The following is a 72,089-nucleotide window of genomic DNA, read 5'->3' as shown; positions in this document are numbered from 1 at the left end:
CCTTCGCAAATAATGGCAGCATTTATACCAATTGTATCATTGATTTCTGAAAGAGTAATAACATGATTGTTTACTCTCTACAAATTGTAAATTGTATTTTTGATATACATGTAGATATATTACAATGCTTTTAATGCATTTAATGGTTTGCATACTCAAGTGGTGACATGAAAGTTTACAGAGATGTTTATGTGAATCGAAAACTCGCCCATAGTTGATGTAATAAGATAGGACAATGTAATATAGTTACACGTACTTAATTTGAAATCTACATACAGCATGGGAAGTAGAAATTCTTATCTATAACGATCTATCATGCCCGACGGTTACCAATGACAACAACTGTATTACACAATAAACATAACTAATGTGACGCGGTTTAAAATGTAATGTTAATCGCAGTCAGTTAAATATAATTGAATGCCCATTTTCAGCTAATAAATAGACCACGGTTTCCCTTGCTCAAAAATCTTGTTTTTATGTACCCCTTTGTACGTTTTGAAACATAATAATCTGGAAGATAAGGTCGTCACCTCCTCTTGCATTTAAGTTCGGATAAGTTTATGAAATGATGGTGATGAAAAATGACTATCTTTTGTTGGTATTTGGGTCGCTTCGCTCGGTGTGATATAATCCGTTTGATGAAATTATTTGATAATATTGTAAAACCATACATAACTATAAATTAAGGTCCAAAAATATTCAGATATAGTTTTATTAATAATGCTCCAAATCAATGAACATTTTTTATTTGTACGAATTTGATAATGACAAAGTCTAAAAATCATATCTATTCTCCTCCGCCGCCTCATTAATACTCCTTTGAATATTAACGAATTTACACTTGACATATAATAGAAACAAGATGATAGGCTGGGGACAGCGAATGTCTGCTGAATTTTTATTTTTCCACATTTTTTACAGATTGGGTTCCAAAATGGCTTTTACCTTATTTCTGAAATTGTTTGTTTTCTTTTTTCAAACCCAGAATATTAACTTCTTTAAACTAAGACTGGTTGTTTTTCTTGTTTCTTGTTTTCCTATGTTTCGTTTGTACATACATTGTAAGTCATTTTTGCTTTTTTTGAAAAAATCAAATACTTTTTAAACTTAACTGTTTAATATTACATGCATGATTAGATATACAAATTCATATATATAACTTTAGAATGTTTTGTTCTATCTGAATTTTTTCCTAAAGCGTTATATTCTGTATGTTATATAAAGTATGATACCGAGTTTCGTTTAATAAAAATGTGTGTTTTTTCTCAAAATTGAACACTTTTAATAGATAAATCAAAAATTCGGAACTGTCTCTAAAATTAAGTTTAATACAATATATACCAGTTACATTAATTTGTATATATATTATATCCCAACTTTGGAAGAAGTGTGGGTTCGCTGCTGTGCTAAGTTATAGTGAGCTATAATTTTCCATCGAATTTACTGTTGTTCATTCCATAGAATGTACCATAAGGGCAATCAATGCATAGGTCAAAAAACACCTGAAAATACCAAGGTAAAGTTGTGAATAAATCGTTATCAATCGTCTAACGTATGCTCTGTTTTGTTGCTAACCATTTATCACTTCCTGAAAGGGAAGTTACTCGCACCAAAATGTCATTTGAAACACCATTAAGATTTCAAAGGATGATTTTTTAAAATGACTTTTTATTCATTTTTCAATTTGGGATAATTTATATATGTGCTTGATTATAGGCATTTCATACATTAATATTCTTAAAGGTTTAGAAAAAAAAATACGATACCTGAGTTGAATGTCCATATATCATTATTACCAGATACAGTTTGAATTGCAACATAATCAATTACCACTTCATTGTATAGCATCTCAGATTTTGTGATGTTATCTCCAATTATGTTGCCTTGTCCAAACGTTATATTGTTGTTCCATGAAATCCAAAATGTTCTAAACTCACTACAGCTCAAAATAGAAGGAGTTTCTACTGAAGAATATAAACATCTCGTGAATTGTTCACTAAAACACGTGGTGATGCGAGATACGATCTGATTTTTCTTTGTCCATAATCCAATTATAATTATATATGAGGGTCTTAATGAAGTTGTATTGTCAGTCAAAAGGATTCGTGCATGTTGACATGTCTTTACAGAGAATGTCAAGGACGTTTGATTAGTCTGTGTGATTGGTACAGTGTTCAGAATCTGAAAGGAACCGATGCTATTGCTCCGTGTACATATGGAGACTTCACTTTCCGGCTCGACACTAGAAACTGAAAAATAAAGCTAAGCAATGTTGGTTCAAAAATCAAAAAATCATTAAAAGGATTTTTCTGAATTATCACAAAACGAATATACTCAAAGTACATTGGGCTCATCTTAAAGAGCACCATTACAATAAAAACACTTGTAACATGAATGGTAATTTTTCCTTTGATCTTCGACTGAGTTAACTTCGGTTATTTTTAGAGGAGTGCGTTAACTGGATGAATTTTTAGTTATTGCACTCTCCAGTCCCGCCGTGTGTCGCTTGTCATAGGATAAGCAAAGAATGGGAGGAGCTTAGACCAGTGCTCTAACTTCCAGCTCAAAAGTTGTTATTTCACTGTCTAGCTCCGCCTCCTTGGCCTAGTAAACTATGAAATCAATGACCATAAAATGTCATAATAAATGTGAACAAAATGCATACACAACTATATATCAAAAACAAATCGCGAAAAGGGGGGGGGGGGGGTGAAGGGGCTTACCATAACACTAGCCAAGCTTGTAAACCTAACCTTAAATTAAACATGGTTCCCTATACATTGTACTTGAAACAAATAACAAATGAATGCTCGAGGAGAGCTACAAAAAGGAATAACGTGGTCTATGAACGAAGAGGCGATATTGATAAATTGGTGGATACTTGTTTTTATCGTGACAATATAAACATTCCAAAAAAATTGTCACTGGAATTTTAGTCGTTTAGTTTCTTCCATTTAATGAAAAAATAAAACAAAATGTAATAGAAATGACTATAAATTTTCCTACTGTTATTTTGTTTGGATACCTGTTTTTATCGTGTCGAAATTAATGAAAAAAAATATGTCACTGGATGTTTAGTAATTTTCTTCATCCTATAAAGGCCTATCTCCGTGAATTGATTATGCTTCAAATATTTGTCCCTGGATCTTACACGCATTCAACATGAAACCATTGCAATCAATTAACGGATTTTTTTCCAGTTCTTGGGAATGGAAGAATAGTATTAATTACCTTTATAAAATGTTTCCTTCTTATCACAACGATAAAACTCCTTTGAAACTACACTTCATTTTCGAGTTGGAGGGCAGATAAACATCGAATAAAATTTTATTGTTATTAATATTTTTGTATTAAGTCATATGGTAATCCAAACAAGTGCAATGAATGCATTTTTCAAGGACACTAAACTAATTCAATATAAATAAGAAGATGTGGTATGAGTGCCAATGAGACAACTACATGTATCCATCCAAGTCACAATGTGTAAAAACTAAACAATTAAAGGTCAAAGTACAAGTCCATTTAAATACTGAAAGATGTGTCCGATATTTCCTAAAAGAAACAAAACTTTAGCTTTATTCCCAACAGACTGATAACTAGACCTAGAAATTAGTCTGGTTTCTAACCAACGTTTTAATTCGGTTTCTAAACAACCATTATATGAAGAAATTCTTAAAACTGCACGAAGTAAAAATTTTATGATCACAGTGTACATGTTACAAAGATGTAACTCATGGTAATATTTAGAGTTTAAGAAAAATGATTTTTTCCTCTTCCTCTTGATTTAATATACTTTGCTAGTGTTCTGATAAATTAAGATCAACATAATGAATAAAAAAGCAAGAATAAGATCATGAATAAAATGAAAAGTTTGGATATAAAGGACAATGAGACAACAATTAAACGACGCCCATAATAAAAAAATCAGCAAGAGGTAAGAGGGCATGATAATTTTAAAACATGTTCAACATACCTGTCAATAATGTACTGCATGCAAAGAAAAACGTTGTAAAATAATGCAACATTCCGCACTATTAAGATTCTATCAGTTTTTTTTCTATCTTTACATTCCATCTATTGAGAATTTATAGTGAATTCATATCTCTATCTCGTAACAGGTATATCTCTCGTATATATCGTCGTAACAACTACACTTATATCCTAAGATATCTTTGCGTAAGCTATAAATGTATCATAGATGTCGTTGTACTAGTTTTTAATATATCATAGATATCGCCGAACCGGCTATAAATATATCATAGGTATCGTCGAATCGACTATAAATATATCATATGTATCATTGTACCAGCTATAAATATATCATAGAGATCGTCGTACCAGCTACAAATATATCATGGCTATCGTCGTTCCAGTCATAAACATAGATTATCATAGATATCGTCGTTCCAGCTATAAATATATCATGAGTATCGTCGTGCCAGCTATAAATATATCATAGATATCGCCATACCAACTATAAATATATTATTGTACCAGCTATAAATATTATAGATATCGTCGTTCCAGCTATAAATTTATGACAGTTATCGTCGTACCAGATATAGATATATAATATATATCATCGTACCAACTATACTTATATCCAAAGATATCTTTGTGCAAGCTACAAATGTATCATAAATATTACCGTACCAGCTACAAATATATCACAGATATCGTCGTACTAGCTGCATGCATAAATTTATCATAGATATCGTCGTACCAGCTATTAATATAATTATCATTGATATCGTATTTCAAGCTACATGTAGACATTTATCATAGATATCGTTGATATCGTCGTACCAACTACAAATGTATTCCAAATGTCGTCGAACCAGCTATTTGTATCGTATATATCGTCGTGCCATCTATATATGTATCGTACATATAATGTTTTATCTTATTTAAAAGGCCGCAATAACTCAAACATTTTTTTTCTTAACGAATATAAAACAATTTATTCCATGAATCTGGTTGGAATGATAGAAAATCAAATACTACATATCAGCTATAATTGATCCTTCGATAAAATACTTATCCCTCAGGAGTAACCCGTATTTGAAGAAAAACATTCAGTCCATTATGGATCTTTGAAGTGTCTACCGTTTTTGTTTTTTTTATTTTACACTTTTTCAATCAGCAAATATCATCTTATGTCAAAGTCAGCAAAGAGCATAGTTCTAAATGAAAATCATTAATGCATTCATGTAATGTATACAACTCATCATGACACTATCAATTATGTACTAATATATTGCAGTTTTATCCATTATCATACTCTAAAATTAAATTGAGGTCGATTTACTGATTGACTAATTCATTTGATAAATATAGGCTTCTGTTAACCTGAATAATATATGAAATATAGTCTCTGCGGATATTACAAAAAATTCTCAACCTTAAAGCACGAATATAGAAAAAAAAAATATCGATTATATATAACTGCTAATGTAAGTGGACAATACAATTATAATTGTATTCTGCTTATTGTCGATTGCATAAAATAAACAAAAAATGTGCTGAACATTTCTAATTCGCTCAAAGTTATATCACGATTCTATATTTACAAAGTATATAAGTTTTCTCTTGATTTCTGATAGAAAAATATAATTAAAATTGAGAATGGAAATGGGAAATGTGTCAAAGAGACAACAACCCGACCATAGAACAGACAACAGCAGAAGGTCACCAACAGGTCTTCAATGCAGCGAGAAATTCCCGCACCCGGAAGCGTCCTTCAGCTGGCCCCTAAACAAATATATATACTAGTTCAGTGATAATGAACGCCATACTAAACTCCAAATTGTACACAAGAAACTAAAATTAAAAATAATACAAGACTGACAAAGGCTAGAGGCTCCTGACTTGGGACAGGCGCAAAAATGCGGCGGGGTTAAGCATGTTTATGAGATCTCAACCCTCCCCCTATACCTCTAGCCAATGTAGAAAAGTAAACGCATAACAATACGCACATTAAAATCAGTTCAAGAGAAGTCCGAGTCTGATGTCAGAAGATGTAACCAAAGAAAATAAACAAAATGACAATAATACATAAATAACAACAGACTACTAGCAGTTAACTGACATGCCAGCTCCAGATTTCAATTAAACTGATTGAAAGATTATGTCTTCATCATATGAATATCAGGCACAATCCTTCCCGTTAGGGGTTTAGTATCATACCATCATAACATATATGAGAAGAACATAACCCGTGTCATGCCAACAACTGGTTTTTAAATAAATGTGTTTAGTGCCGATGCAAAGACCCTATAAGTGAATCAATATTAACGCCAAAATATGCAATCTTTAATGACCTGACAATTAGTATTTTATGCAAATATGGAACTTAAAATCATTCCTTTTAAAGGTTGGAACAGTGCAATGCAATTAAAAAATTAATTTCGTCTTTTGGAGTAATACCACCATTGTTTTCCCTATAAGTCTTTGTTAAATTGGCATTATTCAAAAAATTGTGCAGAAATTATCTTTGTTTGAAAAAAAGAAATGCTTGGCATGAGTACAGCTTAATTCTGTCCAGTACTACAGTTAAAATTGCACATAACATATCTTTACATATATGATAACCATCCCCGAAAGTAAACCAAACAAATTTTCACCCGTTTTTTTCCTGTTCAAAAGCTTTAAAAGGGTTCTTTGAAACACCCAAGATATATGTTAATGACTAAGAAGTTTTTTTTCTGCAATGACATGCAGGGTTAAGTTCGTACGACTGTCAAATTCAAGGGAATATTTTTTTTCGACCCTTTTTCGTATGAAACCAGTTGTGACGTACTATGATTTGGTGGTATTACACCTTTACAGCTGACAAGAGTTATCGTGTGTGACAATCTTTTTTATTTTTATCAACTAGGCGAGTTATACTAATAAGAGTGATACTACTGGTCAACGATAATTATTAAAGTTTAACTATAATAAAATAATTCATTTATAATATATCACACCTTCTCGAAATCACATTTGGGAAAGTATACGATTAAACAATCTACATAAGAATTGGTACATAGATATAAGAAGATGTGGTATGAATGCCAATGAGACAACTCTCCATCCAAGTCAAAATTTATAAAAGTAAACCATTATAGGTCAATGTACGGTCTTCAACACGGAGCCTTGGCTCACACCGAACAGTAAGCTATAAAGGGCCCCAAAAAATACTAGTGTAAAACCATTCAAACGGGAAAACCAACGGTCTAATCTATATAAATAACGAGAAACGATAAACACTTATGAACCACATCAACAAAGTTAACGACAACTACTGAACATCAGATTCCTATGCTTCCGTCAATTATGCGGTTAATTTAAGAAAGCTGGTGAAACAAAGTAGAATTTAGATATTAAATACTATACTTCATAAATTTTTCATCTCTTTTTTTTAAACCATTCAAGTCAAAATGTTATTCAGCCCTAATCATAGCATCGTAATTGATGAAGACCTTTTTAATGAAATTTGATAAATGAAAATTTTACATATTTTACTTTGATACTTTTCGGTTGAAAAACATCTGTATTTTAACTGAAAAAAAATTTATCACCAGGACAACAAAACGTTTTAGTTCAATACGTTTTGTTATTTTTCAAAAATTTGAACAATAACTTAAAGTTGCCATCATCTTCAAAGTTTTAAATATCTGCAATGTACAATAATCACGAGACAATAAAGATAACAGGAATTATCAAAAACAGTACCACAGACCACAACAACGACCAACACCAGACCATACCAACAACCATCACCAGACCACACCAACAACCAACACCAGACCACACCAACGACCAACACCAGACCACACCAACAACCATCACCAGACCTCACCAATAACCAACACCAGACTACACAAACAACCATCACCAGACCACACCAACAACCAACACCAGACCACACCAACAACCATCACCAGACCACACCAACAACCATCGACAGAACACACCAACAACCAACACCAGAATTCAAAAAGATAGACATATTTTATGATGGTATAATACTAAACCCCTAACATGAGGGATTGTGCTTGATTTTCATATGATGAAGACATAATCTTTCAATCAGTTTAATTGAGGTCTGGAGCTGGCATGTCAGTAACTGCTAGTAGTCTGTTGTTATTCATGTATTATTGTCATTTTGTTTTTTTTCTTTTGTTTCCTATTCTGACATCGGACTCGGACTTCTCTTAAACTGAGTTTTACTGTGCGTACTGTTGTCATTTGTTTTTTCTACATTGGCTAGAGGTATAGGGGGAGGATTGATATCTCAAAAAACATGTTTAACCCCGCCGCATTTTTGCGCCTGTCCCAAGTCAGGAGCCTCTGGCCTTTGTTAGTCTTGTATTATTTTTAATTTTAGTTTCTTGTGTACAATTTGGAGTTTAGTATGGCGTTCATTATCACTGAACTAGTATATATATTTGTTTAGGGGCCAGCTGAAGGACGCCTCCGGGTGCGGGAATTTCTCGCTGCATTGAAGACCTGTTGGTGACCTTCTGCTGTTGTCTGTTCTATGGTCGGGTTGTTGTCTCTTTGACACATTCCCCATTTCCATTCTCAATTTTAATTATATTTTTCTATCAGAAATCAAGAGAAAACTTATATACTTTGTAAATATAGAATCGTGATATAACTTTGAGCGAATTAGAAATGTTCAGCACATTTTTTGTTTATTTTATGCAATCGACAATAAGCAGAATACAATTATGATTGTATTGTCCACTTACATTAGCAGTTATATATAATCGATATTTTTTTTTCTATATTCGTGCTTTAAGGTTGAGAATTTTTTGTAATATCCGCAGAGACTATATTTCATATATTATTCAGGTTAACAGAAGCCTATATTTATCAAATGAATAAGTCAATCAGTAAATTTTATTTTTAGTTTCTTGTGTATAATTTGGAGTTTAGTATGACGTCCATTATCACTGAACTAGTATACATATTTGTTTAGGGGCCAGCTGAAGGACGCCTCCGGGTGCGGGAGTTTCTCGCTGCATTGAAGACCCATTGGTGGGCTTCGGCTGTTGTCTGCTCTATGGTCGGGTTGTTGTCTCTTTGACATATTCCCCATTTCCATTCTTAATTTTAAACAAAGCAAATACTAGCAAACAGAACATGGTTCAGATCGCCGATCTTGGTACAGACACAAACTGTTGTAGGGTTCAATTTGACCAGTTTTTCCCCGCGCACACACCTTTCTCTTTGCCTATCTAGACTATTTGTCCTAAAAGTATAGTAGCAAACAATATTAAAACTGAACAGACGTTTTGACAAAACTATGTTATATGTTCTATATCATATAAACTAATTAGCTGTGTAGGAAAAGTAATGGAGAGGGTAGTCTACAAACATATTTATAACCATCTACATAGGAACAAACTTATTTATATGTATCAGTCAGGATTTTTACCAAAACATTCAGCTGTACATCAACTTATTGAACTTTATAACACTATATTAAATTCTCTTGAAAAAAAAGAATTCAGTTGCTTCGTATTCTGTGATTTTTCAAAAAGCATTTGATAAAGTATGGCATAATGGACTTATACATAAAATGAATTCTTATGGAACAAAGGGAAATTTACTTGCATGGACTAAAAGTTATCTTTTTCAAAGAAAACAAAAAGTAGTTATCAGATATTCGTCTTCGTCATTGTCCATTGTTTCTGCGGGGGTACCCCAAGGCTCTATTCTCGGTCCCCTTTTATTTTTTGCTGTATATAAATGATATTGGCGAAAATTTAATTTCACTGACTAGACTTTTTGCTGGTGATACGTCGCGGGGATATTCCACCGCAAGCATTACAGACTTATAGGTCGTAGTTAATCATGATTTAAACAAACTCAATGATTGGTAAAAACAATGGTTAATGTCCTTTTAAATTAACCCAGATAAAACGGAAATAATGATTTGCTCAAATACTAAGATTCCAAGTGATTTAAGTTTTTCTTTCAATAGAAGATAAATATCTAACACATCAAGTCATAAACACTTAGGTGTAACTCTCTCCCAGGACGCAAAGTGGAATGAGCACGTAGTAAATATTTCCAAAAAACATTACAAAGCATTTAGGAGTCTAAAGAAAATTAAAATTTAAGATGAAAAGACAGATCTTAGAAAAAATGTATCTGGTATATAATTGTCCTATATTTGAGTATGCTTGAGAAGTGTGGGACAATTGTGATATTTGCTTTTCAAACAAATTAGAAAAACTTCAACTGTAAGCTGCGAGGATTGTAACAGGACTGCCAATCTTTACTAAAACTGATTATTTATATTTAGAGACTGGCTGGAAACCCCTTCAAAGTAGGAGGCACAGAGGAAAACTCCAATTATTTTATAAGCTGTACAATGGTCTCGCTCCACAATATTTATGTGATTTAATTCCTGCAACTATACAAAGTACAACTGTTTATCCACTGCGTAATGGCAATGACTTAATAGCCCACTTTTGTCGACTCTCCTTAACAAATTACGCATTTATTCCCTCGTCCATCAGAGAATTGAACAAACTTGATAATTCTATCCGTACAGTTGATACCCTATCTAAGTTCAAACGCTCTTTGTTGAATAATACATACGAAGTAAAAACTGTACCTGAGCATTTTATGTATGGTCCGCGGAAATTGAACGTAATTTTAACACAACTGCGATGTTCAGCCTCGTTTCTAAATGACGACCTATTTAAATCAAATATAATACAAAGCCCATATTGTGCTTGTGGCGCTCCGCGTGAGGATTCATTTCATTTCTTCTTTAATTGCAATAAATACACCGATATAAGGAACGATCTACACGTATTGACCAACATTCATCGTTTTCAAGTGACAATAAATCTACAGTTGCTCACTGAGTGTAGCCAAACTTTTACATACGAGGATAACTGTGAAATCTTTAAAGAAGTCTTTAGATATATAAAAAAATCAAAAAGATTCCTTGTAGTATAATACAATAAGATATGAATAACAAAAACACCGTGTCCACAGAATTTCATTTATTTATTTATTTATTTTTCATATTTGTATTATTTCTTATTTTTTCTTTTTGTCTTTTTTTCTTTTATTTATATATTTTTTTTTATTTTTCTCAATTCTCTATCCTTTTCCTTATTAATTGTGTTAGGCCTTTTTTTTCTCAGACTGTGCAAATGCCTCATTTTACTATTACCTTTAATATATATCTACTGAACTGTGCATGCTCTGTATAATTGTTATTGTAATATTATTTAAAGGAGAAGACTTCATAAGTTGGTTAAACTTGTGTCCGATCCTGTTTGTATCTTTGAGCAAAATAAATTGTTTTAAACTAAACTATCATATAAACATTGCGTCTAACTTAATTTTAAACACATAACGAACACTGGATTCCGATTTGTAACAGAAAAAAACATACCTGTCCATAATTCACATAAAATTGAAAGTTTGATAAAATATTGAAACTGTCCATGCATCTTTGGTTTTCCTCTATTATTCTAATCATTTAGTATTACAAATAAGTCCCACGTTGATGATGACGAATCAAATGTACCTGTGTAGATATATTATATATTAAAGCGAGACATCTGTCCCCCTGTAGACTTCAGTCTAAATTCATCCATGGAAACACTGTTATCTCAAAATTATAATTGTCTTATCATTAAAAAATTGAAAAGCAAAACCAATAAGAAAATATCAACACATGATCCATTGTTTTCCAAACATATTTACTTTATTTATTTTATGATCATTTATATCCTAAATCGAATCACTCGGGTTAGACTGCTGAAATTTGTTCGATACAAAACTTTCATAGTTAACCTATGAATTCAATCCTGGCATCTATGATGAGTTTGTTTACTCTCACGATATTTCAACAGAATGTCTAAACATAGATTGTAAGTCAGCGAAATATAATTATCTACCCTCGAGTATCCGACTACATGAATGTTCTGAAAGCCAAACATATATAAATATATTACATATGGTGTAGCATTCTCCTGTTTTCATTGCACTACAAACCATTGAAAGTCTGAAATGGCCTATATTTGTACTCGACTGTACTGATTTTCACTCGACCAGTCTGAATTGGTCTGAAATTTACTTGATTATACTTGACTGTAGTCTGAACCATACTTAACAGTCTGAACTTGTAATCGACCACACTCGACCAGTACTTAACCATTTTATTTGCGTCTGAGCCATGCTAGACCTAGTCTGAACAATGCTCGACCCAGTCTGAACCATACTCGACCTAGTCTGAACCATACTCGACCTTATCTGAACCATACTCAACCTAGCCTGAACCATACCTGACCAAGTCTTAACCAACCTAGACATATTTTTTGTATCTATCTATTGTGTTATATCAATTTAGGAACTGTTTTTAACAGCTATTTCCTTTGGATAGAAATTTGAACAACAATTTGAAATTTAAAATGTATTCAATATGGCATTGAAACCAAAATTTCACAATAAACATAATATAAATTCAACACCATATTCATCAACACTTACATATATATATATATCACCTTTAAAATAAAAATAAAACAAGCTGATCCAATAATCTCAAAACTGAATTGTGACTTATATTTTCAATGTTATTCAAAATTTTTTGAATGTTTCAGATATATTTTATGGTTACTGGACAATTTTCACCATTAACTTAAGCCTTGTATAGATTTATGGTGTCAGTTGAGTTTAGTTAATAATGCAGTGAACATTTTTTTTATTAAAATATATTTAGAATAGTATATAAAGCAACTTAATAAATTTAAAAGATCACTTCTTTGTTTTGTAAAACCAAGAATTTAATATAATCATGATAATAGAACTTCCGTAGCAATCCTTGATAACCATTTAAAAAAGGAAATGTGTTCCAAAGTTGCAGAAAAAATTTATTTCAATTAAATTTAAATAACTTTTGTCAAAATTAAAGACATGGCATACAAGAAGAACTTTAATAAGGTTTGCTTACCTCAGTACATGTGTTTTACAGGTAAAAAGAAAGCCTTTTCTTAAACTCATGTATTACTTATCTAGTGAAATCAAAAGGCCTTGCGATTTAAGTTTTATAGGATGTTGCAATTTTTACTGAATGTTAATTAGAAATTAATTCTCTCTGACCAGGTGTGATCTTTTTAATAAGTTTGCCCCAAGCAGGAGGTATTACTTTATACTTTACCACTATTCAATAATTTTTTTTTATTTATTTCTTTAACTTTTTTATCCCTTTTGATATATATAAATTAAAATAAGAATAGATATATTTCTAATATAAGGTTAAACAATTTTAGTGATTTTTTTGGCTGTTGTTAACTCATTAAAAAGATAATTATATAACTATTGTATGTAACCATAAAACCTATGTAGTTTTTCTTTAGGAATTTAGGAAAATTAAGTTTAAAAAAAAAAAAAACACATGCCAACCAAGAAGCACCTTGATAAGGTTTTATTACCTCAGTAAAAGTGTGGTTTTTAGGTAAAAGAATCTTTTTTTAAACAAAACTCTAAAACTTGAAATTAATATAATTAAATTATTATATAAGATAATTTGATTTAACTATCTCTATTTGATAAATCTGAGAATCATGTAAGGATGTAAAAATATGTTTTTATATATATCTTTATTTTATTGTGGCTGTTATCATGTCAGAAAAAAAGAAATTAATTTTGACAGCTAAAATTAAAAAAAAGTAGAGGTTATTTGGTCAAGTATGGTTCAGACTGGTCGAGTATTGTTCAGACCTTTGGTCGAGTATGGTTTAGACTGAAAAAATAGGTAGAGTACAGGTCAAGAATGGGTTAAGACTGTTTCAGACTGGTCGAGTAATAGTTCAGACTATTTTCAATGGCAAAGATAAGGGTTAAGTACAAATCAGTACGGTTGAGTATGGTTAAGACTGGGGTCGAGTAATGTCGAGTAAAATTCAGACCAATTCAGACTGGTCGAGTAAAAATCAGTACAGTCGAGTACAGATATAGGCCATTTCAGACTTTTACTGGTTTGTAGTGTTGGATATTACGATCACGTGTTTGAAAGGTTATTTTATGTATCCGAAGCCTTGTTTCTATTTTTAAATAATTCAATTTTGGATGTAACACGTCGTCTTCTGATTGGCTGACGTTGTTTTGTTTATCAGCTCATAGACATAATTTTGTCATGTGACCGTGACCTCATCAACGTTTTTTCATGGTTTACTCCGGTTTAAAATGGAATTTAGAATTAAATTATAAGAAATGACTGTAATATTTTTTCTGTCTATTCGAAATAACATAAAAAATGTGGTGCACACTTTAAAATAACCCGCTACGCGGGTTATTCAGTGTGCACCACATTTTTGATGTTATTTCTTCATAGACAGAAAAAATATTACAGTCATTCCATAAGTACAGACCTTCTAAAATTCAAACTGACCACACGCACGATACACGCACGCACGATACACGCACGGTGAATGCACGATACACGCACGGTGAATGCACGATACACGATACACGCACGATGAGCGATGAGCGTTACACGGAGGATTAACGAAAAATGAATGATGAATGATGAACGCACGATACACGCACGATGCACGATGAATGATGAACACACGATACACGCACGATACACGCACGGTGAATGATTCATTGACGAATGAACGATTAGCGCTTAATACACGGTTCTCAAAGCCATTTTATTTGGAATTGCATTTAAAATTGATGTATGATAATGAAAATCTATAAGGGTATACAAATTTTAGATATCTCGCTTTCTGTGTTGATTGTTCGGCAGTTTTACTAAACACTCCATGTATTAAATAAATTAATTGTAGTATAGTATTTCCAATATCAATGAGTGTTGTCAAATTATAAAACTCAATGATTTTATAATTCTACTTAATATAAATAATTTATAAATTGCTACGTTTTAAAGAGTGGCGATTCCAGCCATTTTTAAAAAGAGGGTTCTCAACCCAGGATAAAAGGGGTGGTTTTAACCATTGACCCTCCTCCCCCCTTCTTTTTATCTGCCTAAATTTGTAACCTTAACTAATTAATTATCATATGTTTACGTTCCGAAATTTAGGAAATATTTGTATGTTTCGAAGTTTAGTATGAGGTCCATTATCACTGAACTAAAATTCATTTTTGTTTAGGGACCATCTGAAAAACGCCTTCGGTGCGGGATTTTCTATCCATTGGTCGCCTTCGACTGTTTTCTGCCTGTACGTCTAAACACTGCTAAGGGCTTATAATATGCCACTAAGGACTAGAAAGGACGTGTTACTTGTACTCTGGTTTCATACTATGGTAGAGATAGATAGATTTTTGTTACATAAATTCCAATTTTTAAAGAAAAAGAATCACCATTAAATGAGTAGTTGAACAATATTTGGAACGTGCCGGTTTTTCCTTGATATTGCCGAAAATCAGTGATCCGACTGACACGAGCGAACTTACATAACAACTGATTAAACAATCATAATCTCTTTTGTTTTTACCTAAGTTACAATGTTCCTTATATTATCAGAATCGTATGAGTTAATTTAGAGCAAAATATATAATTTGTCAGAAAAATCTGATTCGTACAAATTAATTAGAAATAGCTAAGAAAATGAAATTTACCAAATAATGAGAAAATTTAAACATTTGTAATACCAAATACTTCATAATATACTTCTAAAACGACTTTTCGTCCTGAATATGCATGAACTTTTTGCCACTGGACGTTTAAACAACCACTGAATAATCAATCAATCAAATTTTGCTCTCAGTAAAACTTAATTAAACGATATAAGCCACAATTGTATCCATCACTTGGTGTCTGTTGTTTGTTTGTACAGTAAACATACTGAATCTTTTTATATTCCTTATACAATTTCAAGTATGTAATAAAATTCATACATATTTTCAAACATCCTGACACTTCAAATTTCTAGGAGGTGAGATTCTCGGGGTTTTACCTGAAACTCTTTGGGAAATGCAATTTTTAATTCCAATTCCAATTCCAAACTGTAAAAGATATCCCAAGGTTTTTTAAAATGCATTTCTAATTTGATAAGGAGATTTGAAAAAAAACGATCTCAATGGTAGTTGAAATTATGCAGTGCAATCATTTTGTGTCCGCCGTTGTCTTTCATACATATCAATTGGTGTATCCACTGTTTGCTGTTCGTTATCTGTTGTTTATGGCAGTCAGGCCTCGCGATCGGTCTCCAAATTTAACCCCCTACTTAGGTAAATTAATGATCATTTATAGGAGGGGGGGGGGGGGGGGGGCTTTTTTCTCGGGACAAACATTATTTTCCTTCCTTAAAAACAACTTAACAATTTTCAATATTTTTCATTTAATCATAAACCGATGAATATTAAATGATTTTTAAAAAATTAAAAAAATATTTGTATTCTAATATATCTGAATATCTGGGTTATTTTCTTATCCAAATAATTATTTTTTCATTTTTTTAAGGAAAAAGTGTTATCAGTTATGACCCCCTCATTTTAGACATGACATTTTGCTTGATACTGTATGAAGATTATTTGTTGCAACTTTTATGAAGAAATTACCGACTTTTTTTTAACTAGATAAATATACAACAAAAATACCGTTTTTTCTTCTTGTATCAATTTCTTTTCACAAAAATTAAATATTAACAAAGAATTGTTACACAAATGTAGAGCCCAATTTTATAACGAAGATATTCCTAATCTCTTTACCGAAATCCGCATATCTTTATCTTTTGAAACAAAAAAGTTAAGGATGTCTGTTCAAAGGACAAAAATGTCCAAGAAACCGAACTGTTATAAGTAAAAAATTTTAATGTCGAATAATTCAAACCCATTTGTCTTTTAAATTTAGCACATGAAGATATAATTTTTATTACATATACAAATTGATTTTGTAAAAATTAGCTTATATATATGTGAACTTTTGTAAAAAAAAATCACTGTGGTTCTAAAACTGTATCACATGCCCATAATTGTCCTAAAGCTAAATGTCATCGTCAGATTATGAGGGTCTGAATAGGGATTCATTATTTCTGTATTCCATCATTTTAGGCAATTTTTTCTAATCGTTATACCTTTTGTCGATCATTCTTTATTCCATATATTCTAGTACCTCATCATTTTCTTTTCTATATATTTGTCTGGTTATTTTTTGTATTCTTTATTTTTTGGTCAATAATTTTCTATTCTATAAACCCCCATCCACACCCTCATGTATAATGGAAGACGATAAACATTTTAGTATACATACCACCCGTTGTCACTTTCACCTGACATACAAACCACAAATTGTTATTTTTACCTGGACACGGGACTTATATAATTACGTAATAATAACGGATATAGTAAATTCAGTAGAATATAACTTGTATCAACGCACTGGCTTGTTAAATGAATATTGATCTAACAACTGTTTATCATATTTTTAATTATTTTAAAATTGAGAATGGAAATGATGAATATGTCAAAGAGACAACAACCCGAAAAGAGCAGATGACAGCCGAATGCCACCATATTTGATAAGGTTTTAGTTTCTAATGAGACAGTAACCATCGTATTTTCAGAAAATCTCTAAACGGATAATGAGAGTTTAGCGACCTTGACTGGTTATACAGCCCAAGCACGGTCGGTCTCTAAAAGTTGCCGAATTCAATAGCCTATATCAAGAGATAGGCTTTACCTAGCTTTAGGTGTTTAAAAAATATCCATTTAAGAACCAAATGTGGCTTCTTTATATTTATACCAAAATTAAGTTCAAGGCAGTATTTTGTCGAAGAGAACAATTACACAAAGTGCAACATGCGAGAAGAGGTTTCATTTCCCTTATTTATTTTTTATTGAAGTGAGTAATCTTTTGAGATTACTTCACGGAAATATATTTTAAATGAAAAGGTGTAACTGGATGCATCCCTAAAAACAAATTTGAATATATATATATTACCTGAAGATCTGTAAAAGCAGTGAAAGCGCTAGTAAAAGTGATGAATTGAAACCGTTATTATCTTTTATTAATTTTCTTATATGTTACCAGCATACGGATTCTAATTAACTTTTCTTTATATATATATATATAATTTAAATTTGTTTGTTATATATAAATATAAAATGACGGATATTCGTCAATCAGACAGCAATCCAACATAAACACGAGTAAGTTACCTGACATCTAGAATAAGAGGTTTAAGCATACCCCGCGCTGGTCAACTTTCTGAGTTGTGGGTAAAATTCAATATACATGTAGGACTGTGAAACGGGAAATATACGAAAGATTTGTTTTTACGTACGATGAAGTGTCATTCCCTCAATACATACGGGTCCACCGTGAAACTATTCTTATGATTATATAACGGTAAATGATGATCTCATTAGAGGAACAAATTAAGTAAAGATACATGTTGAAGCAAGAATAATTTCCACATGCAAAACATCAAATAGGACGATCTCTAAATTAGTACGCGGCAACTTTAACTATTACATTCATAGACAATAACACTAGTAAATGCTTTATATACTGACATTGAAAGAAATATACTGCTCATAATAATTGCACATCTGTAGACTTTAATCTAGGTATCCCGCGTTATGTAAACCATCGCAAACCATCGAACAGCTCATCGCACTTCGGCGCAGACCAGCGCACTTCACGCGTGGCCATCAAACTTTATGATCTCCATTGTACCTCCGAGTCATACTCACATATATATTCCGATTTTCTAATAATGGTTTTTATTATTTTAATTCCCGTAGGTATTGCCCAAAGAAATAGGGTTTATTTAAGGGTTTACACATCTTCATAGCTAAAATATTTTGATACTTATATCACGAACAGATATCTATGACAAACATTTCTTAAATTGTCGGTATATAAATTTAGATTTTTTTTTAAGAAACGTAGGTTTCAGCTACAGCAGACTAAATTGGCTTTTGATGGATTGAAGGCTTATGTAAAAATAAGAAAATGTGGTATAATTGCTAGTGAGTCAACTATTCAAGAAAGTTCAAATCAAGAGGAATGCCAGCAGTTATATCTATACGACCTTCAATAATGAAAAAAATACTGGAACTGTAAAGTCGGTTATTAAAGGCCCCGCCCCGACATGAAAAAAATATGAAACAATTCAATTGAGCAAACTAACGGCCTTCTTTATTTCAAAGCTACATGTATCTTGCCACAAAAAAAAAAGCCCAAATACATGTATATAACAGAATTGATGTTACGAAAACCACTGAACTACGTGCTTTTGACTTTGGACAGACACATAAATACACAGAATGTTGTGAATGTGTATAGGCCCTTTATTGGTCATATAGCTCTACACTTCTATCTATTTTATACATTCTTTGGCTTTCAAATATTTAGCATTGAGCGTTCCTAGTGAAAGTAAATCCAGAAAAGCGTTATAGATGCATGAAATTTATAAAGTGTTGTTTTGTGAGGGGATCAAAACGTAGGGATCGATGTTAATGTCGGTTTTATATGTGCAATAATATCGGCCTGCTAACTTTAGTGAAACTCTGCAGTTGTTCAGTGACGGATCCAGGGGGAGGGTTCAGGGGGTTAGAACCCCCCCTTTTTTGGACGATCAATGCATTTGAATGGGGACATATAGTTGGAACCCCCCCCCCCCCCCCTTTTGCCCTGGGTTGGGAACCCCCCTTTTTAAAATGGCTGGATTCGCCCCTGTTGTTTCATGTATTTGATATGCAAATTATCACAAAACTAAAAGGATAAGATGGATGAATTAATAGTTGATCGTTTAACGTCCAGTGGCATATATTATAGATTCATTATTAGGGGGAGTACAATAATTATGATATAATGATGAACATTGGCAATCATACCACAACTTCTTTTATATAAGAACGTACATGTGTAGATTTTCGTCTTTTACTGTAACGACAGTGTCCCCGGGAGTCAAAGCCGAAATCAAACTTGTGTAAAATTCTGAAACATACATTTCATTATTTAACCCAATGTAAAGCAAAACAAATGATACCGTTTTGAGCTATAAAACCAAGGTAACCCTTTATTCTAGTCAAAAGTTGCTGGATCGTGATAGATGCATACGAAACTTCAATTAATTGTTTGTATTTTTCAATCTTTTATATCCGATAAAGATGAACAAAAAATCTATCGGATAAAAACTACCGATTTTTCTATAAGATAAAATTTATCCTTATTGGAGTCAAATTTGTCATATGGATTCATAAAGGACAAAAAAATGTCCTCAGTAACGGAACAAAAAATACCCCCATGGTAAAATAATCCGTCATTCTTTAATACAAAGTACTATTGTGAATTATTTTTTCGGATATTAATCTTAGACATACATTAAAAACGGTGTCCTTGATATGCAACCATGAACACAATGAAAAGTGAATCTGTGAAAGTGTTCCATGTTTATTCCATTTAAATAAAGACTTGTTATGATAATACAATATATTTAACTATTTTATCAAAAAATTTAAATTAAAAAAGAATATCTTAAACTCGTAAACACAATATCAAGTTTAAAAAGTTCCTCAATTTAAAATCCTTCTTAAGGAATACGGGATATATTTGCGTGATCTTATACTTGTTTAATTAAAATAAATGCCTTCAAATACATATGTTTATTTGTATTCAATTTTCCACAAAACATATTTAGCTTATTTAAATGAAAATAAAGAAAAGAGAATAAAAACACTGTTGAAGAGAAAAAACATATTCGTGTTAAATTCGCCTCAGTTTAATTTGTTAATTCAAGTTTGACATCTAAAATCTTAATCCGCAATCCACATTTACCCGACAATCTTGTATATTGTATTTTCTCAATGGAATAACCTTACCTGCACGTGACCATCAGAAACGAAGACAAAAATTATATTTGTAATGGTATTTATCAAAACTTAAATGTTTGAATATTAAGTAGAATATGAATTTGCCAAATAAGCGAAGAATTTTAATCTTGCATTGTTCAACATTGGAGAAATGACTCAAGTTGAACATTAATCATGTTAATACTGATTCAATATTTTATTATAGTCTCACCACATACAAACATAAACTGAGAATCACAGAAATAAACATAAAACATTAAAACATTTGCATTGTATGTACCAATCTTAAAAATAATAATGAGAGACTTTTAAGACACGATATATTTACTCATTTACATTTAAAATTTACAGTGTCCACCTGTACTATATGAAAAAAAAAACATTTTTTCTTTGAGAACTAGGAAATAAAATGCCGTTTCTTTTCAATGAAATATTGTTGATGTTTTTGGCAACTAAAGCAGCAACATTGCCGTTATTAAATAAAATTATAAATTTTTCGCTATCTGATAATTAAAGGTTAAAATGTTCATTAAAATGTTTAGCTTAATGTATCATAATTTGTCTTAAATCTACATATAATGGGCATTTTAAAATGACATGAAGTTCATCTTCAATAGTAGAGCTACAACACATGCCATCTCGTGGACTTCTTTTCTTTCATACTTTCCAGTTTCTATTTTTAGTGGAGCTACCCCACATCTAAATTTTGCAAAAGCACTGTTGTTTTCAATTGGCGGAATATTTTTTAACAAATGACAGTTGGCCAACAGTATATTTGTAAGCCCATTTCGCTCAGTTGAATAGAAATTCCAATTTTAACTGTTCTGTCGTAGAAATGTATCATGTTATTGTTTGTACGTAGAACATGTATCATTATATTAGAATGTGTCAGTCCCAGCCAAGATTCACTGAATAACCACGAAATGTTTATAGATGATAAATAAATTTTACACAAACATCCATGAATCTGTATGAACGTTATGTACGATGAAGTTAATTAAGTGTTCACAAGAAAGTAAATATGAATGTAAATTTTATTTAAAGTCGGAACATATATATACACTTTAACCGTGAGATAAAATATAATCTTTGATGAGCTCTATAACCGACTATCATATAAAAACCGCAATGAATGAACGTTACCCGATTAGAGATGAACGTTTGACAAATGCACGTTATCTGATGTACACAGTTACATACACGATTGACGAACGCACGATACACGGTTAAGAATGAATGATTGATGAACGCACGATACACGCACGATACACGCACCATACACGATTAAGAATACACGATGCACGCACGTTACACGGAAAATACACGGAACGATGAATGATGAGCGCACGATTGGTACACGCACGATACACGCACGATACACGCACGCAACACGCACGATACACGATGAACGCACGGAATAATGGTCAGTTTGAATTTTAGAAGGTCTGTATATTGACGTTATGTTTCTATTTATATGTATATTGACTGTCAATATGAAACATCTTACTTAATTTAGATTAATGACGTCATGACGTCACACATAACAACCATGGAGGAAGCGCCGCAGCAGATAAAAAGAAAATTTGCAAGTTTATCACAAGAATTTTTATGTTAAACGCAGAGGCTAAGAATACAAGAAAGCTAACGCAACAACAAAGAATATTGATATGTTCAATAACATGTTGAAATTCTTGCAAAATACAATTTAAAAATACACAGAAAGAACATTGAACGCTATTGTCCCGGATACATTATTTACATATGTAATATATAAATAAAGGAATTTCACTCAGTCAGTACGTTATATATGGACCTGTTAGATTATATTGACACCCGGACTTCGTCCTCGGTCAATACAATCTGAACAAGTCCATATTTAACGTATTGACCTCCTCAAAATTCCATAATTGATAAATATGTTGAATAATATTTTCAAAAGAGACGGCCTGAAGAGAGCAACCAAAATGTTTTTGAATAATGAGAAGTTATCAAATGTCTGTAACAAAAACATTTGGTAATTTCTACACTTGATGAGTTATCATTGAGTTCAAGTATTGATGACAATATAATTTAATTTTGGATGTTACACGTCTTCTGATAGGTTGAAAATTTGTTGTCTATCACCTCAAGTGACCGTGACGTCATCAACCGTTTTTTTTCATGGTTTTCACTCCTTAAAAATGGAATTTAAATTTGAATTATAAGGAATGACTGGAATATTTTTTCTGTCTATTCGAAATAATCTCAAAAATGTAGAGCACAGTTTTAAATAAGCCGCTACGCGGGTTATTCGGTGTGCACCACATTTTTGATGTTATTTCTGCATAGTCAGAATAAATATTACAGTCATTCCTTAAAGATGTTAATATTTCAATTTTCGGAGCCGCGAGATATAACGAAATGTCTCCCTAGTTGACAATGTCTTATACAATATACATTTCTGGATCATTAATATCGGTTCTGTAAGTCCGAATTTGTTCTGAATTTCTTCACAAACGCAATCGATCATGCAGATCGTGAACATTTCCAACCAAATTAATATTGTCATCCATTTGAGTCCGTCGTTTGTCGCCCGTCGTTGTCGCCCGTTGTACGATGATCCCGCATGTCGACCAACATGGCCGCCAACGTTTAAAGTAAAACATAGGTGTACAATGCAAGTATTGTACATTTATAGATAGAGGAATTTTAGCGGACGCAAAATATTCAGATTTTTAAGATCTACCTACTGTCAATTTTGATTAAAGTTGTCAGAGTTCCTTTAATTTTGTAGGAGTGTTTATCTTTCAGTAACGTGAAACTTTAATAGCAGAACTTATCTGAAAGAAATATCGTCGAAATCGTCAGTTGACCCCTGCCTTTTAAGTTAAGATGCTTACCATTTTAGCGTCTTTTACTATTATCTGGAAAACAAAAGAAGTTCATAAAAAGATCAGCAAAATAAGATCTTTAAATAAGTCATCGTTATTGAAATTCTCATATATAATTTTATAATTTTTTTAGTATTTTTGTGTTTTTGACTTTAATCTTGAAGCCTTTAAAAATTCATAGAAAGAAACTTTAAATATCAAAAAAATGATCAGAAAGTCAAGAAAATGGCTCAAACAATTTCCATTCATTACAGATAAATGTGTTGCATTGTTTCAATTTTATGCTAAAATGAAGGCTCCTTAGAGTCTCTTGTTTAATAGATATCCATATCATTGCAATTAAATGCTTTTTAATGAAAGGGAATTGAAATTGATGGCCATCTTCACATGGAATATATGAAGTTGAACTTCTTCTTCGTCTTCTTCTTCTTCTTCTTCTTCTCAACTTCATATGTTACTTCTCTTGTCATGTAATTTTGTCACATATATAGAAGTATAGCCAATTAACAGGTTGAAAAGTTAACAGTCGTGATCCTTCAAGGATAAGTTTGTAACAAAAACAAACAAAACATAGGTATCACAAATTTACAACCAGACAAGCTTACGTCTTAAAATAGTAAAGTTTTTTACAATGTTTTTGCATGCTAAAATGTATAATGTAAAGGTTAAAATGAAAATTAATTTGAAATTTGATGTTATTTTACGATATGAATAAATACATTAAATGTGAACTTGGAAACTTGTATGAAATTAGTTTACAAAGAGATTATTGCATCAACTTATCAATCAAAACTGGTAGTAGAATGAAATATTTTAGATATAATTCTGTTTTTATCATTTATATAAGTAACAGCTGACGTTTGCAGTTGCTTTAATACATTGTAATTCAAACCTTGTAATTTGTTTTAGGTAAGTGTTTTGCATATTTATTATTAGTTAGAATTTCATTTCAGCGGACATTATTCCGACTCCTCCATGATCAGTCTTTGCTCTTACATATGATTACATTTTCATGACTCGAAGCTGCATGTTTCCAAGTGTTGGTCACCGTGGGGATAATTGTTTTTTTTTTCTTTTCTGAAATCGCAAGTAAAATTTAGAAGTATAAAGATGAAGTTTCCTAATATTTTTTTCCGGATAAGTGATGTAAAGAATGGAATGGAAGGCAACTGGTTAAAAACTTATCTAAAAAAGAATTCACATTCTTGACGAGGTCAACAATAAATCTAATATTACAATTATTTCTAGTTGGTATTACTATGTTATTAACAATCCAATTAAAATATAAAAAAAACCGTCACTAAAACATTCAGCATGCTCATAGATTAGGTATATTAACTTAAAACATTTTGTCCTATATTCTTTTTCTCTATGTACATCTCAATGCTAAATGAAAATAACCCTTTCTAAATTTCACGCTTCTGAAACGCTTTTTTATTAACCTTCATCAGGAACACTTAAATCCCCAAAAAATGAAAGACAAGGATGTATAAATACATAAATATATGAAAAGCTACATTGTATATGAATAAAAGGAACCTAAAAGGTATAGCCAAATTCATCTGAGGTCAACTTTGATACAGGAGTTGGGACCTTAGTTTTTTTGGTAAGTTCTTAATTTACCATGTGCGAATTAAGAAAAGTATGTTATAAGTCATGTCAGTACCGAAGCATTGACTACTGGGTCGTTATTATATGTTTACACTGGCGTTATATTGCAGATGCTATACTTGTATGGATTTGTAGATAGATTTGTTTGTAACGTTCTGTGGAAAATATTACATAGTACATATTTAGAAGAGAACATGAATATACACCCTGCTTTATGAATTGATAAGAAGTAGTGGATTCGTAAACAATAAGCGTAACCAATTTCTAGTAAAACAAATGTCTGTTTTAACATTATGTGCTTACGATTTAAATTGAACAATTATATTTAAATTTTGTTTAAACTGTTTCATTAAGTTAAGATTATTTTAACGTTATTACATTTGGCATATATCGTTCACCGGTCATTAAACTAGTTTTATCTGTGGTACGCATTCTGAATCCCCATCAGAATTGCTCTTGCTACAGATGTACAATGAATAATTATGTTGATTTCATAAACTTACTATCAAGCTGTTCATAGCCGTGATCGTCTAGTCGTTGGTAACGAATGCCATAACGGTGATATTAAAAGTGCAAAGTTCGAACCTTGTACCCGGAATGAAATTTTTTCAGTGTAATTTTTTTTCTGGACCAAAATATTGTTTTAATCCTAGAACATGTAGAAGTATTATATATTTCATTTTCATATAATGGCGATGATTTTGTTTCTGTTTTTACTGTCAAAGAAGTAGTTTTAACCTATTTCCTAAAAAAAACACACCCAAAATAAAACCAAATTCAACAAACATGAACAAACCAAGATATATATATTTCATTAGATTACAAAAGCGAATTATCAATGAGACAGAAATACAGTTAAATGACATGTATTGACAAGTAAGCGCTTTAAGAGTACTATTCATATAATGATTGATGTCAGCCAACGTGGTCTAGTGGTATCATGCATAGACTGAAGACTCTATTGATTACGAAGAAAATACGCTCGGGTTCCAATCCTACACATGACACTCGTTTTTGAGAGGATAAAAGATCGTAAGTTAAAAGTTTAAAGTTATAATATAAGTTCTCTTAAGTTAATACTGTGGTCGGTGGATTCTTGAAAAATAATCTACAGTCAGAACAATAGACTGACGTCAGAGAAATGGGTTAAACTAGACAGACACGCTACGCCGGATTTTTTAACGAGCTATTTCACAAGGTAATAGAGCATTTGCATTATTCATGTATCTGGATGCGTGCACGGATCGACGTATACGTATCGGGCAGATTTGTATAAAATAATGATTAAGCCCCGACCTCAATTAAAACTAAACAGAGGTAAAATATACACTAAATGTTGATGATATATAGTTAAAACACTAAATATTCATTTTTTTTATAAGACCAGAAACATACACGCTTCATATTGAAGAACTGTGATAAGTGTATCTTTTTCCTATAAAAATATCAACGATCAAATCGAACACACCTTGCCTACGAAAATTGACAAGAACATTATTTATCAATAATAGTGTGTTTATTGCCAGAGGTGGGTTAAGAGGAGACCCGCGGGGCGCGTCCGCCTAATCTAAATTTTTTTTTAAATACACAGGGATTTTTGGCAAAATATGGACCGGGCCCCCCTTATCAAACTGCTTATAGAACCGAAAAATTAAGCGCCCCCCCCCCCCCTTTTTCAAAAATTCTTGATCCGTCACGGATTGCTACACATTCAGTTAAATTTGTTGCTTTACGACCACATTTATATCTAAATCCTTTCTTGTGCGTTTCCCCCCGAAATTCCAGCTAATTGAAGTTCTTACTACACAAGGGTATTGATTGGGGGATGGAGGTCGGGCTTCATTTCTGTATTCTTTATCTTTAAAAATAATGGCTATTCTGTTATTACATCATTTGTGAATTCTACACATGTTTTTTCTGTATTCAATATACTTTTACCAAATTCTTACTTTTTGCAGTTATTCAGTTTAAAAAGGAAAACATATGCCAAAAACTTTTTAGAGTTGTTGGAACTTTGTACAGACATCATAGGGATACTGTAAGTAGGGTTGTTTGTTTGTGTGCAGCTCTTGCAGCCCGAAGAACCAATTTTTTGGTTTAATCTAACATTTGGTTTATTAGTATTAAATGTATATGACTCTTTAATATACGATTAATTCTTGTTATTGTATGTTATGCATTATAAAATATCTTCATCGGGACCAACTTGACTTAATTTGTCCTTTCTTCGGATACGTGTTATACGATACGTCGATGCGGATACGCTAGCAAATACGTGAATAATGCAAATGCTCTAATAATAGAGCATTTGCATTATTCACGTATCTGGATACGTTCACGGATCGACGTATACGTATCGGGCAGATTTGTATAAAATAATGATTTAGCCCCGACCTCAATTAAAACTAGATTAAAATTAAATGCATTATAAAATATCTCCATCGGGACCAACTTGACTTAATTTATCCTTTCCTCATATACGTGTTATACGAAACGTCGATACGGATACGACAGCAAATACGTGAATAATGCAAATGCTCAAATAGTATGTAAGAAGGCATGGCTCCTTACTCGGACAAATTTTTCCGTCTATGAGCCAACCCGTTTTTACTCATACTTCTAAATACCATGTTCTTGAAGGAGAAACAGCAAATACCAATTTTTAAGTCTTTTTTTTTAAACCGGCCGGTGTCGAACCCACGACTTTTGGCACGCTACCACGAGACCGACGGGGCGGATAAACAGTATTTAAATGTATGGGGACAGTTCTAATGAGTTGCACTAGACGTGTTAGGAAAGTCAAAACGATTTTGACGCTGATGTTAAATACCAATACCACTATAGGCTATAGTGGGGACCATCTCAAAAAGCACAGATAATCATTCATTATAGTTACCTGTATGGGTTTGTTTGATAATGCTGAGATGATTTTTAAACAATAGAATAGTAACAATTTATTCCGCAATACACGGACGAGGATCCAGCAAAACAACACGAACATTATTCTTGCATTGTGTCATAGTAGGGATCGATTAAGTTTAAGATCGTTGTTCCCCCATTTCTTACTATTTTGTTGAACGACTACAAGGAAAATCTACAAAGTGATCAAAATACACGAATAGAAAAAAACACAGGAATCAAATCACATTCGAATCCGATTTTTTACTCTTCATCAATCTTTGTTCAAAACGTTCGTTTATTTGAAATTTATTTAAAAAATAATTGTCATGTCGGGGCCTTTTTTACCTTTTATATGCGGGAATGATTTTGCTCCGTGTTGGGGGTCTGTCATACGGTGATCTATAGTTGCAAACATTTACGTCATTTGGTCTCTGGTAGATAGTTGTCTATTTTGGCAATCGTACCTCATCTTCTTATTTTATATTATTTTCTAGAACAGAGAAATGTGTTACACAGTAGCGTAATATTCTAAAAATAAACCAAACTAGAAATTTGTGTACTTGACAATTAAAAAAAAAGAGTGTAACAAAATCGTTTTCAATTTGATTATCTTTATATTTTTATTTTATCTAGAAAGGTCACTGACAATTTTATATAATGTTAAATAAATTAATTCTTATTCACGTAAAAAATTTTGCCCGGATATTTTGCTTCTATCAACTTTTATCAGTTAGTTTTTCGGAAAAGAGAGGTTATCGAATTAAGTATTAAAAGATTACAATGTTTGGACATTATCAAGCATGTTAAATTTACGTTTCGGTGAAGGGTCGGAAGTTTTTTTTTTCTTGTTACCACGGCTTCCTCCACCAACAAAACAGAACACCACGATTAAATTGAGATATAATTGTTGAAAGTGGCGTTAAACTTTCATATGGAGAAGTTAATGTTAGTATCTTTGGGTCAGGAGGTTATTTTGAAAATGGAATATTCATTTTCACCTCTTTCAAAACAAAGTCTGCTAAATTATATGTTGGGCATTTTTTTTTTTTCGATTTGCTTCATTTTGTTTTGCTTTAGATTCACTATACACTCCGCTTTCTTAATTGGACGGTATATAGTGATGGGTGAATTGGTCCATCCGTCCGTTCTTTCGTCACTCTGTCCATTCATTGCATTCAGACCCAGAAGTAGTAGACAATACGAATCACATATAGCTCATGGAAAGTGGTTTCCAACATAGTTTTACACCAAATATTCCGCGATATAAATTGAACAATAATACAAAACCCGACAATAGTATGTATGCGCCATAAATGAACAGTCAAGTCATTTGTTATCTCCCCTTAACTCGTTTACTTTTAATATTTAATCAAGTATCAAAATAAGAATTGTATTTTCAAAAGTTATCTTTACACAGAAGTTAAATACCCTTTTTATAAGTAAAGAACCTTTTATTTAAATCATTTACCTTAATATTATTTTTAACTTTGCCTATAATTTATTTAATCTATATCATGATTTTACTTGCGAATATGAATAAAATTTACTTTACTGGAAAACATCTTTTAAATCTTTAAACTCGTTTCTTCTAAATTTATAAAACAAACTATTAAACAACAGTGAAATGTTTACTAACCTTAAAAGACAATCCAGTCTGCTAACTACATTTTTATTCTGGTTCACCGTCTAATGAACCAAATAATTTTGCACGACTTTATATAGCAGAACTGGACTTAATCTGACACGTGAATATTTTGTTACTCATTACAACGGCTTTCTTTGATCTATTCTAAATAAACAATTGAATATATCGGATATGGGTAGAATTACTAAATCTTAATTGTTCAAGTCTATTAATTTCAAAAAGTATTTAGAACATACTTACAACTTCTCGACCAATCAAATTGCTTGAATTTGCCTTCTAATTTTCATAGTACATACTTTTTCCGTGTACTAAGTAACTACGCATGAATGACCACAAGGGTAGGATTTCATTGTATCGTAATCAAGATATCAAAACAAAAATTGCCACTGGCTATTTTGAAATAAAATGCTGTGTTCCAAATTAAATTCAATATAGTTTGTAATTAGTTTTCACATTGATTTTTAAATATCCTCCTATTAAAATCTTTGGATCTAAAAAAATGTTTTTGACGATTGCAAGTTTCTTTCATTTAAATAAAGAGAAACAAATATGGTTCTTTATACCTTGATTAGGGTACAACGCCATCTTAAAATTGTGATAATTTATCATCCATGTAATTACTTTGAACACCAAAAAGTGTGTACTATGAAACCTTGTGAAGGGAAATTAAGGCAACTTGATCTATTTCGTCATGAATTGATTGGTTGATTATTGGTTGCTTAATGTCCAGTGGCAAATATTTCATGCATGTTCAGGACGATGTCATTAGTTGAAAAACCGTGATAATGTCTGAAGAGAATGTGCCACCTATATAATATATATATATATATATATATATATATATATATAAACAAGTCTAAATTGAAAACAACGTTCAAACCTATGATTGCGTTGGATAAAAACCGCAATTTTTATACGTGTGCATGCAAAAAAAAATTCTTGGTAGAGGGGTCTAAATACAACACAAACAACATTTTCCAAAAGACCAAAAAAGTGAAAAAGTATATTTTAACAAAACGCATTTGACTAACAGGTCGAACAACTGATGTTCTTAAACCCTGATGACTGCCATTGGCGATTGCCAAATAAACGGATCACCGATGTAATAAATGGATCTTAATTTTAAATTTTTTTAAATGCGTTTTGTTTAAATATACTTTTTCACTTTTTTGGTCTTTTGGAAAATGTATATATGTTCTGATAAATCTTTTAGTTTTTACTTTGAAATGAATAAAATAAACATAAACTCTAGTATCTTTGATCTATTGGTAGTTGCTTTTTAATGACTATCCGCTAGACTATCTATTGGGGCGGTTCCAGTAGCATTGATCGTCCAAAAAGGGGGTTTTGCAACGCCCCTCACCCTCTCCCCCTGGATCCACCACTGCATTCTATCTATATGTTTCAAATTTATTATAGCTTTAGTTTTACTGTGAAATTGAAAATTGTTTTCAGGACATGTAAAGCTTCCACTGCAATTTAATTATTGCCTGCTTTGGTCAATTTATTTTGTCATTTTACCATGTAAAGAAGTACATGTATAGTAAAACACCGCTTTATATCAATAAACATACTTACACCAGCAGCTACAATCTTTTCATTCTGGAGTCAAGGGCCTTTTGAAATCACACATTTTACAATGATACTAGTGAGTAGATTTACAAAATTTCTTTAATAAGCTCCGTTTTACAAACACCTGTGATACAAGTAGTCAGCCAAAATAAACTATCTATAGACCAATTAAAAGATTTCCCGAGTTGTAAATATGTGCTAAATTGGATAGTCTATGAAAAGGTATATACTATGAAATTAAGAGCTCGGGGCAAGCCCGGGGCAGGCCCCTCGCTCTAAATTTCATAGTATATACCTTTCCATAGACTAAACTAGACGTATAATTATCGTTTTGCCTTCTAAGCTGACACATTTATCAATTAGCCGGGGGACATGTTTGAGACAACGTTATTAAATATGTTTTAAAAGATAAAACACTTACATTGATAATTTTAGGAAATTGTTTTATAAACAAATTAAACTTTCTTAAATTTGGTCTATTTACGTTTATTCCTTGGTCATTTTATTTTATAACTTATTGATAAATATTCTCTTAAACTACTGTGCATTTTTCCATTATCCAACAAAACTTTATTTGTAATTTATTAATAAATATTATCTTTAAATATCACGCATTTTTGCATCATTATATATTCCTAAAAAAAAAGAGTTTGATATCCTGAATTCTTAGACATTCTGTATTAACTCCCTTTTGTTAAGAAAACAATCAGCTGAACATTTGAGTTGATATTCAAGTACATTAGGGGATGACCATTTGATTTTCTTGGAGGAGGACCTGGCCTGGCAAGAAATGAACATAAATAACTTTGAACAAGACACTCAGGCTGAAAATGAATGTTCTTCGATCCAGAAAAATCCTCCTGCCCCCTAACCGCCACCCAAAGAATATCAAATAGTCGTCCCCTTATTATAAATTCTGTTTAATTGTTGCTTTCAATTTCAGATTATTTTGTTGTGTAAACAATGTTTCTTGGGTCATCTCTAGTTGCCCTTTGCGCCAACGCATCACTTCTTAACTTCCTGTCAACACAATTACCAGACCAAAAAGACCCGGATGGTATATTTGATCAACCTTTCAAAAAATACTACGACTATATCGTTGGTTTGTATTTTCAATATGTATAATTTAAGGTTCTGGCAATATTATATAATAAATGTCTTTTTATGAGGTAAATATATGGTTTTAATGACTTTTTAAGAAGAAGAAAAACTGTCGATTACTGAGGCGAACGACCAAAGTAAATACCGTAAAAAAAAATTAAACCACATATTTATCGATAAAAAGACAATAATTGTTTTATTTTATATTCCGAGAAAAAATGTTTTAAGGACAACATACCAAAACCAATGTTACATCAAACATTTAATCATAATAGCAACGTTTAGTGCAACGAATATCAATTGTTAACCTTAGTTTTCTTTGGGTTGCACGTGATGTTATGCCGATGAATATTAATTTTATCATTTTCTTCAGATTGCACTTTACGTTTTGAGACTAGCTATAGAGAGTCCGTGTGTTAACAATTTTTAGGTGATTTAGTACATCTAAATAACTTTTAGTTGCACGTGATGTACATCTAAATAACTTTTGGTTGTTTTATAATGCATGATATAATACTTCAATATTTTTCTTTTTGTCTGCATTTGAAAGCGAAAGAGAAAAAAAGTTCGGATTTGATATTTTACAAGCAAATACACTCTGTAGATTAACTTCGCTTTAGAGAAAGATAAACACTTTTATGGTCATGAGAATATAAACAACCATTTTTTTTAAGATGCAGATTTTCACCACAATTTGATAAGGTGGAAAGTAATTTATTAAGTAAAAATCTACGGAAAACTTTGTCAACGCATTTTCAATACATTTTTGTCACTTTACAGTTGGCTCCGGATCTGCAGGAGGTATAATCGCAACCAGATTGTCCGATGATCCTGTCAGAGTTTTATTGCTAGAAGCTGGTGGGTCAAATCTAGACAATGAATATACCAGAATACCATTGCCATGGAAACGAGCACTGAAATCAAAAGAAAATTGGGGATTTTATACAGTCCCGCAAAAATATTCATCTTTTGCTACTAAAAATAAGGTAAGTGTTAAGAAAGTAGCTATCAAACAAAGCAATGAAAGTTATTATTATACCATAGCATATTTTTGTTTTATATAAAAAAATGAGATAGGTGTGCTCTTTTATTCCACAATACTTGTACAGAATATTTGCCAGTCAAAAGTTTCAAAGACTATCTGTTTTATTAATTTGCAATCATATTTCGTTGACTCTTTATACAGTAACAGTTACTTATTTTTCGTTAGACAAAACTGATGTCACTGGCTTTCACTATAAGGAACTAATGAATTACACATCAGGAGCAAAATTTGATAAAAAGATGAAAAATATACACTAAAAAGACTTTTTTGTAGAGCTAAAGCGTAGCAACAAAAAAAAATGTATGCTATACCTTCGTAGAAATAAAAAAGGTAATTCAGTAGGAATTCTCATGAGACAACTTCCCACAAGAGACCCCAAAAAAAACGAGGATGTAAACAATTATAACCCCTGCACGGCCATCAACAATGAGCATAACCCATATCGTATAGTAAGCACATGACAAAATATGAAACAATTCAAAAGTGAAAACCATCGGCCCGATCTATGCCAAAAATAACAAACAAAAAACAAATAAGGAAGACAGAAACGAACGACTACCACTGAATAACAAGCTCCTGACTTGGGACAGGAACACAAAAAAGAGAGATGTGGTGTGGTTATCAATGAGAAAACTATTCACAAGGGACCAAAGGACAATGTTGTAAACAACTCAGCCTGGTAACGATACGACCTTCACCAATGAGTAAAAATTCATACCGTAATTGGGGCATAATATTTCTTTCACGTAGTTTTTCTTCATTTTAGAAAGCTAAAGCGACGCGTGGTAAAGTATTGGGTGGAACTGGAAGTATAAATGGAATGAACTACGTCAGAGGAAGCCGCCATGATTTTGACCAGTGGAGAAATGAGGGATGTGTAGGATGGGGTTATGACGACGTTCTTCCGTATTTCAAAAAATCAGAAGACATTCAAATACCAGAACTTATAAATTCCTGTAAGTTGAAAATATTTCTTAAAAAAATCCATTCTACGATAGGGAAGACGTAAGGTGTAAATTAATGTATCAACAACAAACGAACTTATAATAATAAAACCAGAAACGGCATCCCGGCCGACATAAACGGTCTTAAACAATTCGATATAAGTCTATATATGTACCGTATATGGAGCTCTAAATGAAAACAATGAAAGTAAAACTTTTATTTATTTCGTACTTTGAAACACTTTTCTGGATTTTAATTCACCAGGCACACTCGAACCTTTTAAAAACATTTGAAAGCCAGTGATGTATACACTCGTTGAAACGTTAGTAGCTATGGGACCAAAGAGGACAACAGCTATAAATGCACGTGCTATCCTTGACAATGTTTCAATAATGCATCGAAAAACAAACGAAAAACATTATTGTAACATTGTCACGGATAGAACGTGTATTCATGGTTGTTGTATCTTGAACAGATATATCATGTTAAGGAGGGGTATTTGCGAAAAATACCAGTCGAGGGGCGAGGGAAATTCATTCTCAAGACTGGTATTTTTCGCAAATACCCCTCAAGAACATGCTATATCTGTTTAATTACACCGAATGTTAACGTACAAAACGCATTGGTGATCGTGACATAAAACGCATTGATGATCGTGACATTACAAGCGTCCAGTCAGATAGAGTATTTTTTGGCAAATACCACGGCAGAGAGGGTAAAAAAGGCATATCCTTTTTGCATATACCCCGGCGCTGTTTAAAAATGAACGATATTCATTTGATAAAAGTAAATTGGTGAAAAATACATTGGCTATCAACCAATCAAAACCCAGGATTCTTACATAAGGTGTAATTATATACGGAAATAAAATATGACATTTGAGTGCATCACGATTGTTGTCAACCAATCAAAATTACGGATTCTAACGAAACATACATGTAATGTAATTATAACCAACTGATTTCAGAATTTAACAGAGACTACTGAATATAAAATGTTTCCATTAATTGCTGAACTCTTTATAAAAGATCTATAACTCTAAAATGTAGAAGAAAAAAAAAAATTCCTGATAGTTGACAGGTTATTGATATTTTACAGAATTAATTTTCTTTCATAAGTCCCAAACCATCTCATTAGAAAGAACCCAGATTTTATAGAAGCTAATTGTCTTTGTTTTCAAGTCTTTTTGAAATAAACGTGTTCTAAGTATTCACTCTATCGTAAGTATTCAGAATTTGGGGCTCCTTTCTTTTTAATAAAACACGTCTCTGGAATGAGCCTCTATTTAAGAATTGAATGCTCTTTTTTGTATATTTATTGGGTTCTAAAAGCGTTGACCGAGGTACATTTTGAATGAAGCGATTCCGTAAAAATGTGCGCACGGTCAACGCTTTTACAACCCTATAAAATTACTAAAATAAGCTTTCAATACTTATAATTACATTTATTTGCTAGGCTAGGATCATGAAACACAATTTCAAGTTTTTCTTTTATTTACCTGTGCACTTTATTGTGGAAGCTCGTGTCAACATGAATGTTACATTTCATTTTGAAATGAAGGTTAATTTCAGAATGACGCGAGATTGCTGTTAGCCAATCAAAATAACGTATTATAATGAAATATACATGTAATGTAATTATCATAATAATTTCCCTAATATATAGTCTATCTGCACTGAGATACCCATTCTCATAATATTCACAGACGAAGTCTTATTATTGCATTTGACCTCTGAAGTCTTATTGATGCATTTGACCTCTGAAATCTTATTAATGTATTTGACCTCTAACTTATTGTTTGTAATCCTAATGGCATACAGAGGGATGTCGAGAGGATTATTAAATAATCAAAATAATATGAATAGTCTCCTTATTTGTCTAACCTTTGACCTAGGCTAGTAGCGACCTTTCCTTGTCCTGTCCTGTCAGTGGGACCCTTACAATGTCCTATCGAAGTGGAAACGTTAGTATATATATTGATCTCTGTGTTTTGAGAATATAATTCACTACACAAATAAAAGAGCATTTTCTACATTCTTTAAGAGGGGTTCGAAGATTATGCAATGAAAAAATATCTGAGCCTATCAAAACTTGCCCAATTATTCCAGTGACAGTCCTAATGTTCCGAGTAATCTGTTGGACGAATAATTTTTCATAACATACACAATTTTTCATTGTATATGTGCATAAATGATGAGAAAAGGGAGGGGGGGGGGTAATTCTTCAAAAAGAAAGTAACCCAACAGCACATTGAAACAAGAAAATACAGCTAGAGGTGATATTAAAGTAAATTATGCCTTTTGTCCTGAATATGCATGACAAATGCTGGAACGTGAACCATGTCTAAATTTGATAACAGTCAACTGATTGAAAAGGCGTAAAGTATACAGAATAACTAAAGGTTGTTTTTTTTTTTTTTGGGGGGGGGGGGGGGGGAGTGGAGGCGGGATTTTACACAAAATCTTAACTGTATACAATAAATGTGACTTTAAACGTTTATTTATTATTGATTTGCACATATTGTAGCTTTTCATGGCAGAGGGGGTCCTTTGGTTATTACGGAAGGCCATACATCGCCAATGGAATTCCTACATAGGTCTGCCGCCATTGAGAAGGGTTTACCAGTTGTTGACTGTAATGGTTTCAACCAGATTGGTAAGCATACAACAAAATAATCAGTGAACCGTGAAATCTAAGGGCAAAACCGTAATTTGGCATATATACTAATTAATTCACATAACAATGTATACGAATTTAAGTTGATTTGACAACAGACTTGAGGTAAACTACCTTCAACCAAAACTGTCAATGTTTGATTCTATTTTGATTTTTCAAAAATATTTATAAGAACAGGGCATAATGAATTTAATAGGACATAATTAGGTATAAGTAAAGAGTTCGTTTGAGACTGAAAGACTGTAAAATAATTGGGAAATTGTTATCTACCAAAGTAACGTTGCATTTTTCAAGTTTGCAGCAAAAAAAATATCGACGAATTCAAAGCTAGCTTAATAACAACATGTTAAACCATTGATTTAAGTGTTAATCTCGTGAAAAAAAGTTCTGGAAGTAAGTTCTCTAATACAAATTATCAGTAAAGCATAACTAATTGTATGTATTTGTAGGATATTGTCCTCTGCAAGCAAATATTAAAGATGGTGAACGTTGTACTTCAGCAAGCTGTTTCCTAAGACCAGTTCTGTCGAGACCCAATTTACAAGTTGTAACCAATAGCCATGTTGCAAGGGTACACCTAGTTACAACATTATTTATACGTTTTAACAATCCTGCGGCGATCTTATTGTATTTTCTTATTTATAAGAAATGTTCTTCACAACATCCGTTAAATGCACTTGAATTTAAAAAAATACCAACATTTCAATATAAAAAATCTTCATTAAATTTTACTACAGCTAGTGATCTGGAATTTCTATTTGTATATTTTTTTCTCTCAAATATGTTGGAGAAGGACCTAAAACACTACTAACTTTCATTAATTTTAACAAACGGGAATATCTGTTATTTATTGTCTTATAATAAATTGATTGATAGTTTAGTCTTAGATACATGATTTCTTTTATTATATAATTAGTTGTTATTGGCTTTTGGTTATCTAGCTGTCCGTAACTGCGAGTACTCTCAGATCTGTACTTTATGTATTTTGTTATTATGGATGTATAAATATCCTGCCACGTCTGGTCTGTATTTTTGTAAGATGTTTTTTCTGCTTTTTATCGATCTGATGAGTTAAACCCTTTTCAGCTAATTTTTATAGTTTGTTCTTATGTTGTGCTGTAACACCACTGTCTAAGGTTAGGAGAGGGTTGAGCGCTCACAAACATGTTTGACCCCGCCATATTCTTTGTGTGCCTATCCCAAGTCAGGAGCCTGTAGTTCAGTGGTTTTCGTTGGTTTATGTCTGTCATACATTTTTTTTGTATTTGTTTTTTTCGTAAATTGTTATGTTATGAATTAGGCCGTTTTTTTCTCAATTGAATAGTTTCATATTTTTCATGTCGTGGCCTTTTATAGCCGACTATACGGTATGAGTTTTCTCATTGTTGAAGGTCGTACGGTTGCCTATAATTACTTACATCCACTTCATTTAAACTTTGGTGGATCGTTATCTTATTGGCAATCATACCACATCTCTGTGATGGCTGAACGATGAGAACTCGGTATGGTTTGTCTTGCCTCTAGTTTATTACCACTCTGCACTAAGCTGCAGATTTAGGAACAAAGTTCTATTTTCTTAAGTTAGAGCTTATCTTTGATATTCTTTTTACCATTTTAAAAGTAAATGACTCTCCAATTTATATACATGGGTTACTATCGCTGCGTTGAAGACCCATTGGTGGTCTTGTGTTGTGTTCTGCTCTTTGGTCGGGTTGTTGTCTCTTTGACACATTCCTCGTTTCCATTCTCAATTCTATGTATAAACCTTTGATTGTCCGAACATTTCATTTAAGTGTTCCTACTTAAGGTTGATTAATGAATTAACATTATTGGCAATAAATTATGTATAGATATTAACTTTGATATACAACCAAGGTATCGATTTCATTGCTGATTGAGTGTAAAACCCTTCTGGTGTAAACTGTCCAGTAGCCATTGCTTTAATGATTATCACATACAGTTTAAGAGAGTCTAGCTTGATATTCTTTTTAAAGAAAAATAAACATCCAAACTCCTTCGAATAAAGATGATTTAAGTAGGTTTTGTTAATCCGTTTCGACCAATTATAAATAATTTGCTCTTCATGGGCGTAGTCATCTTAAGTTTTCCAAACTGCGGCTTTGAGCTCACCTAATGGATGAACCAGAAAAAAATGAACGTAGAAATTCAGTATTTCTCTGTTGAGGACTATTATCAATCTTATTTTGTTAAATGAAAACATTAACAGTAAATTAATTTCATTTAAAAGAATATATCAACACCGCAAAATTGTATATTTTATTGAATACTTATGTTGTAAAATGGTCAACGTGCAACAATCTTTTGTAGGTTATTATACGAAATGGTACGGCCAGAGGTGTCACAGTGATGAAGAATGGGAGAACGACAAGAGTCTATGCCAAGGAGGAAGTCATTCTGTCGGCAGGGGTGTTTGGTTCTCCTCAAATTTTGTTGTTGTCTGGTATAGGACCAAGAGCTCATCTGCAAAAAATTAGGGTAAACATTATTCATACTTAAAAAAAAAACAGCGGACTTTGTGCGCTAGACTTTAGAAAATGTTAAATAACGAGGTGAATGTGCCAAAAATATAAAAAAGCATCATTTTTTATTAATGTCTAAAGAAGCTTGAACCGTTATGAGTAGGGTATAAAGATCATTTTTTGATGCCAATATTTGAATATTGTAAGCGTTGTTCCATAAATACAGGAAATACCAGATAATCTATAATTTAGGAAAAGAAAATATAAAAAGCATAATTTACTTTGTTGTGACGTCACAAATTATGTAATTGTAAACTATGATTGAGTACAGAGTGTTCATTAAAAACTACTATTTTGTTTGGTATTATTGACAAACAAAGTATTTCAGCACATCTTATCACTTTTAATAAAAAAAATTCTGAAAGAACTGTAAAACTAACTTGAATGAGGAAATAAAAGACATCAAATAATTTGGAAAGAAGAGTAAAAATGGACGCTACTATAGGAAGTTAGATTACGTAGACACAGCTATTGACATTCGGTTTATGATAGCAAATATTTCTATTTTAAAGGTCCCACTGAAGGTAGATCTACCAGTAGGTGAGGGAATGCAAGATCACATGCAGTATTATTTCCAGTATTCTACAAACACAAGTCTTAACATGAATCAGGAAAAAGCTTTAGATCAACGAGACGTCATGGAATATGTATTTTACAAAAAAGGTAATTTTATACTGTACTATAAACTGTTGATTTATTTGTTATAAAAAATAATATACAATTACTGCCAACGGCCGAAGTGAATATCAGTTTTTCAAAAGTTAATTAAACCACGTATTTTCCGAAACAAAAGACAGTAATTGTTTAATTCCGTATTGTGGTCACAATTTATATTTCTCTCTTTCACATTTCTTTCATATGAAATTTTGATGAGCAGGTGAGCAGGTAAATAACAAATATTGGTCATAATAATTAATACAATTTAAATTTTGATCCATATGTGCATGTTTTGAATGAGACGTACAGTTTTGAAAAAGAATTAACAGGAAGGTAGTCATAGGGTAACTATCATTAGCATTTGATTTGCCAGAAGTTCACCGCAAACTATATAAGGCTTAGAAAATTTGCCGGAAGTTCACCACAAAAATTGCCAGAAGTTCGCCACAAACTATATAAGGCTATCAAAGTTCGCCAGTGGTTCACCACAAATAGTCGCCAGAAGTTCACTACAAACTATATAATGCTATCAAACTTTGCGGCAAGTCTGCTGCAACCCTTTATTTGCATGGTAAAAAGTCGCGGTGAATAGCCGCAAACTATTTGCAGCAACCTTACCGCTGTGTTTGCGGCAGATCTGCCGCAACAGTTCGCCAGAAGGCTAATTTTTCAGTAAGGGTGACTACTAGGCTTACTTGACTGCTTATATGTCAGACAAAAATATAAACATTATGTCATATGAAATCACAAATTTCCTTTTAAAGTATTTAAATTATTAAATTTTATTTAGGTGTTCAAACACGCCCTGGCAATGATGGAACAATTTTCGCTCATTTACCTGATAATGAAAATGACCATTCCTATCCTGATTTACAGCTAAGTTTTAAAGCATTTGCCAATGAGAAGGACCCAATTAAATGTGCTGTTGACAGGATGAATAAAAGGGTATGTTAATTTCAGACGTTGCGTTTCTACTAATTCATTATTATCAAAAATATCAAAAAGGATATACAACATATATTTTGACAAACGTCAGATATCCATTCATATAACATTAATGATATGAAACTAGATAAATAGCAGAAGATACCATGGGGACATTAAAAAATCATAACACTATACAGAAAACCTAAGACTAGGTAACTCGAATCCATCAAAAAACATGGCTGATCACAGGTGCTCCGGAAGGGTAGACAGATCCTTCTACACTGCTTCGAAGAAAAGGAGACGGAATTGTGGTTACGAAAATTTGAACCTATTCGTAAGATATAAAATTAATATATATTCGCTAATTTTTAAAAGTACATTTTGTATTAGGAACTTGTTTGATAAACAATACCGCGATTGGATGCGAAACTGTTCTACTTGGTCAAGAGCGAGTGTAAAGTGTAACGTTGAACCAATGTTTTTGATATAAAAATAAAAAAAATAAAAAAATAAATGTAAGATTGGCTTACATGTTGATTGCAGTATTCATCGAAAGGACAACAATAAATAAAATAAATATCTGCAAGGTAATAAAAAGCTATGAATGTTCGCTGTTTTTTTTTTCAAAATAACAAGCTATTCAAAAGACTGCTATAAATTGATAGTATACAAGTAACAGAACTAAAAAAGCAGAAAAAAATTAAAGGTCCGTGTACTTGGTTTTTAGGCAAAAGCCATTGAAAATTTGGCGGCAAATGATTCTCTCTAGATTTTTCATATATTTAACATTGGTACATTTTTTCTTTCATAAACTAAAAATAAATAACAAGGATTTTATAAAATTTTCAAAAATGGCTTTTTAAACTATATGCAGTAAAATTATGAAAAGAAAAGTAGATGTTATCGGGCAAAATTTTTAATGGCACTACATGGAAAAAACCAGTCTGACAAAAAATAAGATACGCAAACATCCTTGAAATACGAAATTTTGTTGTGGTTAAAAAAAAATCTTATTTCAAATTTGTTTAGATAAATTATAAATATTTGCCAAAATCTTTAAATCACGGATTTTACCCCCACTTTGATAAAACAAAAAAGGATAAAGGAATCAAAACAAATATTCGACAGTACAGCAGACAACACCAACCATAAACATCCGAATAATAATAAAAGACGTACAAACAAAGACAAACAACAACGGACAATTCATGGTCCAGATAGCCCGACTTGGCACAATGTGGTGGGCTGAAATAAGTTTAAGATGCCTTCATCCCCCCCTTTACCTATCTAGGCTATATGTCGTAAATCTAAAACACAATAAAAGAAACTGCACAGTGTAGATACTAACAGGTACTAGAATATAAAAAAAACACCTAAGTTTGAAAGCTCTGATATGCTGTATATCATATTTGTATTTAGTTCATTTTTTGTACTTAAATAAGGCCGTTAGTTTTCTCGTTTGAATTCTTTTACATTTTTTATTTCGAGGCCTTTAATAGCTGACTATGCGGTATGGGTTTTGCTCATTGTTGGAGACCCTACGGTGACCTATTGTTGTTAACTTTTATGTCATTTGGTCTCTGGTTGACTGTATATCTGTTGGTTTTGTACTGCCGCTCAAGGAAGAAGAAAAAACAATTCAGAAACAACACCACTAACAGGTTTCATTACTAGTTAGTCTCATCGCTTATTGAAATCAAATCGAGAGTATTTGTGAGAGGCCTATAAGTATTTAAAATCGTCAGACTCTCGGAATCTATACTATTAATCGAGAAGACCTCATTTTGTGTGTCGCTTCTCTTCCTTCCCCAATAAATTAATCACCATGCCTCTGTGTCCTATAGGTACCATGCATAGTCGCATTTGTCATCCATTCTTATGATTATTCAGAAATAATATGGAGAAGAAACTTGGAAATGATAGTTAAGAGCAAACACACTTTATTTATATTATATGTATGTTCATAGTATACAGAAACGCGAAAATTATGGAACTTAACAGAGAGCAATAAAATAACTGACTTTGGAAAAAAGGAAGAGGGCTTAAAATAATTGTCCTGTCTCCAAGTGCCTATGACTCAGTTTGATACCTTTTATGAAATTCTCCAGACATAAAATCTTTTACAAAAATTCATCCTACAACAGTTTACATACTTTCAACCAAGCTCTAAATACCCGCGATTTCGCGGGTGTGTTCTAGTAAAGAATAATTTTAACTGAGTTTGTGATTTATTGCGCTTGTAGCCTTTGCTTTTTAAGGTGTAAGAATCTTCTATAGATAACATACATTTATATCATGTTTATCTGTTTAATTCTATTTACGAAAGTACAATATAAGGTATGGTGAGAAAAAGTCTAAGTTTCAAACAGTAAAATTTATCAATAAGAATCTGAAATTGAAAATATCTACGTTTTTGTAAATTTCAAATAATTGTGGAAACTATAACAATGAATAAATAATGTTTGTATTATTGCAAGTTAATGATCACCAAGAACATAATCTAGCAGACCATGCAAGTTGTGCTACGTACAGGGCATGGGAAGTATCGCATTCTAATGAGGGAAATATTTGGTAGCAAAGTTGAAATCTTCTATTTTGTCTTACATTTTAGTTTCAATTTTTTAAATACATGTATCTAAAACAAATGGAAGATATCGACTGAAATTATTTTTTTTTAAAGTTATTTCTGTTATATATTGCACTTTAGCACGCCCTTATACGGCGTTTTGCATTTGCGCCGATCTGCATTTCATTTGCGCCGATTTTTTTTTTCATTTGCGCCGATTTTTTTCATTTGCGCCGATTTTTTTACAGATAAATTACAAATTAATTACAGGTGAATGTTATTTTTCATTTATCATTTTAGACCTCTTCCGTTCGCCAGTTGTACAAATGTTATGAATTGTCAATTATAACATGTATATAACTATTGTCCTCTGCTCACCACGGGGAGGTGGAAGTAGGATTTTGAGCAGGATAAGTCAATCTAAAAGCACTATGTTCACATACTTTAAAATCAAGCAGAAAAAACCTAAGATAAAAGCACTCTGTTTTTATAGGCAACACATCTAATATATTCCTTTCTTGTGATTTCGTCTCTATATTTTTCGTAATTGTCAATAACGAAGTCCATCTTTTCTTTCTCTGTCCAACGTACTGATGAGAGCATTTCTAGAGTTCGCATTTTAACATACGTAACGGCCTGGATTTTCTTAACTTAAACATAAGTGAACAACGTTTATAACTAAATTTTATCAATATACATTCAAGGTATAGCACATGTACAAATATTTACTCACCTGTGTTAAACTGTAAATGCAATTAGGAGCAAATATAAAATCGGCGCAAATGAAAAAATGAAAATTTTAAAAATCGGCGCAAATGTCATACGCCCGTTTAATACACTCTGAACATTCAACAGTAAGTATATCATCAAGGTATCTGCTATTTGTGTTGACCAATGTCTATTAATTTGTTAGAATTTTTTTTATTTTACTTATCTTTTTGATGAAAGAAGATTCATAACAATTTAGAAAAAGTATCTGCAATTAGAGGTGCCCATGGAGTTTTCTATCATATTACTTACTATATAAAACTTCCAATAATGAACAAAAATGGTGTCAAGCAAAAAATGAAAAGCCTTAACTATCTCAGTGATTGTTTTTATACATCACTACCGTCTATTATTACAACAAATGAATTCGACATTTGCTTTTTCAAAGATACGATGAATTAGTCTACCAAGTTTATTAAATCACATTATGTCAAACAGTAGTTTTTAGGTGTTTTGTGTAAATTAGGTTACCAGTACATATTAGGGGCATTGTGATTTTGACTTTAGCGTGAAAATGTTCAGTTTGAAGAACAAAAGTTGTTTTCTAATAATCACCCATAATTGCGTTGCGTCTTCGTAATTACGTTTCAAAGAGTATTGTAAATACCCGGAACATATATCAAAGGACCCATTATACCTTTTAATTTTTATCAAGTTTGAAAGATTTTTTTAAAAAGAATTTCGTGAAAAATTACATGAGGGGAAATAACTCTAGCTCTTTCTTCGAATCTGCAATGCGCTAAATGTGGTCTGTTACAAGAGATGAGTCATTTTGTTAAACAATATTTAAATATCATTCCCTTTAATAGTCAATTACTAATCCAGGGCATTACTTGGACTGGAAATCATAAAGCGCTGGTATATTTCAGGGGGAGTTTGCAGAACAAAACAGAACTGCTTCTATTGGATTTGCTGTGCTTATCTGCAAATTGCATCATAAAAGTAGAGGAACGTTACGTTTAAAAAGTAAGAATCCACTGGCACCACCACGTATAGACCCTAATTATTTGTCTCATCAGGATGATGTTGATTCATATATGAAAAGTAAGTAATTTAATAAGTTGTATAATACTACTAATAATTGTTGAAGACAGTAGGATTACTGATTCAATGATAGCCTGTAATTACTTGTTCAGTTAAATGAATCTTGGTTATTTGTGTAATTAGTTTGCTGTCTTGTCTTTGTTTTTTGCTTTTATAGTTTTTGCAATCACTTGGCGTATGTCGTCTGTTGTCGGTGTCGTCCGTTACTTTTACAAACATCATCTCCTCTGAAAGCACTTGACCAATTTAAACCAAACCTGGCCACAATCATCAATATGGTATCCATTTTAAAAAGTGTATCCGATGACCCCGCCTGCCAACAAACATTGCCGACATGGATAAAAATATAACATAGGGGTAAAATGCAATTTTTGTCTATTATCTTGAAAACCGCTATAGACCGTGAGAGAAAATCTGACAGGTGCTAAAATGTTTAGAATAATGAGATCTACCTTATAACTATTGACAGCAAAACTGTCAGACGACTTTTTCTAGGTGTTATTGCCCTTAGTCCAAAAAAAAATATATGAATGATTACGGTTACCCGACCGACCCTACTGTTGAGCGCCGACCCTAAGTCATTTTATTTCCGTAGTAAAGTGAAAAATAAACTGAACTCGTGTCAAAAGCGAAGTTCGTGTTGCAAATAATATAAATCAATTGCCTGATACATCCCAATGTTCACAATCGTGAATATGGCAGCTGTTTTAAGGAAATTCACAACTCGTGTGATGAAATAAACACTTTGCCGCCATTTTTTTTCCAACCAATTACCAAGGGAAATAATTCAATCATTAAAAATACAGGTAATTCGGCCCATGATTAACTCGGACCACGACAAGACGAAACGGCATGACTCAAAATCATGTCACAAACAATAAAATAAAATGGAAATACCGACCTACCTATCCTATTTTTTTAAAGTATGTAACCTTAAACAGACATATATTTTTTTTTGGCCTTAAACGACAAATTTTACCATTTTTTTCATTTTTGCCTAATATCTCGAAAATTATAAAAGATAGGCAGAAACTTTAAACTGCATAAATGATCAGCAAGACAAGATCTATTAAAAATTTAAATAATCCAAATAGTCAGTCGATACCTTATTGAAGTTATTGCCCTTTAATGACCATTTTACCCAATTTTCGCATTTTTGCCTTTTATCTTGAAAACTATAATAGATAGATAGTAACTTTAAATAGCAAAAATGAGCAGCAAAACAAGATCTACAAATACGTCAACATGATCCAAATCGTCAGTTGACACCTGATTTTTTTTTGCGTTTTTGAAGTTCTTGCCCTTTAATGACCATTTTTTCCACTTTTTGCATTTTTGACATTTATCTTATTAAAACCTAAATATATAGATAGAAACTTTTAGAAGGAAAATGGTTAACAGGATAAGATCTATAAATTCGTCAACATGACTAAAATTGTAAGTTAACTCTTAATAGAGTTATTCCCATATAATGATGATTTTTACTATAATGTGGCCATTGTTGAAAATGTAGGTGAGCAACACGGGCTCTTTAGAGGTAGTTTTCGCTTTACGATATAAAAATAAGGAGATGTGGTATGATTGCCAATGAAACAACTATCCACCAAAGTTCAAATGAAGTGGATGTAATCAATTATAGGTAACAGTACGGTCTTCGACAATGAGAAAAACCAATACCGTAAAGTCGGCTATAAAAGGCCCCGACATAAAAAATATGAAACAATTCAATTCAGAAAACTAACGGCCTAATTTATAACAAAACAATTTACGAAAAACGAATATGACATACATGAACCAACGACAACCACTGAACTACAGGCTCCTGACTTTGGACAGCACATACAGAATGTGGCGGGGTTAAACATGTTTGTGAGCGCTCATCCCTCCTCCTAACCTCGGACAGTGGTGTTACAGCACAACATAAGAACAAACTATAAAAATCGGTTGAAAATGTCTTAACTCATCAGATCGATACAAAGCAGAAAAACATCTTACAAAAACACAGACCGGACGTGGCAGGGTATTTATCACTCCCTCATCCTTTACAACAAAAGACACTAAGTACAGATCTGAGAGTACTCGCAGTTACTGACAGCTAGTTCAAAGCCAATTACAACTAATAAAAAAATCATGTATCTAAGACTAAATATCAATCAGTACACATTCAACATCCAATGGATTTAGTGTAAAAAATACGTCATTAACAGTCAGAAAAAAACATGACCTTTTGCAATGCCAAAATAAAGGTATCGACAGATTGTAGTACCGTTAAAGTGCATATGTGTATAACAATACTATTTAGTATGGTTTTAGTTTACTGATAACATAATCAATATTTATACCAATAAAACAATATACAAAGATTTAATTACAGTGTTGAATTGGTAACCTTTTAAAATAAGTTTATTTAAAGGATTGATAAGTTTACACGGATCGTATATGAATTTCTGGGCTCGGTAAACAACATCACTGTAAAATTTAGGATGTGCTATACCGTCTGAAATTTAGTTTTTTAAGAAACAACTTTAATCTTTTTCTCAATTTTCACATTGTTTGATTGGAATCTTTATGAGCACGCTGACAAAAAAGTATTAACAAAAATACCGAACTCCAAGGTAATTTAAAAAAAAAGTCCATAAACCTGACACAATCAAATGTTAGACTATATCAATCAATATATCAATCAACGGACCGAATGGAAAACAACTGTCATATCCCTGACTTGGTACAGGTAAATTCTTGAAAATATATACTTTTTAATATTTTTTGTTTTGGGTTTCCCTTAGTAAATTCTTAAGAAGGCGATAATATTATCATATATACCTATATCTTTTGAATTGCATTTTTTACTGTATTGCAACTATTCGATACTAAAATTTTGAAATAATAGGGATTGATATACAAACCTACATCTTTCTAGCGACAATTTATTGGAACCATCCGATAATATTAGTTTTTGTGCGTTTGCTTCAGTTTTGAGATTCGTACAACATTTAGCAAATAATACGGCTTGGGAAAGCATTGGAACAACATTTGTAAGACAGGAAGAGTGTACTAGCCATTGCAAAAATTTGACCTTTGACACGGATGATTATTGGAGATGCATGGTTCGTCACTATGCAGTTGAATCTAATCACCAAGTAAGCACGTGCAGAATGGGTGCAGCTAACGACCCTACCGCAGTCGTTGATCCCTATTTGAGGTAAGCGCATTTTATTTTACCATTTTCAGTATCATTAATGTAACTTACAAATGAACGCTAATGTATGGCAGCAACAGTGTATCCTTCTGGACTTCAAGGTTAATTTTTGGTATTTTGTTATATTGTCGCTTTCTGGAAAAGGTGGTATGTAGTGATGGAAGTGTTCGTCCGTTCGTCTGTACCTCACCCATTCTTTTGGTCCTATCTAATTGCTACATCCGAATGATTTTTGGGTTTGCTTTGGCTTGAAATATCCGAACATGTCCTCTACAGTCATGACAGTACATATAATTATCAGCTTCACAGCCGTAACCCCTAATCAGAATTTCATGAAAAATTCTAAATATTTTTGCTATATAATGCCTTGTGCACCTTCTGTTTTTTTTATCCAATTTATTTTTGGTTTTCCTCAGCAAATCGTGGCATTTGCTTTTGTTTTATTTTGGGATATATCGGGTTCCTCCTAAAACCCTTATTAGAATTTAGCTTAACTTTTTATCAGAAACTGAACCATATTATGCTATTGTGTACCTTTTATTTTTTTATTTATTTTGACTCATTACTAATATTTTTTTTGTTTTGGTTGTTTTTGTTTTGTTTTGGGTTCGTGTTGCTCAGTCTTTGGTTGTCTATGTTGTTTTGTGTACTGTTGTTTGTCTTGTTGTTTTTCAGCCATGGCATTGTCAGTTTATTTTCGACTTATGAGTTTGAATGTTCCTTTGGAATCCTTCGCCTCTTTTTTAATATTTTTTTGTTTTGGGTTGCCCTTAGTAAATCATTGCCTTTGCCTTTATGTTATGTTGGGGCGGGATAACATTTTGTTATATTTATGATAATTAAGGTTCAATTTGATTTCTTTGATAGAGGGTCGCTACCTTCCAGGAAATTATTAAGCTTAAGGATTCCTATTGTTAACGTGGAAGGCTACCCTTCGACATTTTACGGATTCCATCGTGATTTGCTTGCCCATTTGAAATATCTGTGTTACAGATGACCACGGATGTGTTCCCATTGCCTTAGCCACAATCCCGTCTTTTTTTCTTCGATTATGATATCACCGATTGCAACATAGCTTCGAATATTTACTGGTTATGAGCAACACCATGGCCGTCTCTAGTGGAACAGGATCCGGAGCACCTGATATCACCTACGGTTTCTGGTTGGGTCTTTTGCTTAGTTTTCTGTATAGTTTTGACTACTATTCATCTTTTCGTTGTTTTTTCTCCTTTTTTGTATATCTTCTTTTTTTTTCGTGCTTATGATTTTTTCTAAAGGGGTATCTTCTTTTTACGCTCTTTCTATGTAAGTGTTTTTTTTATTAAAACAAAGTGGAATTTAGGTATTGTGCAAAAACATAATGATTAAAAATACCAGTTAAGGAAATCCGAAGCATACAAGTTTTCATAGATTTTTTTTTATGTATGAAGCATGTATAAGGAGAAATAAGATACACATTAACGAGACATAAACATAAAAATAAAACGATGATGTATTATTGCCAATGATACTTGAATATGAACAGTAGGATAAGACGTATTCTTGCCAATGATACTTTAGTATGAACAGTAGGATAAGAAGTATTCTTGCCAATGATACTTTAGTATGAACAGTAGGATAAGAAGTATTCTTGCCAATGATACTTTAGTATGAACAGTAGGATAAGAAGTATTCTTGCCAATGATACTTTAGTATGAACAGTAGGATAAGAAGTATTCTTGCCAATGATACTTTAGTATGAACAGTAGGATAAGAAGTATTCTTGCCGATGATACTTTAGTATGAACAGTAGGATAATAAATATTCTTGCCAATGAGACAACTATCCAACAAAGACCAAAGGACTGGATTTTCAGTCTATTTTAGTTACGTTTTACGCTTACATCTTATATATCCAGTGAAAGTAAAATTAAATGTACTACCGAAACTAGAAAGTCTGCTTCGTATATTTTTCCTCGATACTGATACATGTACAGATGGGCGACTTCTAACTAGAATCTATGACTCACGTAAATGACTTCAACTTTCAATTCCGCAGCAGTATACCCTCTGTTTGATATAATATGGCGTTTACATATCTCAATTAATACTGTACTTACGGAAAACATAAATAGGGGTGTGGTCCTTACACAAAATCTGCTCCAACAGCTTTATACAGTAGAAAGAGTGAAATCGACATTTCCAAATTTCACGGTCAACATCTCAAATTGGTTGCGTATATGATTTGTCTGTGTCTCAACTCAGTAGCGACATGTTTTCGCGGTCTAAAATCTGTAGATACGAGAATAGTCGTCTGATCTGTAAATTGTGTCCTATTCCCGATTGTGACCTCAGACTGAGCATGGCGGGTGAAGCATGCATGGCAGGAGACTCTGGTGACACACCCTGTCCTTTTGGAATTTGATTTTTTTGGTTTGAACTTCATTTATATTTCCCTAAAAGATTTTGATATTTCAACATTGGTAAACCACTGTTGCTTCATATTTACTTGTATCAAGTCTGACAAACTATGTTTAGCTTACTGTGTTGTTTGAAAGATCTGACAAACGCTTTACGAAACTTCTTTCAAAGTTAACGACATATATTCTATCAGCAATCTTATGTGGGCTTCAATTGCTGTGAAAACTACGGGTCAATGTGAATTAAATGTGGACGAGTTCATTTAACTATTTTAATAAATAATGATGTATATAAAGAATTATTGAAACTTTTTATGTCCTTCACAAATTTTTTAAAACAAAATTAATACAAATCAATCAACCAATCGATTCTTTGTTAAACTACCTCTAAATCAAGGATCTTAATAACGATTTGAACGACGAATTCAAGGAACTTTTTTTTGCTTTTTATGTTTGGGTTTATGGAAAGTAGTAGAGAGGCGAAAGATACCGAAGGTACATTCAAACTCATAAGTCGAAAATAAACTGACAACGCCATGACTAAAAAAGAAAAAGACAAACAGACAAACAATAGTACACAAAACACAACATAGAAAACAAACTAAATACTGAGCAACACGAATCCCATCAAAAACTGGGGTTGATCTCAGGTGCTCCGGAAGGGTAAGCAGATAGATTTCATCAAAAGTATTCCCATTATATTTGTTGATCAACAATATTCCGGCTTAAAACGAGTTCTTTTACTTCCAGGGTGAAAGGAATCAAGAGATTGCGAGTTGCAGATTCCTCGGTAATGAGAAGTATACCGTCTGCCAATACAAATGCTGCAACAATGATGATTGGAGAAAAAGCTGCCGACATGATAAAAATGAGCCGACGCTTAAAGTATAAAACAAAAAATGGAAAAGTTATTGTTTTATGATTAATATATTAATATTCTATCACATATGTTCGTCGACAGGGTCATGTATTTTTAGAATAGAAACAAACTTACGACAGGGTGATTCAGATTCTATATTAATTTGTATCACCAAAACTCTGAACGTTTTATGTGTTTAAATGTATGTACTGGTAATATTAAAAGTGTGTGAAGTATATTAATAATATTTCTAATGTTTAAGAAAGATATATACTATTTAGCATGTGTTGTGATAATAAAATAGAATATGGCAAGACACATTATTATTGTTTATCTAATTTATATTTTGTATGAGATGATACTGCTTTATACAAGAATAATTAGAAGACATCAATTTGTTTATTTCATAGTTTTGGTTGACCTTTAAGTGCATTTCACAAAATAGTTTACTTTACCAAAACCAATTGCAACACTTGAGACGATATGACATGTGAGATCATCTGATTTGTATTCAAATCCATAACAGTCAACATTTGTGCAAATCAAAGCACAATCAATGAATGACATCGCATCCGCTGTGTGTGTAACTTTATGTAAAAACTCATGTTCTTGTTGTTCATAGGATTCGTTGATGATGAAGTCTTCAACTGCAAAAAAGTTATAATAAATTACAAAGCATACACAGGTCCAATAGCTACAGACGTATTACGGACGTTGTAAAATACGTCTGTAATTAAACATCCGTATCATGGACATTTTATGGACGTATAATATTAGAGGTTTCACTTTTTGCTAAGTAACAAGTTCTGTTGGTACGTAACTGAACCGTTGGTGTTATTTTGGAGATATCATTAAATGCATGAGATTATTTTATTCATAATAATCAAATAGGAGAAATCGAATTGCATATCAGCAAAACATAACATATCTTTTTTATTTAATTTCACCTATTTCTATAAAACTTTGTTTGTTATTCTGTATGAAATTATTTAGTTAGTGTCAAGTGCGTGAATAACACGTATCTTAGTACATGAACTGAGTTGACTCAGCCCTTTAGATTATGACATGAAAAATATAAAACAATTCAATTAAGAAAACTAACGGCCTAATGTATAACGAAACAATATACGAAAATCAAATATGACAGACATGAACTAACGACAAGACTGAACTACAGGCTCCTGGCTTAGGACAGGAACATAAGTATTGTGGCAGGGTTAAACATGTTTGAAGGTGCCAACTCTCCCCCTAAACTGGGACAGTGGTGTAACATTACAACATAAGAATAAACTATAAAAATCAGTTGAAAAGAGTTTAACTCATCAGATCGATACAAAGCAGAAAAACATCTAACAAAAACACAGACCGGACGTGGACGGATAGTCCTTTTTTTGCTCACCTGGCCAAAAAGCCAACTTATGAGCTTTTCCAATCATTGTCAACTTTTACAAAATAATTTTTTTCCCTCTGAAACTAATAAGCGAAATTTTTTTCGCATATTATCTTGAAAAATAAAATAGACAGATTGAATCTTTATAAGCAAAAATGATCAGCAGGACAAGATCTACAAATAAGTCAAATGGAAATGGCCAAAATGGTCAGTCGACTCCTTATTGCGTTATTGCTCTTTAATGACAATGTTTACCAATGTTTTTCATGTTTGCCAATTATCTTGAAAACTATAAAAGATAACAACTTAAGAAAACAAATGATCAGCATGACAAGATCTTTCAATAAATAAAATTACTGAAATCAGCATCTTGAAACCTATTAAACAGTGATAGAAGTTCAAATGGCAAATATGATCAACAAGACAAGATCTGATAATAGGTAAGCATAGATGAAATTGTCAGTAGTCTTCTTATTGCTATTAAATAACGGTTGCTTATCCTTCATGTGTTTTGGGGAAAATAACTATAGAAAATGACGCAAACCGAAGAAATGATCAGTAAAAAAAAGTCAACAAAAAAGAGATTTTAGTCAAGAATTATATTCTTGTCTACAATGTTCGAGACTGTCCATTCTGTCCAATTTACATAAACCTGTGTGAGCTACACAAGCTTGTTAGAGCCTTCAGTTATCTTTGTAAATCTTCAGACATGAATATTTTTTTAAATTTGATTTTTTTAATGAGGATTCTTTTGCATTGTATCTCTATCTTAGTAGTTACAAACAACGACAATTAATTTCTGGATATTTATCAAGTAATATATCGTTAAATATTTAAATTAAATTTGTATTTCAATGAATGATTCCGTGAGTGACATTGGCATGCTTGGTGGGATCAAAAAAAGTACGTTCCACTGTATATTATGGCTTATATTATGTAAATTTACAAAGAAAAACTAGCCAGTAACTTTTGCATTTATTGACCCAAAATTGTGGCAAAATTATGCGAGTTCTTATTACATTAAGACAATCATAAAACCAGATCCCTTATATAAACTATAAACTGTCATTTGTTTTTCAAGATTTATTGAACTCAAACAGACAATGATACAGTAATAGTTATGATGTAAGGGTGGTTGTTTAACATCCAGTGGCAAATATTACTTGAATATACAGGACAATAACATGGTGGTAATGTGATATAAAATTGAATTCAAACAAACAGGCTGAACCAGGGTTTTAGTGTGCTAGTTCATTGGGTAAAGGTCACTACTCGGACACTTTTTTCAGACTTCGAGCCTCCGGTTTTTGTTCTTACTCCAAAGGCCTCGTCTGAGCGGAGAAGCAGCGAATACTCATTTTCAAGTCTAATTTGAACAGGCCAGAGATGGAACCCAGCAAAAACTTATTTTCAACTCTAATTTGACCAGGTCAGAGATGGAATCCACGTCAACTCACGCATAACCATATTACAGTGACACCGCCATGGAGACGTTTTTATCATTTCGATAAGTACATTGCAATGTTAGCATACATTAAGAAGTCTATCAACTTTACAGCCTTATAATTCATAGTCTCTTAATATGTTTCATAAATAATCATACATTAAATGCATATTTCAAAAGAATTTCATTAATTTTATTGTATTCTCTACATACAAAATGTGCTTCTGTCGACGCTTCTACACCACAATACTCTACTAGAAACTAACTCTTAATTTAACTTCAATGACTAATTATTTCATTAAATATGGTTTAAAAATTTGGTGACGAATACCTCTTTTTTCGAGAGAGTTCTGGTTTGTGAGACAATGTATTAAGTGGAAACGTTTTTGCATAATTTCTTGTATAATTAGCATCTGAAGGAGTGTAATAAACCTTTGGAGTTAAGTTTTCACGACTTAATGACGAACCCCACTAAATCTAGATAAACAATAAAACCAGCTGCAGCAACTAAAACAAGTGAACCTATTACACCAGCGAACCGTGAAACAGGACGATTATCAGCTGCACACCTCAATTTAGCTTTAGCGGTACTAGTACTTTTTGGATTTATTGAAATGGAGGCTTTTAAATCTGTAAGATAATCATTAAGATGTAAATATAATTGTTCCGTTGTTAAATTAAGATCATTTAGATAGTCCCAATGATTTCCACTGTGTGTGCATGAACAGGTACAATTAGTTTGCATATCCGGCAGAATTGTTGTCTCGTCTTCTCCTTCGCAAATAATGGCAGCATTTATACCAATCGTATCATTGATTTCTGAAAGAGAAATAAAATGATTGTTTACTCTCTACAAATTGTAAATTGTATTTTTGATATACATGTAGATATATTACAATGCTTTTAATGCATTTAATGGTTTTCATACTCAAGTGGTGACATGAAAGTTTACAGAGATGTTTATGTGAATCGAAAACTCGCCCATAGTTGATGTAATTAAGATAGGACAATGTAATATAGTTGTACTTAATTTGAAATCTACATACAGCATCGGAAGTAGAAATTTTTATCTATAACGATATATCATGCCCGACGGTTACCAATGACAACAACTGTATTACACAATAAACATAACGAATGTGACGCGGTTTAAATATTTGTAAGGTTACAGCTCTAAGAATAATCGTAGTCAGTTAAATCTTGTTGAATGCCCATTATCTGCTAATAAATAGACCATTGTTCCCATACTATAAAATCTTGTTTTTTATGTACCCATATGTACGTTTTGAAACATAATAATCTGGAAGATAAGGTTGTCACCTACTCTTGCATTTAAGTTCTTATACGCTTATGATATGATATGATGGTGATGAAAAATGATTATCTTTTGTTGGTATTTGACTCGCTTCGCTCGGTGGTATATAATCCGTTTGATGGAATTATTTGATAACATTGTAAAACCATACAAAACTATAAATTATAGTAAAAAAATATTCAGATATAGTTTTATCAATAAGGCTTCGAATCAATGAACACTTTTTATTTGTACGAATTTGATAATCACAAAGTGTAAAGATTATATATATTCTCCTCCGCAGCCTCATTAATACTCATTTACACTTGACATATAATAGAAACAAGATGATAGGCTGGGGACAGCGAATGTCTTCTGAATTTTTATTTTTCATTGGTTTCCAAAATGGCTTTTACCTTATTTCTGAAATTGTTTGTTTTCTTTTTTCAAAACCCAGAATATTAACTTCTTTAAACCAAACAAGGGAGACTGGTTGTTTTTTTTTTTTTTTTTTTTTTTCTTCTTCTTTCTTTTTTCCCTGTGTTTCGATTGTACATTAGTCATTTGTGCGCTTTTTGAAAAAATCAAATACTGTTTAAACTTAACTATATAATATTACATGTATGCCTAGATATCAAAATTCATATTTATAACTTTAGAATGTTTTGTTCTATCTGAATTTTTTCCTAAAGCGTTATATTTTGTTTATATTTATATAAAGTATGATACCGAGTGTCGTATAATAAAATGTGTTTTTTTTCCCAAAAAAAACTGAATGCTTTTAAATAGATAAATAAAAAATTCGGAATTGTCTCTAACATTACGTTTAACACAATATATACCAGTTACATTTGTATATGTATCACAACTTCGGAAGAAGTGTGGGTTCGCTGCTGTGCTAAGTTATGGTGAGAGATAATTTTCCATCGGCTTTACTGTTGTTCATTCAGTTTCATAGATTGTATTTAGTGCATGTGTATGAAATACATTGTGTTTTTGGTTCTACCAAACTTATATTCCTAACTCAATGCTTGAGTTTGTCAGCGATTGTGTACAAAGTAGAGGGAGAAGCAATCAATGCATAGGTAAAAAAAACACCTGAAAATACTATGACAAAGTTGTGAATAATTCGTTATCAATTTTCTAACGTATGCTCTGTTTTGTTGCTAACCATTTATTACTTCATTAAAGGGAAGTTACTCGCACCAAAATGTCATTTGAAACACCATTCAGATTTCAAACGATAATTTTGTAAAATGACTTTTTATTCATTTTTCAATTTGGGATAATTTATATATGTGCTTCATTATAGACATTTTATACATTAATATTCTTAAAGGTTTAGAAAAAAAATACGATACCTGAGTTGAATGTCCATATATCATTATTACCAGATACAGGTTGAATTGCAACAAAATCAATTACCACTTCATTGTATAGCATCTCAGATTTTGTGATGTTATCTCCAATTATGTTGCCTTGTCCAAACGTTATATTGTTATTCCATGAAATCCAAAATGTTCTAAACTCACTACAGCTCAAAATAGAAGGAGTTTCTACTGAAGAATATAAACATCTCGTGAATTGTTCACTAAAACATGTGGTGATGCGAGATACGATCTGATTTTTCTTTGTCCATAATCCAATTATAATTATATATGAGGGTCTAAATGAAGTTGTATTGTCAGTCAAAAGGATTCGTGCATGTTGACATGTCTTTACGGAGAATATCAAGGACGTTTGATTAGTCTGTGTGATTGGTACAGTGTTCAGAATCTGATAGGAACCGATGCTATTGTTCCGTGTACATATGGAGACTTCACTTTCCGGCTCGACACTAGAAACTGAAAAATAAAGCTAAACAGTGTTGGTTCAAAATTCAAAAATTCATTTAAAGGATTTTTCTGAATTATCACAAAACGAATATACTCAAAAAGGGTGAAGGGTTGGTACCATTAAAACGTTTAAACCCGCTGCATTTGTTTGCACCTGTCCTAAGTCAGGAATCTGATGTTCAGTAGTTGTCGTTTGTTGATGTGGTTCATAAGTGTTTCTCGTTTCTCGTTTTTTATATAGATTAGACCATTGGTTTTCCCGTTTGAATGGTTTTACACTATTAATTTTTGGGGCCCTTTATAGCTTGCTGTTCGGTGTGAGCCAAGGCTCCGTGTTGAAGACCGTACTTTGACGTATATTGGTTTACTTTTATAAATTTTGACTTGGATGGAGAGTTGTCTCATTGGCACTCATACCACACCTTATATCTATTTACTGCAGGGTTTGTTGCTCGTGCTATGTGGATGCAGTAGAAGAATGTGTCCCCGTGCTTGTGGTGTATGCCCTTATATTTTTCAATTATGGGTTGTTTGCCTGCGAGAGAGCTTTCACATGTTTATTATAAAGGGTGAAGGTTTGGTACCATTAAAACGTTTAAACCCGCTGCATTTGGTTGCACCTGTCCTAAGTCAGGAATCTGATGTTCAGTAGTTGTCGTTTGTTGATGTGATTCATAAGTGTTTCTCGTTTCTTGTTTTTTATATAGATTAGACCGTTGGTTTTCCCGTTTGAACGGTTTTACACTAGTAATTTTTGGATCCTTTATAGCTTACTGTTCGGTGTGAGCCAAGGCTCCGTGTTGAAGGCCGTACTTTGACCTATAATGGTTTACTCTTATAAATTTTGACTTGGATGGAGAGTTGTCTCATAGGCACTCATACCACATCTTCTTATATCTATCAAAGTACATAGGGCTCATCTTAAAGATGCATCATTACAATAAAAACACTTGTTACATGGATGGTAATTTTTCCTTTGATTTTCGAGTGTGTTAACTTTGGTTATTTTTAGAAGAGTGCGTTAACTGGGTGATTTTTTAGTTATTGCACTCTCCAGTCTCGCCATGTGTCGCTTGTCATAGGATAAGCAAATAATGGGAGGAGCTTAGACCAGTGCTCTAACATCCATCTCAAAAGTTGTTATTTCACTGTCTAGTTCCGCCTCCTTGGCCTAGTAAACTATGAAATCAATGACCATAAAATGTCCTTATAAATGTAAACAAAATGCATACACAACAATATATCAAAACAAATCGCGAAAAGGGGGGCGGGGAAGTGAGCGGGCTTACCCTAACACTAGCCAAACTTGTAAACCTAACCCTAAATTAAAAATGGTTCCCTATACATTGTACTTAAAACAAATGAATGCTCGAGGAGAGCTACAAAAATGAATAACGTGGTCTATAAACGAAGAGGTGATATTGATAAATTGGTGGATATTTGTTTTTATCGTGACAATATAAACATTCCAAAAAATTGTCACTGGAATTTTAGTCGTTTAATTTCCTCCACTTAATGAAAGAATAAAACAAAATGTAATAGAAATGACTATGAATTTTCCTACTGTTATTTTGTTTGGATAGCTGTTTTTATCGTGTCGAAACCACCCAGCCACTAGAATTTTTATTATTATTATTATTGTTATTAATATTTTTGTATTAAGTCATATGGTCATCCAAACAAGGGCACTGAATGCATTTTTCAAGGACACTAGACTAATTTAATATAAATAAGAAGATGTGGTATGAGTGCCAATGAGACAACTATCCATCCAAGTCACAATGTGTACCTTTTAAAGTAAACAGTTATAGGTCAAAGTACAAGTCCGTTAAATACTTAAAGACGTGTCCAATATTTCCTAAAAAGAACATAACTTTAGCTTTATTCCCAACAGACTGATAAATAGACCTAGATTTCATCTGGTTTCTAACCAACGTTTTAGTTCGGTTTCTAAACAACCATTATATGAAGAAATTCTTAAAACTGCACGAAGTAAAAATTTTCTGATCAATTTATTTCAACATACCTGTCAATAATGTACTGCATGCAAAGAAAAACGTTGTAAAATAATGTAACATTCCGCACTATTAAGATTCTATCAGGTTTTTTTTATCTTTTCATTCCATCTATTGAGAATTTATAGTGAGTTTATATCTCTATCTCGTAACAGGTATATCTCTCGTATATATCGTTGTAACAACTACACTTATACCTTAAGATATCTTTGCGCAAATGTATCATAGATGTCGTTGTACTAGTTTTGAATATATCATAGATATCGCCGAACTGGCTATAAATATATCATAGGTATCGTCGAATCGGCTATAAATATATCATATGTATCGTTGTACCAGCTATAAATATATCATAGAGATCGTCGTACCAGCTATAAATATATCATGGCTATCGTCGTTCCAGTCATAAACATAAATTATCATAGATATCGTCGTTCCAGCTATAAATATATCATAGGTATCGTCGTATCAGCTATAAATATATCATAGATATCGCCATACTAACTATAAGTATATTACAGATATCGTAGTACCAGCTATAAATATTATAGATATCGTCGTTCCAGCTATAAATTTATCACAGTTATCGTCGTACCAGATATAAATATATGATATATATCGTCGTACCAACTATACTTATATCCAAAGATATCTTTGTGCAAGCTACAAATGTATCATAAATATTACCGTACCATCTACAAATATATCACAGATATCGTCGTACTAGCTGCATGCATAAATTTATCATAGATATCGTCGTACCAGCTATTTATATATTTATCATTGATATCGTATTTCAAGCTAAATGTAGACATTTATCATAGATATCGTTGAACTAGCTATATGTATCGTAGATATCGTCGTACCAACTACATATGTATCCCAAATGTCGTCGAACCAGCTATATGTATCGTATATATCGTCATACCATCTATATTTTATCGTACATATAATCTTTTATCTTATTAAAAAGGCCGCAATAACTCAAACATTTTTTTTCTTAACGAATATAAAAACAATTTATTCCATGAATCTGGTTGGAATGATAGAAAATCAAATACTACATATCAGCTATAATTGATCCTTCGATAAAATACTTATCCCTCAGGAGTAACCCGTATTTGAATAAAAACATTCAGTCCATTATGGATCTTTGAAGTGTCTACCGTTTTTTTTTTTTTTTTTTATTTTACACTTTTTCAATCAGCAAATATCATCTTATGTCAAAGCCACCAAAGAGCATAGTTCTAAATGAAAAGCATTGATGCATTCATGTAATGTATACAACTCATCATGACACTATCAATTATGTACTAATATATTGCAGTTTTATCCATTGTCATACTCTAAAATTAAATTGAGGTCGATTTACTGATTGACTTATTCATTTAATAAATATAGGCTTCTGTTAATCTGAATAATATATGAAATATAGTCTCTGTGCATATTACAAACAATTCTCAACCTTAAAGCACGAATATAGAAAAAAATATCGATTATATATAACTGCTAATGTAAGTGGACAATACAATTATTGTATTCTGCTTATTGTCGATTGCATAAAATAAATAAAAAATGTGCTGAACATTTTTATTTTGCTCAAAGTTATATCATTATTCTATATTTACAAAGTGTATAAGTTTTCCCTTGATTTCTCATAGAAAAATATAATAAGTATTTTATGCAAATATGGAACTTAAAATCATTCCTTTTAAAGGTTGGAACAGTGCAATGCAATTAAAAGATTGATTTCGTCTTTTGGAGTAATACCACCATTGTTTTCCAAATTAGTCTTGGTTAAATTGGCATTTTTCAAAAAATTGTTTCAAATAAAGAAATGCTTGGCATGAGTACAGCTTTATTCTGTTCAGTGCTACAGTTAAAATTTCACATAACATTTCTTTGCATATATGATAATAACCATCCCCGAAAGTAAACCAATCAAATTTTCACCCCTTTTTTTCCTGTTCACAAGCTTTAAAATGGTTCTTTGAAACACCCAAGATATATGTTTATGACTAAAAAGCTTTTTTTCTGCAATGACATGCAGGGTTAAGTTCCTACAACTGTCAAATTCAAAGGAATATTTTTTTTCGACCCTTTTTCGTATGAAACCGGTTGTGACGTACTATGATTTAGTGGTATTACACCTTTTCAGCTGACAAGAGTTATCGTTTGTGACAATCTTTTTTTATTTTAATCAACTAGGCGAGTTATACCAATCAGAGTTTTAGTTCAATACGTTTTGTTATTTTTCAAAAATTTAAACAATACCTTAAATTTGCCATCATCCTCAAAGTTTTAAATATCTGCAATGTACAATAATCACGAGACAATAAAGATAACAGGAATTATCAAAAACAGGATCACAGACCACAACAACAACCATCACCAGACCACATCAACAAACAACACCAGACCACACCAACAACCATAACCAGACCACATCAACAACCAACACCACACCAGACCAAGAACCATCACCAGACCACACCAACAACCATCACCAGACCACACCAACAACCAACACCAGACCACACCAACAACCAACGCCAGACCACAACAACAACCATCACCAGACCACACCAACAACCAACATCAGACCACACCAACAACCATCACCAGACCACACCAACATCCATCACCAGACCACACCAACAACCATCAACAGACCACCCCAACAACCAACACCAGACCACACCAACAACTATCACCAGACCACACCAACAACCAACACCAGACCACACCAACAACCAACACCAGACCATGCCAACAACCATCACCAGACCACACCAACAACCAACACCTGACCACACCAACAACCAACACCAGACCACACAAACAACCATCACCAGACCACACATACAACCAACACCAGAATTCAAAAAGATAGACATACAAACAAAAACAAATACTAGCAAACAGAACATGGTTCAGATCGCCGATCTTGGTACAGACATAAACTGTTGTAGGGTTTAATTTGACCAGTTTTTCCCGCGCACACACCTTTCTATTTGCCTATCTAGACTATTTGTCCTAAAAGTATAATAGCAAACAATAATAAACCTGGACAGACGTTTTGACAACACTATGTTATATGTCTAGACAACTTAAATCAAATTAACGATGATGAAATGACCGCTGTGGATACCTTAAGCTATGAGGGGCTTCCTGTATAGTAACGAGCACATGTTGTCTCTGCTCATCAAAAGATGTTTTGTCTTTTTATTTCCATGTCATTCTGTTCGTACCAAAAGTATAGAATACATCTTACCAAAAGTATAGGATATATCTTACCAAAAGTATAGAATATATCTTTGGTACATAATAATTATAGACTTAAGTTTAGTATAAAGTTTAAAGCTACTTCTTTTATATGAATGCTAATTAGATTAGAACATAATATTGTATTTTTATATACGGAATTTAATAGTAGTCAAAGTTAATCACTTTCCCTTTCATATTTTTGGGCCAAAAAGTTGGGGATAACCACCCCCCACCCCCCCCCCCCCCCCCCCCCTTCCACTTTCCTTCACTCTTGAAAGTTTTGCGCAATTTCATCGCTTGCCCCCTCTCTCTCTCTCTTTGACCCCCAACAATGGCTCCTACACTCTTGTAGGTTTAACTTAGAGAGTTTAACTTTATAGATTTTTTATGAATGGATACACAGTATCTCTTCTTTTCCATTAAATAAATTTTTAAAAATCGCTTAAATTAATCTGTTCCCTCAATTTGTCTATTGAAATACACCCATAAAAACAAAAAACACACTTGGCAATCAATATCAAGGGTTTTAAAATATGATTGATCCATTGTTGATTTCACAATTGGTTGCACTACAATATTAAATAGTAAGCTACATTTTTAAACATATTTCACTCCAGTCCATGTTTTATAAATCTTTATTTATCCTACAAAATACATTTGTCTAATTCTTTCTATTTTTTCTTTTGATATTTTCTTTTAATTTGTAAAAGAAGCACCGGATTGTGAAAGACAAATATCAGATATGAAATCTGTTGATATTTTACCGCCAGTATAAAAATAAGGAGATGTGGTATGATTGCCAATGAGACAACTATCCACAAAAGTTCAAATGAAGTGGATTAAAGCAATTATAGGCAACAGTACGGCCTTCAACAATGAGAAAAACCCATACCGTATAGTCGGCTATAAAAGGCCCCGACATGAAAAATATGAAACAATTCAATTGAGAAAACTAACAGCCTAATTTATAACAAAACAATTTACGAAAAACAAATATGAAAGACATGAACCAACGACAACCACTATACTACAGGCTCCTGACTTGGGACTGGCACATCAAGAATATGGTGAGTCCAAACATGTCTGCGAGCGCTCAACCCTCCCCAACCTGGGACAGCGGTGCAACAGCACAACATGAGAACAAACTATAAAAAACAATTGAAAAAGGCTTAACTCATCAGATCGATACAAAGAAAAACATCAAACAAAAACATAAACATGCAGGACTTGGCAGGGTATACATCCTCCCTCATCCATTACAACAAAAATTACACTAAGTACAGATCTGAGAGTACTCAAAGTTACTGACAGCTAGTTCAAAGCCAATAACAACTAAAATTTAAAAAAAAAATCATGTATCTAAGTAGTACGCTTCGGATTATTACAGGTGTGCGTTTCTTTATGTATCACGCTAATCAGACCCCCACTCCCTTATTAAAAAGAAAAAAAAATGTGTTATAAAGGTTAATCGATGAATACAGTGTATTATAGATACCAGTGGTTGTCGTTTGTTGCTGTATGAATGAAATAGTATTATTTAAACTCATAACAGCTTTTTTTCGTATAATTAAAACAGCACTCTTTATGTGCCTGCCCCAAGCCAGGAGCAATTAGTTCAATGATCGTTGTTTGTTGCTGTATATCATATTTGTTTTTCGGTTAGTTTTCTCGTTTGGATTGTTTACATTTGTTATGTCGGCGCTTTTTTTAGCTTTCTTTGCGGCATGTGTTTTGTTCACTGTGGAAGGCCATACGGTGACGTATAGTCGCTAACATATACGTCGTTTTGTGTCTGGTGGAGAGTTGTTTCATTGGCAACCATACCACATCTTCTTATTTTATATTAATATCTACTTTAGGAACAATATGGCATAGCAGATCAAGACTTGAACTACTGTAGTGATAGAAATAAAATACTATATTAACTTCTCTATATTGCTCGGTACTTGAACACAAGAAATCAAACAAGATCACACATAGAAATCTATCCAAATCATTTAATATTTAAATATGAAGATGTGGTATGATTGCCAATGAGACATCTTCTAAAAAACTACATTCATAAGCGTGCATACGAAAGCCGAGAAGGATCATACAAAATTTAAAATTCAAAATTCAAAACTCAAAACTCAAAACTCAAAAATCCTACATTAATCTATCACTAGAGCCAACCCGCGAAATCGCGGGCATTTAGACCGTGGTTGAAAGTATGTAAAATGTTGTAGGATGAATTTTTGTAAAAGATTTTATGACTGGAGAATTTCAGGAAAGGTATCAAAAGTCATAGGTACTTGGGGACAGGACAATTTTTTTTTAGCCCTTCCCCTTTTTTTCAAAGTCCGTTATTTTTTGTTTTCTGTTAATTTCAATTATTTTCGCGTTTTTCTGTATACTATGAACATAGTTACATATACTATAAATAAAGTGTATTTGCTATTTACTATCAATTCCAAGTTTACTATCAGTATCCACGGCGGTCACTTATATATTATATCAGCGACATATATACTAAATGTGTATTATACGTCTCTGATTATATAGAGACTCTATTTAATCTCAATTCCAAGTTTAATACTATCCACGGCGGTCACTCTCTATATAATATATAAGTGACCGCCATGGATAGTAAACTTGGAATTGATAGTAAATAGCAAATACACTTTATTTATAGTATATGTATGATTATAGTATACAGAAAAATGCGAAAATAATTGTCCTGTCCCCAAGTACTTGTGAAAATTATGAATAATTTTAAAACAGTCCTAAACGGAAGTCTTGTCTATGACTTAAAAGTTCGTCCGATTACGGAAACAATATCCGGACGCCTTTATTTTCGTTTTCCTCCCAAAATGACCCAAACTGAATAATTATAAGCGAGGATGACAAATGCGACTATGCATGGTACCTATAGGACACAGAGGCATGATGATTAATTTATAGTGGAAGGAAGAGAAGCGACACTCAAAATGAGGTCTTCTCATTTAATAGTATAGATGATTCCCCGAGCTTTCGAAAGCCAACACAGATCGCACTTTACACTTTAATATACTACTGAAAGCTATTTTTTTAAAGTTTGTTCAGAACATGAACCCATTAAAACAAGGCAAAGGTTCCGTTAAACCTTCATACAGATACATCCAATTTTACCATTTGAAACCATTGGTAATACAACGTCCTTGCAAGTAGCAACCCTCTATCAAGAAAATAGGAAAGGAAACCCGAGCCCTTTACTATTGTATCGTATCGTATCGTATTTTATGTCAATGTGCAGGCACAGCTGGAAAGTCGCTTCACTGACAATGGAAAAATTGAAATCATCGCTTTTTCGTCAAGTTTTAGATGTCAACCGACCCTCGATATCAATTTCTGAATGGTAACGTTATTTCAGATTCATTGATATAGATTTAAATACCCTAAGTTGACGATTATAGGACCTACCTTTTGTATTAATTGTTATATTTCTCTCGTCATAAATATGCATGACATATTTGCCACTGGATGTTAAGCAAACAACAACCAATCTCTTATAATAACCTATAGTGTTCCAAAGGAAGAATCTAGCGATCAAAATATGTATATACAAAAGACAGATTTTGTGTATCTTTTATCAAATTTTGATAATTCTATGTTGTTATATCAAAAAAATTCGAGTTAACTTTTTGACGATTTTTCTTTATGTTTTTTGGAGTTACGGTCTATGATTGAATGATAGATGACACTTTTGGCATTTACTTATGTAATTCCATTTATACATTCAGAAAAGATATATACACATAGTTTCTCAAGTTGTATATATCATGTATGTTGTGCACTTGGAAGTTGGATTACGCAATGTCATATATTTATCATATCCTATAAAATATTTGAAATTGAATGTAAATATATAATCATATAAAATCGAATGAAGTCTTGCATGTCTTGGGATCGCCCAGAATCGATGAATATTAAAGAAAAGTCCAAACAAGCGCAAAACATTGATAATAGTTTCATAAAACTGTCACAAGTTCAAACTTTTCTAAAAATAAACACTGTAAAATATACACGTTCTACAGTTGAACTTGATAAGCAGTGACCTAAATCTATTTGAGAATGCAGATCAGTAGCTCATAAATAGTTAGTCGCCAATAAGATGGCAAAAGGTGAAGTGCATCGATATGATATTCTAGAATTGTTATCATAATTATATGATATATAAGAAAAATTGCACAAAAAGAGACAATAACAGATTGTAATAAAGTTAAAAATTTGTATTTCTGCCTTCGGGTCATTCGTATACACAAACACCTAAGGGGCGAAGAACAGGGCTACCACACAATTAAATTTCAGATAAACATGAATACACATATATTACAATTACCACGTGAGTTTCAAAATACTTGATTATGTTTTATAAAAAGTTAATGTTGAACATACCAAAGTTGAAAATCGTTTCCAGTTTTTAAATAATCACTCAGATTACTGTAACCATCACTGATGATGGCAAACATGCTAAAGGTGAATGTCGTTATAATCTGTTTCACGTAAAGCTGATAAGATGAATGTTTAAAATTACCAGAACAGCGTCTAATATGTTAGTAAGACAAATGAATTGGCGAATGTTTTCATGGAAACATAATATTTTGATATTGTAAAAATAATAACATTTTAAGATAATGTAATTCCCTTCTTTTTCTTCTGGCGCTTTGAGGATTGGACCCTTCTTTAAAATTTCATTTTGGATAATTTATTTTAAATAAGAATACAGGGGCATCGGTCATACAATACTATCATTGTTAAATCAATCGATGATATAGCAAGAATTACGTTAAAAAGTTGGGAAAAAAGTAAAAGTACTGAAGAAATTAAGAAATTTTACTTAAAAAAAATAAAAAAGGAGCATTCACCAAGCGAATGCATGTGACTCCGATATGATAGACTTGGGTCGCTAATAGTCATTGCACCCTATTTTCTATGTAAAATTTGTCTACTAGCGTGTACGTATAGGAGCCATGCAGGGACAAAAAGGGGGCAAAACTATGCACTCTCCCATTTTAAGACAAACTTGAAATTAAAAATGAAAATGAAAGAGGACAATGACTAACTTTTAGATTATTACACTACATAGAAAATAGTTTTTTTTTGCTTGTCACTTTCAGAAATTTGCCCCCCCCCCCCCCCTTTCCACACACATACTTTTTTTCAATCTACTCCATTCTTATAAATGGACTATTTCTATACGAAGGTATACACACACAAACGTGCCACCAGAATAATCTCAGCTACGGCGGAGAGGGCATTAATTTTAACGTTTTTCCGTCTGTACGTCCGTACGTATATACGTTTAAATGGATAATTTTACAACTTTGAAGATTCTGCAATTTAACTTTATTTTGCCTCAACGAAATGCTATGAAACTTATACGCAATGCAATACCACCAAACTGAGTTTAATTTGGCTGGCATCACTTTCGCCGTTCAAGCCCATTTATAAATGGGGAAAATGTTAAATTTGTCGTCTACGCACTCTAATTTTTTTTTTTGCCTCAAACAAATGATATGAAAGGTACATACAATGCTTACTACCACTTCAACAATGAGCAAACCCGATACCACATAGCAAATCATACAAAACCCCGATGTCATAATACGAAAAAGAGGACTGCTTCAAATGCCGTCAGCACCACTAAACCAAAATGTACATATGATACATATGCGGATAATTGGCATGTTCCAGAGAGGTCTACAGCCTGTAGAAACATATATTAAAAGCTGACACTCCAGGAATTTATTCGCATAGGAGTATTTAAACCTAATTTGACACAAAGCTTCTTTTTTTTATCTTTATTATACACAACATTTCTGTAGCCTGTTGTACTCGTCGTTTGCTATTTAGGACGGAAATGATAACTTTATTTGGAAATTTTGTTTTTTAGTGCAAATCTTTTTTTATTTTTACTGTACCAGAACGTTTTCTTGTGAATTTATAGTGTCTTTGCTAAAACAGAACTTACATTGAAAGATCAAGTTTTCAGTGTTTACAGGGGAGGTAATATTTTGACACCAGATTTCCCACTGACAGCAATGAAAAAATCCGAAAACCCTGGGTAAAATTGATATCCAGGAACATTGCAAAACATTTTCACCATTTACAAAGGCGATTTCGGGTTACAGAAATGACAGAAATAAATTAATAAATAATCATTTAAAAAAATAGTTGTTATTGTATATTACAGTCAAATATAATATGTATAACTATGTAAGCATCCTCTACAGTGTAAGGAAATTTGCCTTTTCGGACACAATGCGAAATTCTTAATTTCTTACAGAATAAAACTCTCAATGTGTTGCCTGTGTGGATAAAACAAACAACGCTACGGTCTCCATTCTTCGCCTGCCTATTCTCTAATTTTACACCTGACAATAATTCTTATTCACTACACCGAAAAGCGGACGAAATACTTTTTGTGTTGTATAAATGAGAATGGTGCACATTCTGTATAGCAGGGTCCCAAGTCAGGAGCCTGTAATTCGGTGGTTGTCGTTTGTTGCTGTATATCTATTTGTATTTTCGTCTGAATTGTTTTCGATTTGTCATTTCGGGGCCTTTTATAGCTGACTATGTGGTATGGGTTTTACTCATTGATGAAGGCCATACGGTGACCTATAGTTGTAAATTTCTGTGTCATTATACTAGTAGACTCTTGTTGATAGATGTCTCATTTGCAATCATACCACATCTTTCAATTTTATATTATGAATGATTCTCAAGTTATGAAAAGGAGAAAAAACAATCGAATAAGGATTGAAGTGACACTCGATATCTCTCTTTCCCGAAGTAATAGTGATAACAAGAAATGTTTCACTTGTCTGACATAATGTCTGCACATATCCTTTCAAAAGTGTTATTGTTTGTCTGTGCACAATTACATCATTAATCTACGGTATATTTTATAAGATCAAGTGATAAGATTAAGATAATATTTGGTGTGTTTGTATTTCAACTGCAATAAAACAGGATTATCCTTCTTGAATTGCGAGTGTTGAATTTTGAATTTTGAATTTTGAATTTTGAATTCTGAATTCTGAATTATGAATGATCTTTCTCTGCTTTCGTACGTGCATATGTAATGCTACTCCTGGATGTTACTTCTATATCATATAAACTAACGATGTTCCTTTGGCGCCATCATACGGTGTATATATATCCCAACTCGTTCGTTATGCCCGTGTGTGTAGTGATGTCATAGATTTTAACGAACGTAATCAATGCATCACTGGTAAATTATTAAATCAAGGATTTCGTTACCATAAATTACGTAAAACTTTTGCTAAGTTCTTTCATAGATACAAAGATTTGATTAGTAAATTTGGCTGTACTTGTAGAAAACTGATTAAAAACGGTATTTCACATCCTAAATTTTACGGTAATATTGTACTTAAAGCGCGGAAATCACTATGTGATCCGTGTAAACTCAGCGAACCTTTAAACAGGCTTATTAGTAAAGGTTATCTTACCAATGATGTAATTAGATCTTTGAATATAGTTTACATTGGCACTAATATCGATTTTGTCATCAGCAAATTAAAACATAACTAAATTTGTATTTTTTTTCAAGTGGGATGTATAAAGACACACCCACGTTCGTTTAGATCTATAAAGAGGTTAAACTCCTAACTATCCTACTGTCTGTCGATACATTTATTTTTGGCATTGCACTAGTCATGTCTTCTTTGACTGTCCTTGACGTTAAAATACTAAATCCCTGGGATGTGTTTTAGTTGATGTTAGTCTCTGATGCATGATTTTTTATTATTAATTGTTTTGGCTTTTAACTAGCTGTCAGTAACTGCGAGTACTCTCAAATCGTACTTTCTTGTTTATTTGACCTGTTGATACTAATTGTATTGCTTTTTTGTTATTTAATGTTATTCAGGGTTATATCTGGTCTATATACCAGCTTTGATAAGTGTTTGGTATAACTATAAATTTTCACTTCGTACTATGAACATCAAAATTATTTATTTTGTAATAATATTTCCTTTCTCTATTGGTACTGTACACGTATACCTAACAACAAAATTATGTTCATTTACCTGTGTTTAAAGTTATTGCAAATGGATGGTATTTTTGTTCGAGCATATTGTTTTTCTTTAATTGTCTAACATTTCTTACCGATATAACATGTTACTTTTATTATTCTTCCCTTAGTTTATTTATTTTGTATTCAAAATTATTTATTTTGTAAAAATATTGCCTTTCTCTATTGGTACTGTACAGGTATACCTAACAACAAAATTATTTTCATTTACCTGTGTTTAAAGTTATTGCAAGTGGATTTAAATGGTTTAACATTTCTTACCGATATAACATGTTACTTTTATTATTCTTCCCTTAGTTTATTTATTTTGTATTTACATTGTGTCATAGGTCAAATTTATTTGTTCAGTGTATGTTCAATGGTGTTAATATGTCCTTTGATTGAGTTAAGCTATTTCAGTTGATATTTTATAGTGTGTCTTTCTATGTTGTGATGTTACACTATTGTTTCAGAAAAAGGGTGAAGGTTTGGTACCATTAAAACGTTTAAACCCGCTGCATTTGTTTGCACCTGTCCTAAGTCAGGAATCTGATGTTCAGTAGTTGTCGTTTGTTGATGTGGTTCATAAGTGTTTCTCGTTTCTCGTTTTTTATATAGATTAGACCGTTGGTTTTGCCGTTTGAATGGTT

The 72,089-nt window shown here is 32.3% G+C and overlaps 2 protein-coding genes across 3 annotated transcripts; one reads left to right on the top strand and one right to left on the bottom strand.

The window, feature by feature from the left end:
* Nucleotides 1–33,254: 33,254 nt before the first annotated feature.
* Nucleotides 33,255–52,456, top strand: LOC127708267 (glucose dehydrogenase [FAD, quinone]-like; the record flags this gene model as incomplete). Its single annotated transcript, XM_052213107.1, has 10 exons — nt 33,255–33,500; nt 34,326–34,515; nt 37,031–37,159; nt 37,630–37,751; nt 39,509–39,676; nt 40,233–40,383; nt 41,168–41,322; nt 45,508–45,682; nt 48,656–48,884; nt 52,030–52,456. Coding segments are annotated over 10 exons (1,737 nt in total), but the record flags the coding sequence as incomplete, so codon positions are not given.
* A 2,140-nt stretch (nt 52,457–54,596) lies between these two features.
* LOC127709927 (uncharacterized) lies at nt 54,597–67,889 on the bottom strand. Of its 2 annotated transcripts, none has more exons than XR_007985855.1 (3): nt 67,797–67,889; nt 57,628–58,110; nt 54,597–55,791 (listed from the first exon to the last, which is right to left on the bottom strand). XR_007985855.1 is itself a non-coding variant. In XM_052215632.1 (3 exons), exons 1-3 carry the CDS (start codon nt 60,177–60,179, stop codon nt 55,421–55,423), a joined length of 906 nt encoding a protein of 301 aa, XP_052071592.1. In that variant the 5' UTR covers nt 60,180–60,327; the 3' UTR covers nt 54,597–55,420. The 2 variants fall into 2 exon arrangements, 1 of the variants encoding a protein (XP_052071592.1); XM_052215632.1 differs by lacking the exon at nt 67,797–67,889 and adding an exon at nt 60,128–60,327.
* Between the last annotated feature and the right edge of the window lie 4,200 nt (nt 67,890–72,089).

The sequence above is a fragment of the Mytilus californianus genome, unplaced genomic scaffold (assembly GCF_021869535.1).
Source record: "Mytilus californianus isolate M0D057914Y unplaced genomic scaffold, xbMytCali1.0.p SCAF_7, whole genome shotgun sequence".
Lineage (NCBI taxonomy): Eukaryota > Metazoa > Mollusca > Bivalvia > Mytilida > Mytilidae > Mytilus > Mytilus californianus.
The sequence above is the reverse complement of the archived record's forward strand: the minus strand, read 5'-3'. Positions and strand labels throughout refer to the sequence as shown.

Excerpts from the sequence above, each read along its gene's own strand:
- LOC127709927 (XM_052215632.1), bottom strand. The coding sequence starts at position 60,179 with ATGTTACATTATTTTACAACGTTTTTCTTTGCATGCAGTACATTATTG. Across the intron at positions 58,111-60,127 it reads ATGCAGTACATTATTGACAG|TTTCTAGTGTCGAGCCGGAA; the intron begins GTATGTTGAAAT and ends TTTATTTTTCAG. Across the intron at positions 55,792-57,627 it reads TATATGGACATTCAACTCAG|AAATCAATGATACGATTGGT; the intron begins GTATCGTATTTT and ends TTTCTCTTTCAG.